Raw genomic sequence first — 72089 nt, 5'->3', positions numbered from 1 at the left:
GATTTCTTGCAGCAAGGTCAGAGAAAGAAAATATCTTGTCGTAAATGTCTAAAACTCCGTCGAAGCAACGCTTAGTGTTGAATTAGGTTTTGTCGGCCCACATTTGACATAGTGTATTGTAGCGGCCACTAGGCCCATGCAGCGGCCCAGCAGTGTGCAGAGATTTTGGGAGAGCATGCGGTAGGATGGGCACGGGTTCCCAAAAACCCTAGAAGGCGAAGGGTCAAGGGTCGAACCATTATAAAGGGCCATGGGTCCCGCACACACTCCCCACCATTTCCGCCATTGCATCGCCTTCTTGCCCATGCTTGCTCCACTACACCTTGCAACCGCTCCGCCATTAGAGCAACCGCAAGCATGTAGCCTCCTCTAGGCCACAGATCTGTTAGATGGCGCCCAAAAGAAACAACGGTGGCTCGAGTAGGGCAACGTGCGAGCTCAATTGTGCCGAGGAGTGGGTGGAGACCATTAGCAATGAGGTGGCACTCAATCAGTTGGTGGTGCATGGCGTACTACCCAATAGGGCGATGGCGTACGGCGCACAATGAATTAGTAGTTTTTGAAGATTACTTCTATCGCTGATTTGGTGTTCCAATCCACCCATGCCTCCGTGGGCTGATTGACTATTATGGGATCAGTCTTTGCAATCTTAGCCCAAATTCCATCCTCCATGTCTCTATCTTCATCCATTTCTATGAGGCCTATCTTGGCATTCTTCCCCATTTTGATCTCTTCCACCACTTCTTCTGTTTGAAAGCCCGGGGGGATCTAGATCTAGGATCATAGGCGGCGCGTACTTGCTGCTTTGGGACCAGATGGTGGGTCAATACATCGCCACCCCTTTGAACACAAATGTGAAGTATTGGGCATAGCGATGGTTCTACATGCCACAGGTGGAGACGTATGTGGCATGTGACGTTGATTAGATCCCCATAAGCAATGCCAAGTGGTCAAAGAGGCCAAGTGCCAACTGGATGGAGCAAGTGATAGAGCTCTTGGCGCTGATAGATTGGAGAAGGTTGGATGGGGTGATCGTGGCAACAATTTTCACTTTTCGGTAGGTCCAACCCTGCAAGGAGAGGGCACATCCCGGGTATGAATTCTGAGGGGAGACCGATGGAACCCATGAGGTACCTGAGAAGATCAGTCGGGATGAAGCCAAGTGGCGCATCTCAATGATGTTCAACCTCATGGGGCGTATTAGGATCGATGACCAACAGAGGGCCTTTAGTGTAGGGAGCCTCCCACCATGGGTAAGAGCCTTCTTTTTTGTTTCACTTGATCCCTTATCTGTTGCAATGTACTCATTCGTGTTCCTGAAGATTCATGGGTAGGACCAGGCGGTGTACTTCTTAGTGGTTCCATCGGCTGACTGGCCGAGGGGTGATGATGCCTGGCCGAGTAGTCCTCGATGTTGAGCCAGCTCGGAGGTTGGAGGGGATAGCTCGACCAACCTTGACGATGAAGATGAAGTCAAGTGGACGTCGTATGTCCATGAGAAGCTCTGGGGGAAATGGCCTGCTGGCGAGGAGCCATCCTCAAAGAGAAGAAAGACGGCGGGGTCATCTCGCCATGAGGAGAGGCCTGTGAGCATTGGAGCATCTGCCCAGCCTCGAAGATAGCAGATGGTTGTGTCGAGTGATTCAGACGATGATGGACCGACGGTGCCTCCATCACCGAGAGACGTGGCGCCTCCACCAGCTGCGACGGCTGGGGCAGAGACGCACAAGAGACGACAGATGTGGGAGGCCACGGAGTGATGCCCGATAGTACTCAGGCGACACCAGCGGTGGTAGCTCGGGTGGCACCAATAGCAACAGCCTGGGCGACTACCGCAGTCCTCGAGACCATGTGGACGACTCTAGTAGCGATAGCACAGGCGGCCACTGCAATCCCTATGACCGCGTGGGTTACTCCGGCGGTGGCAGTGGAGACACCAGGAAGTTTGGGTGCTGGACCGGGCGATTTCGGGCGAGCGCGCAGGTTCTAAATTGCATGGCGGGAGTCCCAATTGTAAGTTTGCTTCTTTGTGCGCAATTGTTCTCTAGCACAATGTTTTGTTTCTTAATGAGTTGTTTGCTTGCTGAAGTGCGAAGTCGAATGAGGGCCTATAGCCCTCTTCTGCTGATGATGGGGGCATGTGGAGGAAACTCCCCATGCCCAGTAGGGACAAGGGGGAGCAGATCTAGTTGCCCGCATCATGGAGCAACCAGCGGTTGCGGAACCGGCCACCCCTGCAATGGAGGAGCCACCAATTACTGGACCGACCTCGCCTAGCAGTGGGGCGCACAACGAGGGTGATCTAGGTGATGAGGGGTTGTGGAGCGCAGTGGCAACATCAACTGATCCTACCAGGGTAGGAGCTGGGGCCATAGGTGATGTGCCGAGCAGCATGTCATGGGATCCACCCATGATTGCTGAGCAAGCGACGGCACCGACAACGTCGATGGCGGGGTTAAGGTTCGAACGACCTGTCCGAGCACAATAGCGACTAAGGAGGGCACCTCTACTAGAGGCTACTATGGAAGTTGAAGAAATTGCGTGGGAGCCCGCTCTGCCTCCCTAGCTCCTCCGCATAGTTATCCAGTGTGGTGAAAAGTTTGAAATGCTAGAGGAGGGGGAGGCGAGTGCAGAGATGAAGAGGCTAAGAACCGACCTGGCGGCAATGATTGGCCACATTGAGGTAAGCATAAAAAATTCTTCTATTGTGTCCCTTGAAGATCGTAGTCTTTTGACCCCTTGTTTTTTGTAGAATGTCATGAAAGTGTCCGAGCAGCGCCGGTAGCAACTAGAGGAGATGGCCCCGGTGCTGGAGGAGAATAAAAATCTACAGGCATTGATGAATGACCTCTAGCCATGCCTGCTCCAAGAACGCCACCGCAGAGAAGATCTGTAAGTGATAGTCCTAGCATTGGAGACGGAGAGCCGGTCGCTGGCCAAGCAGCTTAGCCATAGTACCGACCAGTAGAAAGGTATGATTTTGGATCTTGTTTTGTTAATGCTGAGTGTTGTGAGATGTCTGGCTATGATGTGCAGCACTAGAGATGGAGCTCAGCCTTTCTCGGGAGCTCATCATGCAACTAACTGCGGGGAAGGAGGCAGAGGAGAAGTCCGAGCGGGTCGCTGAAGATCTTCGACGTGAGTGCTTGCCACTTTATTTTTACTTGTGCAGTGTTGGACGCATGCTTAGCATACGGCTGCTTTTTTGCAGAGTATCGGCACCAGGCACATGCGTAGTTCAATGTCTTTGGAGACCAAGTGAAACCGCGGGATGAGAATATTGAAGCGATGACAGGAGGGATCAAGCCCGCGCTTGACTGCACTGGCTTTGAACCATCCGAAGGTAGAGAACTGCTGCCTAGAGACCAACCACCTCGGTCAATCCTAGACCGGTGTCGCATGGTGTGGTCGGACTTCAAAGGGTTCACACGCAGCGCCGCCCATGGAGCCATCATCCATGCACTTGCACAACTATGGTTGTACTACCCTTTGGTGGATCTCTAGCGGGTGGTGACCAAGTATGCCCGAGGGGACAGATGCGACGAAGATCGCCAGGCTAGAGGACGAGGCAGAAGAACCAGCAAAGAGGTTAGCTAGAGATGTCGACCTATTTGGCAAAGGAGGGAGTAGTGCCTAGTAGATTAGGAAAAACTTATGTTGCAACATTGTGTAAAAGTGCTTAGTAGCTTTTGGTGAACACTTAGTGTTATGATGGATTTTATGTTTATATTTAATATAAACCATCCAAGCAGTTTGTGTGTAGCTGAGTCTCTAGACTTAGCTAGCCTGTTAACCGTAACACGGAGCGTAGAGCCCGTGTTCATGTAGGAAGAACAAAGCATCACCAAGGAGTCATTACTGACCATCCATAACGTAGAGGGTAGACGCTCATGCACGTGTAGGGAGAAGCCAGAAACAGGGCCGTCTTTGGAAACATCCGAGCATCAACATGACTGGTTAGGGATTCGCCTTAGGTGTAGTTTGCATGTCAATTTAAGATGTTATATGCAAAAAAAGATTTGCTTAGCGGAAAAGCATGGAGAAAACAATATGGAGAAACATCAGGGTAAAAAACTTTATTGAATACTAAAATATGAAAGGTACATATCCTTTAATTGAATGCTTCAAGGGTAGAAACGCCTAAGCAGATTGATGTGCCAAGAGTTTGGGACATCTCTTTCATCCATGTCGCATAGTCTATAGGACCCTAGTCGGGTGACCGCCTTGATGATGAAGGGGCCCTCCCAAGGTTAAGAGAGCTTGTGCAACCCGCCCGTCTTCTACTTCCTGCGGAGTACGAAGTCTCCGACCACAAAGAATCGATCGTTGACATTATGGTCGTAGTATCTTCATAAGCCATCGAGGTATTCTGCCATCTGAACATAGGTGACCAGACGTTCGTCTTCTAAGATGTCCACTTTAATGAGCTGAGCTTGGTCGGAGTTCTCCTCATTGTAATTCTCCACCCTCGGTGCTCAGAAGGTGATGTCGGCATGCAATACGGCCTCAGAGCTAAAAACCATGAAGTACGGGGAGACATCGGTGTTACAACTAAGTTGGGTCCTTAGTCCCCAGACCACAGCTAGTAGTTCCTTGATCCATTTGCCTAGGTGTTTCTATTCCTTCTCATAGAGTCGCTTCTTCAACGCGTCTAGGATCGTACCGTTGGCGCGCTCGACTTAGCCATTGGCCCTTGGGTGTGCCACGGAGACATACTTGACTGAGATGCATCTTTCGTCGCAGAAATCCCAGAAGTCGCTACCAGTGAACGTGGAACCCAGGTTGGTGATGATGTTGTTCGGGTGGCCAAACCTGTGAATGATGTCGTCGAGCAACTCGGCTATCTTTTTTGCTGTAACTTGGACCAGGGGTTTGTACTCGATCCACTTGGAAAATTTGTCGATGCAGATGTAGACGTAGCGAAATCCTCCAGGGGCAGGATTGAAGGGGCCGATCATATCTAGTACCCAGCATGCAAAGGGCCAAGATGCAGGAATCATTTGTAAGACCTGGGCTGGGACGTGGATTTACTTAACAAAAAACTGATAATTCTCACACCGATGAATGAGTGCCTCGACATCGATAATAGCTAAAGGCCAATAGAAACAAACTCAAAAGGCTTTGCTGACCAGTGTTCTAGAGGTTACGTGATTGCCACAAGTGCTAGCATGGTTCTCCTTGAGTATCTTCTCGCCCTCTTCTACGGAGATGCACTGATGGAGTAGCTCCCCCTTGGCGTTCTTGCAATATAACTTTCCTTCAACTAGGATGTAATGCTTGCTGCGGCGGGTGAGGCATTCTCTCTCTCTATTATTAGCCGGGACATCTACAGTGGTGAGGTATTTGATGAAGCGTTCCCTCCAATCACTGCTTGGCCTAGGGATCGCTGCGACTAACTGCTCGGTAGGTGGCTTTTCTTCAACGCCTTCTTGCCCCTGCTTGATGGACGGTGTCACAAGGTCCTGGATGAAAATTCCGGCCAGAACTTTGGCCTAGGTCAACCCTAAATTTGATAGCTCATCGACTGCTTGGTTGTCAGCCCAGACCACATGATGGTACTTGATGCCATACAACTTATCTTCTAACTTTCTTATCGCAGCACAGTAAGCGTCCATCTTATCGTTGGTGCAATTCCAATCCTTGTTGAGCTGATTGATCATAAGTGCAGAGTTGTCGTACACCTAGAGGCATTTAACGTCGAGCTCGACAGCTATACGGAGACCATGAAGTGCTGCCTCATATTCAGTGATATTATTGGATGCTCGAAAGTGTAGACAGAGGACATAACAAAGCTTATCCCCCGATGGCGAGATGAAATATACGCCTGCTCTAGCGCCATTGAGGTCGAGAGACCTATCAAAGTACATGGTTTAGTGCTTAGGCTAGTCAACTAGGACAGGAGTCTACATATCGGTCCACTCACCGATGAAGTCGATGGTATAGGTGCCGAGCTCAACCGCCCATTTAATGATGAGACCACTGGCTTCCTTGTTGCGGAGGATGTCACCGAGTGGGTACTTAGTGACTACTGCTATGTGGTAGGCGTTGAAGTAGTGACGGATCTTTCGGGACATGATCAGGATGGTGTATAGTAGCTTCTAGACCTAGGGGTAGCGAGTCTTAGACTCATTTAGGACCTCGCTGATGAAGTAGACTAGGCGCTGGACTTTGTATGCATGTCTGGCCTCTTCATGTTCAACAATGATGGTGGTGCTGACTACCCAGTTGGTCGCTACGATGTAGATTGGCAGGGTTTCATCCTTTTGAGGGGCGGTCATGATCGGAGGTGTGGTGAGGAACCGCTTGAGCTCGACGAATGAATTGTCAGCGTCCTCTGACTAGAAGAATTTCTCTTGAGCCTTGAGTAGCTTGAAGAAGGGAAGTCCCTTTTCACCTAGATGGGATATGAAATGACATAAAGCCGCCATGTACCCCATTAGCTTTTGGACATCCTTGATGTAGGTCGGCGAATTCATGTTGGTCATCGCCGCTATCTTCTCTAGGTTGGCTTCAATGCCACGACGGCTGACGATGTTGCCTAGCAGGATACCGAATGGAATGCCGAAAATGCACTTAGTGGGATTCAACTTCCATCGGTATACTTCTAGGGCTTTGAAAACTTCGGTGAGGTTGGCAATAAGGGTGTCAATAGTCTTAGACTTAACCACCACATCATCGACGCAGGCCTCAACGTTATTCCCGATCTAGTCCTTAAGGCAGCGCTAGATGGCTATTTAATAAGTCACACCTGCATTCTTGAGCCCGAAGGACATGGTCGTGTAGCAGTAAGCGCCGAAGGGTGTGATGAATGACATCTTGATCTGGTCTTCTTTCTTCAGCACGATCTGGTGGTAACCAGAGTAGCAATCTAAAAGGCATAGGAGCTCACAACTGGCTATGGAATCTATGCCTCGTCAATGCGAGGTAGGCCGAAGGGGTCTTTAGGGCAGTGTTTGTTAAGATCGATGTAATCAATGCACATTCTCCATTCTTTATTCTTTATTCTTACAAGAATCATGTTGGCTAACCACTCTGGATGATACACCTCTTTGCTGAAACCGGCAGCTAAGAGACCGGTTATTTCTACCCTAATGGCCTCCTTTTTGTCCTGCACAAATCATCGAAGCTTCTGCTTGATCGGCTTGGTGGTCACTGAGACATTCAAGGAGTGCTCGATCAGCTCCTGAGGCACACCATGCATATCCATAGGTTTCAAAGTGAACACGTTGACATGCTCCCTTAGGAAGCTGATGAGCGCGTCTTCCTATTTGGGATCAAGGTCGACCCCGATCCAAGCAGTCTTAGACTGATCACCAGGGACGAGGACCACTTCCTTCACCTCCTTGGACTTGGTTGATGCTTGGGTGGCCTCCATGGTTGGGAACCCTAGGTCTTCTGGGGAAACCTACCGTGAGGACACGAGGTAGTCTTGCAAGCGGATGGAGATGTCGGTAGCCTCAGCGAGCACAAAGCTTTCCTTCTCGTAGGAGTAGGCAACGTCGAGGTTGGTGCATAGGGAGAGGACCCCCCTACTCTATTGGCATCTTCAACACTAGGTACATATAGTGTGGCACGGCCTTGAACTTGGCGAGAGCTGGTCATCCAAGGATGGCATGGTACACCGTGTTGAAATTAGCAACTAGAAAGTTGACATAGTCGACGCGGAAGTGCTTAATGGTGCCGAACTGTACCGGTAGTGTAATCTATCCTAGAGGTAGGGACGCTTTTCTAGGAACGATCCCTCATAATAGAGAGTCCATGGGGGTGAGATCTTCCTTCTTGAGCTCTAGCTCCCTTAGGGACCCGGCGAACATGATGTTGAGGGAGCTCCCTCCGTCGATGAAGACCTTCTAGAAGCGTACATCCTTAATGATGGGATCCAGGATGAGCGGGAAACAACCCGGAGAAGGTGATTGGGTGCTCCGACCAGTCGAGGTACTTAGGATCAGCAATAGGGCCATCGTATGTAGCGACCAACAAGATGCGTCAGGCTACAAGCTTCTGCTCATGCTTGTCCTCAGAGATGGCTCTCCCATCAAAGATAGTGGCGACGGTCTTGGTAGAGTCCTAGTAGATAGGGCCTTGCTCTTGTCTTGATCTCCGCCTTGGCCATTTGCGGTCTCATTGTCGTTGCACCATGGCTTTTGGGATGGTTTGCCACGGAACACTTTGTTCAGGCCTCTGCACTCTCCCATGGTGTGCTTGGCATCCTTATGAATAGGACACGGATCGTCCATGAGCTTGGCATAGTTGGCGTCGTAGGTGCGCTTAGCGTGGGCGTTGACGGAGTTGTCAGGCCAGCGGCGACAACCTTGTCTGCCTCTCGAGCCCTCCAGGTGGTCATCGCGCTAGTGCTCGTGGTTGTCTTGGTGGCATTCATGATCATCGTGGCGGCGGTCACGATCGTCGAGCCGGCGGTCACGATCATTGTAGCACCTCTCCTCACGGTGATCGTCGTCGCGGCGTTGGTGGCGATCTGGATAGGTAACCCATTCGGCTTCCTCGATGTCGACGTACTTGTTTGCTATTTGTATCAGTTCGTCGATGGTCATGGGCCTCTTGCAGTATAGCTTTCCACGGAGCTATTCATGCTGTAGCCCTTTGGTGAATGCGGCAATGGCCTTGGCGTCGCTGATGTTGGGGACGAAGTTCCTTGTTTATGAGAAGCACCTTATGAAGTTACGCAGGGACTCTCGAAGGTTTGGTGAAGCTTCTCCAGGTCGTACTTGGTGTCGGGCTACTCGTATGTAGCCATGTAGTTCTCGGTGAAGACCCTTTTGAGGTCATCCCAAGATCCAATGGAATTCTCCCATAGGCTAAGAAGCTAGTTGTTCATAGACTAATTGAGCCTAATAGGCAGGTAGTTTGCCATGACGTCTTCACTTTCGCCTACAGCTCTCACGGCGATCTCGTAAAGAGTTAGCCATTGGGCGAGGTTTTCCTTGCTGTTGTAGGTGTTGACCCCAACGATCTTGAACCCCGTGGGCCATCGGACTACTCAAAGCCTTGTCATGAAGGGTTAGAGTCCGAAGCCAGCTACGGGAGCAACGAGTGGTGCTTGGGGTGCAGCAGGTGCTCTGTGCTCTTCATCGAACTGCCATCAGAGTTCTATCTTTGCCTCATATCACGTAGACCTATTGTTCTCGATGCAACCTTGTACATCGTGATTGGCATTGATGAGCTCATGGGCGTCGTGCAAGGGTTGATTGACCTCCTAATTGGCATCGCGATTGCCGCCCTAGCCTCCTTGGGTGCGCGGAGGGCACCTATCTTGGCGTGAATGTGCTTTGTAGTTGCCCCTGGATCCTCTATAGAGATAGGGGCCACCAGCTTGGTGTCAGGGGTGCTCGGCGCCTTGATGTTGACTTCCTCTATTGTGGCGGGAGCGGTGGCTATGGGCTGACGTAGTCGAATAAGATGGGTCAGGGTTCTGAAACTCGTTAACCTATACTTGAGCTGCTATGATATGCACTCAGACCTTCTCGACCTTTGGAGTTTGAGGAAGTTTCTCAAGCTCATCAAAGGCAATGGCGAGATTGGTGCTTGGGTTTGGTTGACTGACTGGTTGCCCACCATATCGAACTCCTCTAGATTATGGCCCCAACACAGTTTGCCACGTCCATCCTCATCGCCCCCGTGGGCCGCCTCTGCATCTCAGTGACATTGGCGATCGGTGTTCTTCTCCAGGCGAGCGTTGCGCTCATCTACGGTTTCACCATCCTTGGTGGCGCTATCGTGGCTGACGTAGAAAATCATTCCCCCAAACCCCGGAGGGAAAGTAGGACAGCTTGATACAATCTTGGTTGAGCCCTCAGAATAATCTTTAGGGCTCTCCTCTAGGATTTTGTGGAGGGAGTCGTACGGAAGCTGGTGAATATTCACCATATTGACCATGGGCGCAGGCTGATCGGACCTAGTCAGATCAATCATGTAGAGGTTGGTGATGCAGTCGCGCTCAATCTGGTCGGTGAAAAGGTGGTGGATGGCATTCTGGTACGCGGATCCCGCACCCTCTAGCCCAAAGGGATAGGGCTTCGGTGGGTTCTCCATCAGGGCCTCGTAATTGGTCAAGCGTAGGCCGATAGCAGGAAGTGGTCGGCGTCGCACCATGCGTCCCTCTGGAGTAGCTATGATCACCATATCAGAATCTGGCCACCTTGAACAATGTGGCCGAGCAGGTCACAAGGTTGCAGCAGCTTGGTGATCTTGGAGTGTAGGAACTTCATTGCTCACTCTAGATTGGTCTAAGACCGAATCCATGAAGAGCTAGCATTCTGCTAAGCGGTCTGTGACCCGATCGATGGATGCGATCAGATCATCATTACTGATGGATCTCCTAACCTAGCGGCGAGGCACTAGGATCGGAGATGTTGTTGTAGATGTTGGTGTGATCGGCGCAAGGTGATCCTACACCGCCTTCATGATCTCCCCGTTGCCATTGGGGCCAATGACCCAGGTCATGGATCCGACCATGAAGATCTGGTCTGGCTTGGGAAAAGCCATGGAGCTCAGAAAGTGGACCATCTAGCTCGCCATAGATTTAGCACACACACCCCCTACCTGGCATGCCACTATCGACGAAATACGCCCGGTAGTCTACCGAGGGGTATGCCCATGGTAGTAGATGAATTGGTGGAGATGCGCGTGAGGGAACTGGATGGTGACATAGAACGCAAGAGACAACAATTAGATAGGTTTAGGCCGTCAGCTTGACATAATACCCTACGTCCTGTATCTTTATGGATTGTATTATGAGAGATTCGATGAAAACGAGGGGGATCCCTACCCGCCTTATATAGCCCGAGGGTTAAGGTATAGGTCAGTTGTTTCTATCCTGATCCGTTTACAAGATAGGAATTACAGAGATTGCGGAATCTATCATATTCGAATAGATTTTCCTTGATCGCTAAGGGTTTTCGTGTAGCCTTGCGAGGCACGCCGACCAGTACCGTGCTCCGTGCAGCGTAGTCTTGTGGGCTGGACCTCCCCTAGTGGCTCAGCCCATGCACAGCCCTGTGGGTATCGGGGGTCATACTCCCACAGGTACTCCACATGTTTGCTGCAAAGGTGTGGTACCCATTGAGAAATGTATAGATAAGCACATGAGAAATGCAAGATGTGTCAAGTTGTGTGGATTGCTTACTTCAAGTATGGTTCTATCTTATCATAGTTGAACAATACATATCTATGTGCTTGAACCCAAGTCTTGTATTCTAAGGATACAGTGCACTTGCCACTCAAAGCTTGCCCTGTGCTTTGGAAGAATGGTGTAGTACAAATTTCATAGTCCATACTTTCACCATTTCCTACTTGTCTAGTCTCACAACCTTTCAAAAAATTGGAGCAGAAAGTAAGACTCTCATCAAATTTGTAGGCCTCACAAATTGATCCCTCTGGATGACTTCTAGTACGAACTGAGCCCTTCAACTTCATCAAATACCTATGAAGTAACAGTTTTAGCGTGGAATCTAACTACAAATATGTTCAATAGCAATTGAAAATAGTTTGGTACCTCTCTACTGCCCACATGCTACGATAGTGTATAGGACCAGCAAGTCTTGCTTGAGCAGGCAGATGCACCATCAAATGTACCAATATATCAAAAAAAGATGGCAGAAATATAGTCTCAAGGACACTTAGTGTCTCCGCTATTTCAGCCTCTAGTTTTTGCATATCACTGATACGAATAGTGGGTGAGTAGATCTTCTTGAAGAAATTGCTCACACGAATTAGTGCTGCACTTACTCATTCTGGCAATATATTCCGAACAGAGATGGAAGTAAGTGCTGCAACAATATGTGGTTGTCATGGCTCTTTAATCCAATTATCTTCTTCTCCTTAACTTGCACATTACGACGCATATCAGATGCATAACCATGTGGAAACTTAACATCCTTCAATACTTGGCAAAATGCTTCCCTATCATCAGGACTCATTGTAAACTATGTTGGAGGTAAATAGAAGTTATCTTCTACACTAACAAGATGAAGATCACTTCTAATGCCTTGTTTCTGGATGTCCAAGCGAGCATTTAAGTTATCCTTGGATTTTCCATTGGTGTCCCAAAGTGTGTCAATAATATTCTAACATGTTCTTTTCTATGTGCTTAACATCAAAATTATGCCATAGAAGTAGGTCTTTCCAATATGGCAACTTAAACCAAATGGATTTTCTTTTCCAAATAGTTGGTGGCTCATTAACTTTCTTGCGTTTTCGCTTGGATGGCTCCTCTGTAGTTGGATTGCACTGACGCTTGGCTGGCTTCTTGGTTACTGGGTCTTTTCCGAAGGTTGTCCAATATTTCCTCTCCACTAAGAGGTCTAGGTGCTGGCCTAAGTTCTGTGGTACCATCAAATGAATCTACATCAAACCAAAATTTGTGTTCGACATCTAAGAATCTACGATGGCCCATGTAGACACACTTGCCTCCCTTTTTCAATTGGAAAAAACATGTATCTAAGTGGCATTCAGGACAAGCAACTTTGCCAGAAGTGACGCATGCCACCAAATAACCTAGACCTAGAAAATATAGATATGGTGCAAACTATGGCTGCACGCAGTTGGAAGGGTTCACGCTTAGAAGCATCATATGTTCTTACACCATGAACAAACATTTCTACCATATCATCCACTAGAGGCTCAAGAAAGACATCCATATCACCACAAGGTGCCTTAGGTCCAGGGATCAACAAGGATAGGATGAAATTTGATTGCTTCATACACTTCCAAGGTGGAAGGTTGTATGGGATCAGAATAACAGGCCAAATGCTATAAGTTGATTTCATGGTCCTAAAAGGATTAAAGCCATCGCTAGCTATAGCTAGTCTAAGATTTTGACTCTCTGAGGAAAATATTGGATGCTTAGAGTCAAAATCTTTCTAGAAAGGAGCATCAGCAGGATGCCTCCGCAAACCATCTTGTGTGTGTCCTTCATCATGCCACCTTGTGTCACTTGCTATTTTTTAGAACATTAAATACCATTGCAGCCTTTTCTTTATAGGAAAGTAATGCATAACTTTCCTAGGAACCCTATGCACATGTTTTCCACTAGGACTACTATTTTCTTATTTCCATCTGGAAGTATCACATTTTGGACAAACATTTTTTCTTCGCATGCTCCTTCCAAAACAGTATGCAGTCATTCTCACATGCATGGATTTTCACATACCCAAGTCCTACACCTTTTGTCATTTTTTAGCAGCATTAAAGTTTTAGGAAGTGATGACTCTTCAGGTAAGACATCCTTAAGTAACTCTAATAGCATGTCGAAGCTTTTGTTACTCCATCGCCCAATGAATTTGATATGGAGTAATCTTACAATGAAACGTAGCTTCGAGTACTTGCAACCTGGATATAGTTCCTTGTCAGCATCTTCTACCATTTTGTAAAAAGCTTTCGTATCCTCATCATGCTGCTTCGTGTTGTTTACTTCTAAGTCCCCCCTAGACATCTAAACCCCCTGCTATGTCTTGAAGTAAACCAGAAATATCATCCTCTTCATTTGGGTCCCCTACTTCTACCCTTTTATGTTGGCTGCTATTTGTGAAAAAACTAGAACTAGGTTCACCATGATTCACCCATGTTATATATCCATCCATAAATCCCTCACATATCAAGTGCTCAAGTACAATACTACGGACCCTCCAACAAGAGTTCTTGCATGCCTTGCAGGGACACAAAATCTGATTTCCTTTTGCTGAATTACTAAAGGCAAACTCTAAAAACATATCCACTCCTTCTGTATACACAAGGGTTTGCCTACATATAATTATCAAGATATCAGACCAAACACCCTATGCATGCAGATTCTAGTATATGGTCATAGGTTTATAATGTACCTAGGCTGATCCATCCATGTTTTACCCATGACGCACCTTTTACAAAATACAATGTCAAAATAGTGAAATATTACTCCCAAAATAAAAAATCATTCCGTTCAGATTGGGTTGTTCAACAAAAAATAAAGATCTTGCCAAACAATTGTCCAAATTAAATCAATTTCACCACACTTAATGCTAAAAAAATCATCCTACCACAAACCATTAACAAGAACTATTGGGGGAATTTAGTCCAGTTTTTAGAATCATAAATCATCACATCACAGATCACACACAACCTTCAATTCTATGCCAAATGCAGAGACAAAGTTCATAAGAAAAGGAAAGCATACCAATAAAGCAGAAGAGCTGATGAAGACTAGAAGGTCAATCCAATCCGTCAGTGCTTCCTAATTGGATACTTTGCAACTAAGGAAGAAAAAAAAGTCAGAACTGATCCTTTGGCCGCAAGGAGACATGTATGAACTCTGACTTCATAGTATTAAGTTGCAGATCTAGCTCAAAGAAACTTACATGCAAAATAGCATCTTGTGTACAGAAGCAGAGATGAACTATGGAATCCTTTGGTACTTCCACACAGGTTCCTCTACAAAATCAACTTAATGCAATAAACACCATATCCAATTCAGCTGAATACATTCAATCTCTAAAGAGGGGAAGGGGACAGATGGGTAAATCTAGACTGAATGTAATATTGGCAAGAGAAATAACCTAAAGCTTGAATCTATTGGTCGACCTTTGTCACCTTCTTCTAATCCTTTCTGCAACCAAAGAAATAGGAATCGAAGTAAGTTGCTCGCCTGCTACTATTTCCAAAGAACAGAATCAATGGGACATGAGATAGGCCAGGGATGGCACCAGGGACGGCGGCGGACTTCACACTGGCCAGGAATCGAATAGGGTGCCACCAGATGCGTCTGTGACAACGAATCTCGAGGCCCAGCAAAACATGTGGCGGCCGTTGGCAGTTCAGGCATTGGTGGCGGGTCCCGATGGATGTGGCTGGGTGCGTGCTGCTGTCGAAGGCTGGGGTGGCATAGCTGCAACCAACAACGACAGCAGGTGGTGGTAGGGGCTGGTGGGGGCGACCGATAGAGGCTAGCGTTGTTAGGGTTCCGGGGGGCGGCGGCGCTGTGCAGGAGGGCGGCGGCGAGGCTTGGCGTGGGAGGCGGCGACAGCGAGGCTCGGTGTGGGAGGCGGCGACGGCGGGAGCACTCGCGGGTCGCACGTGTATGGGCCGCGGGGCCTTTTCCTTTTCGTGCTGTAGGCGAGAGGGGGAGTATATTCGGAGGGTGTTTTCGTTTCACTGCCCAATCCGCGCTACGGATGGATTTGGCTCCACACACATGGCGCGAAAAGCCTGTTTCACTCCCGTGCATTCCTCTTTTTGGTGAAAAGATCCGAAGGCGGAGTAGGGCAGGACCGTACACACTTTCGCCGACACTTGAGTTGTTGGCTCGGTTAGGCGGCGCCGACACTTATTGTGTCTACAAATGTCCCCAGAGCAATGCCGACAGTTGATTTGTATCCATACAACATCATTGCCGACAGATTATATGACATTAAAATGTCGTACAATTACCAACAGATAATGTGTAGTTGAAACCACCCCTTTGCCAACACATAACTGTAGGCAATTATGTGTCATGTTGTAGTGGAGGCAGCCATGGGCACGCTCGGGGTAGGGCAGGGCGCGAGCGTGGAATGGATAAAAATGGGGATGAGGAAGCGAGGGCAAACGGTGCATGCGAGAGTGGGTAGTAGGAGGCGTCCATCCCAATAAGGATTTGTTTTTTTTTTTTTTTTGCGACCTGCTCCCGGAGAGAGCATTATCGATCTTCAAGACCTTGTAACTGTTAGGCCTGCTCTCTTTGCTTACTGACCATGGTGGACCGAGCCTCGAGTTTGCTATTGGGCTATCGGCTCCACCAACGGCACTGGGCTTGACCCCTCCTCGATTTTCCGCAACGAAGGCCGGCGCGGCCTGTAACAGCAATCAAAGTTGGGCCCATGCACAAGCGTCAGCCCATCGGTCCGTTCCTTCTACTAGCCCAGCCCACCCAACTCCAGGAAAAGCAAGGGCCCACTTGCCGCCTCAGCACCTTCACTCTCTCGTCTCTCCGCTCCGGCACGCGGGTCTCCTCGCCGGCGTCACGCGACTCCAGATCCCCCAATTCGGACAGCGACCTGCTGCGCGAGCCATGGCCGGCCGCCGCGAAGGCGAGCGCCAGCCGAGCCCGTGGCCGTCCGGGACGGCCACGGTGGAGGACTCGGGCGCCTTCCCCTCCGCCATCATCCTCTTCGCCCTCGTCGGCGCCACCGCCACCACTGCCGCCGTAAGCCTGCTGCTCTGCTCTCCGTGCCCCGCTTCTCCCTTTCATCGGTCCCTCGGCCCGGCGGCCCTGAGGCATCGCTTCTCCCTTCCCTCGATCCCTCGCCCCGGCTGCGTGAACTCGGTGCTTCTCTTTAGTGTGGTTACGCTGAGACAAATCTTCTGAAACGATGGTCCCTTTCAACTGTTACTGCTCGTGGATTTCCGTGTGCGAGTGCGATGATGCATTTGCTTGCGGACTTGTAGGTCGGACAACTGCGCCGGACAGTCAGCTGGTTCTACACTCAGGTATAAAAATTTTACGAAAAAAGGTGTCATTTTGGCATTTGCTTTCTGGAGCAGCATTGCCTTGAAGGTGAGTTTTGGGGGCAGATCGGTGAAACCTTTTTTTCCTCCATTGAAGCTTAGTAGGTCGGAACCGTATGTGTTCTGGGAAGACATACCTCGTCGTCGACCAATTCGGCGTGGTGAAGCCTGGGAACGGTATCGCCAGAGGATGCGTGAAAGGACCGAGGATCAAAGGGAAAGAGTGGTCAGTGCCCTGCTCGCATACAAGATATTTATTACAAATGCATTTAAACATTTGCACATCGAAAGTGATTCCATTAGCTTATTCACTCTACAGCCCTTAGGTGTGTTGTTATTATTGAGTTTCTTCTTAGAGATGAACATGAAGTTCCAGAAAAACATCAATTTGTATGGATTATTGACTTAGGAAAATGTTAGTATGAAGCAACCAAGGTCATACATGGTAGCAAGTAATATTTCCTCAACTTTTCTTTTCCCCTTGAGAACTCTAAGCAGATGAAAACTTTGATATGACAATATAAAGAACCATCTCACAAATTGGTGTCACTATGTTAGTCACATTTCATTCATTTTGTTTGCATGCTGATTCGTTTCAACTAATCCTGAGCCAACAGTAGTGATTTCTGTAGGAACGCATACGGCGCATGCAAGATGTATTTAAAAAGGAGAGATGCAAATGTCGGGATTATCGAACTTGGGAAAGCCATAATCCCAACTATTATCAGCATCATCAAAGAGATGACTGGTACTGGAACGCAGAAACGTTTTATGCGAATCAAAGGACAAATTTCAGGGCAACGCCCAGGGAAGCTGAGTTACACTATGTCACATCACTATTCTGTTTTGGGCCTTGACAGGTATGTACCAACAGCCTTTCATGTCAATGAACATTCCTATATATTTGCCAGCTGTATGTGACGATGGCCTAGTTTGTTGTGAACCACTGTCATTCTTGGTCCCCTAATCACCTGTTCTATCTGTGGCAGTCAATATTAGCAAAGAAGCATTGTTACACCACTTACCTTTGAATGTATATAACACAAATTTTGTCACCATTGTACCTTATGATTGCACCTGATTAAAGAAAAGATATCACCCTGCTTTGTGGAGAGAAGAAACAGCTGCTTAGTCTTTCACACACTTTGCGTTTATGTTACCCTGAAATTGACGCTAACATGCCCGACTGCCCGTAGTGATGTTGAGCAACTGATATCATCATAATTGCCTGTAACCAAAGTTTTTCCTCTCCATTCCCCAGGTCAAGGTCAGAGCCATTTTCGGATGCTGAAATCAAGGTGTGCCTTCTACCTGTTCATTTTGTGTCTACTGAATATTTTTCTACCGAAAAGAGTGCAATGTGCTTTGTTTAATTCTGTACAACCTACAGTCAAGTTTTATGTTGAACAGTTCAAAATATAAAAAGCAAACTAAAGTTTACGCACTTGAAATTTTGTACTGAACTTCTAAGGAACTCTCTACAATCCTGAAATGGTAACTATGAGCGAAAGGAGGGAGGGGAGATGTTATATTAATTAAATATATTGTATATGAAAATTGACATTTGCCCATAAGTGTCCTCTGATGTGGTAGAATAAACATATATTTACTCTGTAGTCTATACCAAGGGTAGATAAGTCATGTAAGCAAGGTATGGTTGCACAAAGAGACATTCTCCTGCAAGTTTTCAATCATCCCCTGTTGTGCCCAAGTCTTTAAATTTCAGTGTTCATTAGTGAACTGCAAATTAGGCTTGTATGTATTCTTTCATGTCAGATGGCCAAAGTTTTCAGGCAATTATCTGTACATCTTGCTCATTTGCTTATAATTCCATTACAGAATGCTTTCAGGAGAAAAGCAATGGAGTATCATCCAGACCAAAACCAAAGTAATAAAGGTAAATACAGTTTCCTTGTCTCTCCTGTTCCTTATGTAAGGCTAATATGCTCATTGTGTATACATGTGCTCAGAAGCTTCCTCTTTTGACTATGGCAGAGGTTGCTGAGGCAAAATTCAAAGAGGTTATGGATTCTTATGAAGCAATAAAACTAGAACGACGAAACAGAAGTTGCTGAATGTTCTCACGATTTTCGGGTGCTGGGAGCGACTGTTGTATATACAGCGTTTGATATGGGACAAACTAGATGTAAGGTATAAACTATAAGCTCGAAGATGCAGATGCAGACACTGTTGTCCTTGGTAACCCACTTTTTTCTTCGGTAACCCTTTGATAAAACTACACAGCAGAGTAGTTCCTGCTGGCAGAAGGCAGAACTTCAGCGTGCTGCAATTAGTTTCCTGATATTTTCCTTTCTTTTATGTATTCATGTTATGGTTCATGGTAGCAAACTCGTATTGGATATCAATGAGATTATACTGGTGCATTTGTTACCGGTTAGCACACACTATTTGTCTCCTGCGATGCTCGACAGCTGATTCGGGCTTGGCTATTTGACTTTGATCAACCTGGCAAGGAAATTATTCCAGAGTTCTTGTTCAATCGAGAGTAAATCTTCTCTGTTGAAAAACATAAACAAGAGTATCTTTAGGAAGATAATGTGTTAAAGACGAGGGAACGATAGTAGGTCAATTTAGGCATTATTTATCTTTTCTAGTTCTATCCTTTTCTGGGCAGATAACTGAATGAACACGATAGGAAGAGCCAGGAAGAAGAAACCAAACTTTTGATCACTATTCAGCCAAGCGGAAAACTTGTTGCTACATGCATGTGTGAGTTGAACATTGGTTTCAGAGAACAAATCAAATCCTTCACTCATGATTGCTAAATTCTGCAGAACACCTTAGTTAAATTTGTCTTAGCCATGGCGATGCATTGGAATGGATCACCACGATATGCTGGACTGCATTTCACGTCAGTTTTTTGGTTAGGACAAATAGAAAGTGCAAGTACCCTATTTGTAGAAGCTATGGATTACATCCATGATCCATTCTTGCTATGAAATAACTTCCTTTGTGCCTTACTACACCTGCCTGCCCTTATTTCTTGTCAAGGAAAGGATTGAACTGCAGCTTCCATGACCATGCATGGGCCCTTTAGGATTGCTTTTCCAGCTTCCAGGCAGACTTGCTTTGCCAGGCATCAATCCTAAGCGTTCATTTTCTAGCAGCTGGGACTAGATCAATGTGCCTAGACAGGAGCTCTCTCAGACAAGGGCGCCATCCAAACAGGCCCGAAATCCAACAGGACAAGCTTGGTAGAACTGTCGATACGATACGACCTGGCATAGCCTGGCCACGGGCCATCTCAATTCTCAGATCCTCCGGACTCCATACGCGATTGCGTTCTGCCCGTGTTCCAGCAAGCTGGTTGCAGTCACAGCAATCAAACATCTGGGCCTCAATCAGATCAGATATTCAGACACGAAAGTGCTGGTCTTCGTCTGAAGATGCATGTTTTGAGCTGTGACAGGCTGACAGCAATGTCAATGGAACTCATGTAAGTTCTGGTCCAACAACGATCCATGCTTTGGTATGGCCTTCCATGAGAGTTCCATCACATTCACAGGTTGTGGCATTGATTGTTATTGCAAAGTGAATGAAATGAACAATGATTTGGGAACAACTATTGGTTTCATTGATCTCTTAGATATATATAGAAGTGAAGGGGTGTGTCCAAAGGACACAACTGACGGGAGAAGTTACATCTCGTCACCAAGAGACATGCCCCTTCGGTGACACAGTTAACTGTAAATCTAATCTCTAATCCTTTCTCTAACCGCACATCTAATTGGATGAGATCATCGATGAACAGGTGTTTGTTGGCAGGCACCGTTTCGTAACACTCCCCCTTGATCGAATCTTCTTTGAGATCAATGTAGCTGTATGCTTGAATTCCTCGAAAAACCCTGTGGGAAAAATCTGAGGAATATGTATGTATAGATATGCTATAAAAACTCCTTTAAACCTTATAGGAAAATAAGGAGAAAATAGCATATATGAGTGTGATTTAAATAAATCATTATGTCATTGGTATCCCATTAAAAACCCCAGTGGGGAAAAATATAGGAGATACGACATATAGATTACTCCCCCAAAAACCATTTCAGGAAAAATATGAGGAGCAATATAAAGTGATATGTCGCTAAAACTCCTGTAAAAACCCAGTGGGAAAATTAGGAGAAAATATGACGACATATTATTGGTATTGCCTCTTGGATAACTCACATGAAAAACCCTTTTCGGGGGAAAAACATGGATGAGTTGTGAGGGCAATATGTGTCTTTGATATTTCCCACAAAAACCCCGGTGGGGAAAATTGAAAATATGACACATGCTTATGTTAATATTACCTCATTAAAAACTTTAACAAGAAACCTTGTAAGTAAAACTTGTGAAAGAAAAGAGTATAATATGATGTTGGTATAGGTCAACATTTAGGAGATGTCTTCCTCTGATTCTGGCAAATCTCGTAGTCGCCGCATACCAATTTTTGAAACACAGAAGTTGGTAAGGACTTAGTAAATAGGTCAGCGAGATTATCACATGACTTGATTTGCAAGATGTTTATTTCCCCGTTTTCTTGTAATTTATGGGGATAAAACAGTTTAGGAACAATATGCTTAGTGATATTGCTCTTTATGTAACCTGATTGCATATGTGTAATACAAGCAGAATTATCTTCATAGATAATTGTAGGTGATTCAATTGAACCAATACCACATGACTGTTGTATGTGGTTAATCATTCTGCGAAGCCATACACATTCTCGTGATGCGAGCAATAATTTCAGAATGATTAGTAGAAGTCGCTGTCAGAGTCTGCTTAGAAGACTTCCATGAAATAGCTGTACCTCTATGTAGGAATACAAATCCTGTTTGGGATTTTTCGTTACGAGGATCAGATAAGTAACCTGCATCAGTATAACCAATCATATTGGGATCATGATTTTTCTTAAAGAATAAACCAAGATCCTTTGTGCCATTAAGGTATCTGAGGATACACTTCGCTGTTGTCCAATGACGGCGAGTTGGGTCCGCACTATGCCTAGCCAGTAAATTCACTGCAAATGTGATATCAGGCCTAGTGCAATTTGCAAGATACATAAGTGCGCCAATGACACTGAGATATGGGATCTCTGGTCCTAATATCTTTTCCCCAATATCCCGTGGTCTAAATGGATCTTTCCCTATTTCTAAGGAACAAACAACCATCGGAGTTTTATTAGGGTATGATTTATCCATATTGAATTTCTCTAATACTTTCTGGATATAGGCTGATTGATGTACTAAAATCCCTGAAGAACGGTGCTCAGGTTGTAAGCCTAGGCAATACTTGGTCTTATCCAAATCCTTCGTCTCGAATTCCCTCTTTAGATGTTTGCGTGCTTCATCTATATCCTTTGGGCTGCCAATGATATTTAAATCATCAACATACACGGATATAATACAAAATCTCATTCAAGATTTCTTAATGAAAACACATGGGCAATCATCATTGTTAGTGTATCCTTTCTTTAGAAGGAATTCCCTCAGTCGGTTGTACCACATTCGTCCCGACTGCTTCAAGCCATATAATGACTTTTGTAGTTTTACACAATACATGTTGCGATTTGCGTTTGGATTCAAAATTTGGATTCCATCGGGAACCTTCATATATATGTCCGAATCAAGTGACCCATATAGATATGATGTCACCACATCCATCAACTACATAAATAGATGATTTTGAACTACCAATGATATTAAGTATTGGAAAGTAATTCCACTCATTACTGGAGAATAGGTTTCATTGTAATCAATGTCAGGTCTCTGCGTGAACCCTTGTGCTACTAGCCTCGCTTTATATCTCACCACCTAATTGTTCTCATTTCGTTTCCGAACGAAAACCCATTTAAATCCTACAGGAAAGACCTTGGAAGGTGTAGGTATTGCAGATGTGAATACCCCTCTTCTAGTGAGTGAAGCTATCTCAGCTTGAATTGCTTCTTTCCATTGAGCCCAGTCCAAGCGCTTTTTGCACTCTGCCATGATCTTGGGATCTGGATCATTGAGAAAGATTTCTGCAATTGCTGCGGAGAAGTACATGTCGACAACAGTAGTCTTATGATCATATGATTCTCCAGAATCTATGTAATTGATGGAAATTTCTTTCACCCCATTATTTGACTCAACATTTTCCAAAACTATGGAGTTAGGGTGTTCCGATATCACAGGATCAAAATTTGGATGCACCGTTGATCCAGGTTGTGGATTTGGTCCTGATGTTGGATTTTTATCCACTATTGGGTGTCTACCAACTTGACGTTGGCTTGTATTTACTGATTTGGAGGATTTAGCCCTCGATATCCTCGGACGCTTACTTGTAGCATTATCTTTAAGAGTGGCCGTACTTCTCCCCCTCTTGTTTGGAAGTGGGAGTTGAATGGTTTTTATTGGTACCTCCACTCTTTCGGGCGCATTGCGAGCAGGATAAGAGCATTTAGTGACACCCTTATAATCAGTAAATGCTTCTGACAGGTTATTTACAATATGTTGCAAGTTTATGATTTTCTGAACTTGTTCAGTCTCTAGAGTACGTGGATCTGAGGGGGAGTGCCTTGGGCATTCCAGATGATTTCCTAGCATTCGTTTTGGTACTTGAAATCTCCCCCTAATGCCGGGAAATGGTCCTCATTAAATATGCAGTCAGCGTATCGGGCTGTGAATAAGTCCCCTGTAAGAGGGTCGAGATAGTTGATAATTAATGGAGATTGATATCCCACATAGATACCAAGTTTCCTATGTGGGCCCATAGAAGTACGCTTAGGTAGTGAGATCGATACGTATGCAGCGCAACCGAATTTTCGCAGATGAGAAATATTTGACATATTCCCACGTACTAATTGCAATGGGGAGACTACATGATATGCAGTTGGTCGCAATTGAATTAAGTCAGCAGCATGTAAGACTGCATGACCCCAACATGAAGTTGGTAGGTTGCAATTTTGTAATAACGGTCTTGCAATGAGTTTAATTCTCTTAATAAGAGATTTTGCTAAACCATTTTGTGTATGGACATATGGGACAGAGTGCTGAACTTGAATTCCCAAAGCCATACAATAATCGTTGAAAGCCTTTGAGGAAAATTCAGCAGCATTGTCCATTCGAATTGATTGAATTTGATGTTCAAGATGATGTGCTCTAAGTCTAATAACTTGAACAATAATTTTTGCAAATGCATGGTTACGTGTGGACAAAAGACACACAAGAGACCATCTAGTAGATGCATCTATTAGAACCATGAAGTACCTAAACGGTCCAGACGATGGTTGTATGGGGCCACAAATATCTCCTTGAATGCGTTCAAGAAATTTTAGTGGCTCATTTTGGATCTTAACGGGCGATGGTCGTACGATCAATTTCCCTGTAGCGAATGAAGTACACATAAAATCTAAAGATTTGGGGAATTTAGCAGTATTTAACTCATGACTATTAGAATTGCTGATAATTTTTCGTATCATCCCTATACCATGATGGCCAAGGTGTTCATGCCAAGTTTTGAATGCGTCAATATTCTAAAAATTACCTTATACGCAACATGCAGTACGGGTTTGATGTATGTGTAGTACAATCCTGATGAAAAAGAGGGAATTTTCTCAACAATTCGTTTGCCATATCCGCTATTTTTAGTAACAAGGAGAATTTCCTCATTATTGTCATCACGAGTTTCTATATGGAAACCATTTTGATGGATATCTCTATAACTTAACAAGGTACGCTTTGAATCGGGATACAATAATGCATCCTCAATTATAATTTGGGTACCCATGGAGAGTACAATAGTGGCACGACTAGAGCCAACTATTGTAGCATCACGTCCGGCGATTGTCAAAACATTTTCTTATCTTTTTGTAAGAGTTTGGAAATACTTTATTTCTCTAAGTATAGAATTAGTGGTACCACTGTCCACTAGGCATAATTCCTCCTCCATCAGATTGACCCCGTAGAAACTATATATAAATAAAGAATTTGATATGAAACTCTTTTATGATATATAGAATACACACTTTATTTATTGAATATCAAATGTGTACAATACATCAAATGTGTACAATACATTTATTGGGTATTCAAACTAAATAGTGATGACATTATTAAATATTTACAACACATAGGACATAAATTATTTTAACTATTATAATCACTAGGACATAAAGACATGAGAATCTAAGGGATTGGGAGCCTATTCAAAGTCTCCAAATATGTCGTTGGATGCATATTCCACGATCATATTCCCCATATCAGCAAGATCCTTGCCTCCTCGTATGTTGTTGTTGCTTGGTTCCATTGGAACTTGTTGTGAACAACCAGCCTCATTCCTGGTGGTGTCAGGTCGAATGTTGAAGTGAGCTTCATACTTCTGTCTTGGTGCAGCATGTCCGTGACTCACAGACTTTAAGTAGAGATCAACAAGATGACTTGGGGTACGTCATTTCTTTGTAGTATGGTTATAACAACCACACTTCTGACACACAGGTTTGTCATTCTTGTGTTTGGAAATATTCTTACCATTGTTGGAAGCACGAGTTTGGGATTTCTTATTGCATCTGCATTGTTTTTTACCTTTCTTGGAATTTCCCTAAGGATGGGTCTTAGAAGGTCCACCATCAAATTTGGGTTTATTCTAAGTGTAGGCATGTACTTCAGGCAATGGAGTAGACCCTGGGGTGCTACTAATTATTTCAAACCATAAGTTCAGAATGTTTTTCGGCCTCAAGTAAAGTTTGTATAAGCTCAGAATAAACCTGGAAACACCTTTCATGGTATTGTTGTTGAAGAATCCTTTCAGAGGGAAGCATAGTAGACATAGTCTTTTCTATTTTATCCGCATTTATAGGTTCTTTCTCGTAGAATTGTAACTTTGAGCAAATCCTATGAACAACATAGTTGTAATCACTCACAGTTTTGAAATCCTGTAAGCGAAGTTGAGTCCACTCATAGTTGGCCGTAGACACGACAAGTGCCTTTTGTTGTTCATAGCGTTGATTAAGAGAATTCCATAGATTTCATGGGTTCTCTTCCAACAAGTATTCAGCCTTAAGATTAGGATGAATATGGCTCATAATGAGATATAGGGCCATGTATACATGTTGATCATCAAGAGGTGCAACACCCTCTTCAGGGGGTAACACAGCTCGATAAAGTCCACGGGACGCAAGACTAACCTTTACGTCCACAACCCATGTGGGGTAATTGTGGTCGTCTAGAGCAAGCAAATCAAACTCTTTGACGGTCATTGATCCTACATGAGGCAAACCATCAAAAATATTTTAAGTTATTAAAATGTTGTGGTATGTTGTAATTATGGGATGCAAGATTGAGACAAGATAAATCTTGTATTATTAATGGTGTAAAGATCTCATGTGCATAATAAAATAATGGAGGTAGTCACTATAAAAGTGTAGACCTCAAATTGAGCATAGTCTGTATTAATAGTAGATGCCAAGTAATTATGCAAGTTGTATAAATGCGTCTTAAGGTAGTCATCAAGAATAATGTAGACCTTAGTCAATTCGCAAACGAATTGGGTACGCACGTTGAGGATAGTCACTAAGTTGTGGACTTAGTGTAGATCCCACGGTAGCAACTATGGTGCTACCTTGTGTATGGCCAATAGGAATGCGAAATAATGGTAGTCATCTTTGTGAAAAGATGTAGACCAAATGTTCTCATTTGTGATGTTGGGTACACACGTTGAGGATAGTCACTAAGTGTTTACTTAGTGTATATCCCGCAATAGCAACAGTGGTGCTACCTTATGTATGGCCAACAAACAAATAGGGAACATGCGCGTTATACAATTAATGAGAAAATATACATAAAATGTCGCATCCATTATTTAAGCGCGTAGTGCTTTAAAGTCAAAAAGCATAAAAGGGGCTTAAATAAAATGATCGATTGCAAAAGTGATTAATGAATAAATAATTTGCAAGATCATGGTCGTAATAACAAGGATATTATTTATTGGATTTGCCATACATACAGGGACAAATACTTTGAATAATATCATAAATGGATATTTTACAATGACAAAATATCATAAGTACAACTATAGTTAAAGTCAGCGACTAAACACAAGAGTACTTAATTTTACAGTACATAATTATAAGAGACTAACAGAGTCTTATACGAATTAATGCTAAAAATATTAAATAAAATAGACACTAAGTCTGCTGGACCGATTGGAACCGGAAACAAAGCCAACTTCAGATTCGGGCCCAGAAAGACCCATGCGGGCAAGCACAGTAGGAGAGGGAGAGGGTTAGCAGGGCGTCAGCCTTGGGCTGGCCCATTTCTTGGCATGGCCCTTCAGGCCTACTTTGGCAACAGGGGAACCCAGAGGGATCCCTGTGATTTCCCTGGGCCAAAAACCCACGAGCCAATCTACCCCGCGACAATCCGTCGCGCACTTTGGAAGCCCATCCGCGCCGGGCTCGAAGCCCGCTTCCCCTCCTTTTCCGCGCGGAAGGAATCCACTACACCGGAGGCTGGGAGGGTTTCCCCGACTCGTCACTCGCTCACTCGTGACTCGCGAGGCTGCCTAGGCGCGAGGCCGCCGCCACCCCAGCATCCGGCCGCCGCCACCTCGGCATCCCGTCGCTGCCGCCCCTCCGCTGCCTCGGCATCCCGTCGCTGCCGCCCCTCGGCCTTCTCATCGCTTCGGCTCACGCCAACAGTGAGCACGCCTCAACATCTCTGTGAACGCTAGGGTTTCGGGTCTCATCCTCTCTTCTCTTTCTTGTAGATCCTGGGGCTGCCGCCGCCACCTCAACGCCCGGCTGCGTGAAGCTGATCCAGTGCCGCCGCCGCCCACCAACCGGACCGCACCGGCTCAATCTCCACTGCTCCGTGACTGCCCCTGCCTAGCCGCCTTGCCTCGTCCCAAGATCTAGTGAGTCCTTCCTCCCTCCTCCTTGTCCCTCCCAAGTTTGAGCTTCTGCGACTTGGATGTGTACCTTTTACTCATTGGATGTGCTTGTAGTAGCATGCTGAGAATATCATGTTTTGTCTGATGGTTAAAGAACTGCCTTAATCAGCAGTGCCTGCGACTTGGATGTGCTCAACGATGTTGTGCATGCATGGGGTTTCCTCTATTAACACCCTGATTGCCACGTTAGAAGTTGAAACTGCTATACATTTTGTGCCAAAATACAACTCCTAACTTGTATTACATAGTCAAAGCCATCATAGACAGTTTCCTCGTGCTTGAATCTTCAAATGGCGTAACACAATCTAGGCTGGAAATTGTGTGTTTCATATATGCATTCGATCGTCTCAAAGAGAGCTATGCAATTGTAAAGTCCAGTATATAATTTGACAAATTTATCAAAACCAGCACTTATTTCAAAAAATGGGAAACAAGTCAAATCTAATTCCCCATAATTCTCAAGTCTTGTTAGTTTTTTGTTTTTTTTAAGGAACGTCTTGCCAGCTTTACATGGCAACACTACCAAATACTAGTAGGATCTAAATGCATTTAGGGCCTGTTTTGATTGTGGCCTATCAAGCATGTATGGTCCAGGTAAACAATTCTAGCCCCAAAATTCTACAATCGGACGTGTGGCAACTATCCCTGGCCGAGGCAAATTTCCCAAGCAGCAATCACACTCCAAACTAGTGCCGCCATCGCCCGCTGGTACAATCTCGGTCTCGGCAATAGCGGCACAGGGCGTGACATACCACAAAACATGACATCGCTTTAGATTACTACGGTTGCAACCTCAGCCACTAGATCGACTTCATCCGCGTCCACACCATCACCAGTCATGTGAGATTCAACAAAGTTCTGGAACTGTGTCCCCACCGGTGTATTCGCGATCTACACCAGTATGAAATTACAAGCTTTGCTTATATCTGTATCCTAGATGCCAATACCATACGACAAACTTTTATATGTTCATCATTTATGGTATTTGATTATATATTGATGATGATGTATGATTTTTTTTTATGTTTTAGCAACATTTATTCTCAAGTAAGATCATAAATAAAATTGAAAGCTTTAATTTGCTGCAATCTCATGTGCACCATGCATGATGGTTTTTTTTCTGTTGGAATTTTAGCACCAGTTCTTGAAATTGGTTAGATATCTAAATAGAAACTCAGTGATCGATATCATTGTTTAAATCACTTCTTTGATTGACTCTTTGTGGGCAATCTAATGCATACACAATCATCAATATATGATATATAGGTGCATATATCTCAAATGTGTCAAATCATTGTGTGTGTGAACCTTGATCTGGCTATATAAGTTTTCTGTGTTGTGCCTTTTTCTGATCTTGCTAAGGGCATACTGTCACTGGTATGAAGATATGCGTGGTCAATCCACCAAGATGGTGTATGCAATCTGCTACTTTTTTTTGCCCTCTTCATGATTATCATGTTCATTCATCTCTAACTCTGTTCCGGTATGAAAATTGCTTCTTGTTTGAAATTGTACTGAAGTGTCCGCCACCATGCAGTTTTCTGGCATCGATGTCCACTTGATCACCCAAGCTATTTTCATTTATATACTTTCTTCCAACAAATTATAAATAAAATAGGATCTGTCTATTTAGAACTCGGGTGATCTACCCCCTCCAAAAACTCAAGCAATTTACGGGGACAAATTATACAAATGCAACACAAAAACAAAGTTCAAGTGATTTAGTCCCAATACAGAATTCGAGTGAAACAAAGCTTAAAATCAAACAAATTTGCATACATGCCTGGATGAGTAGGTGCTGATGTAAGTGCTGCCTGGATGATTAGGTGCTGCTGTAGAGTGCTATAAATATGATTAGGTGCTGCTGTAGAATGTTATAGAAAATGATTAGGTACTTCTGACTTTTTTAGACTTTTAATACTTGTTTTCTCTACTTTTAATACTTGTTTTCTCAACTTTTTTAGACATTTAATACTTTGAATCTGCCCTTCTAATACTTGTTTTCTCTACTTGTTTTCTCTACTTTGAGTGCTCTCCTTTTCTCTAGTTGATTTGAATTGGTAATATATATGTAATAATATAATTTCATATATGTAACACTAGATGGCTTCTTGGGAAGAGCTTGCTAGGAATTTTTTTGTTGGAAGAGGAAGAAGAAGATGAGGAGCTATTCTTTGTTCTTCTCCCTGCTGTAATGCCCTTTCTCGACGAAGAGAAAACACCTGAGCATACCTCTTCTCTTCCTGGTGCTAAAAAGGTTAAAGAGATCCTCGAAGGACACGAGAATTGGTGCAAGGAAGAATTTAGGATGGAGGCTGAAATATTTAGAACGCAAACTTTCTCAGGGCCGAAAACTTGCTGCGTGACACACGTGGTATGAAGATTGAGGAGCAACTTGGTATTTTTATGTTCATGCTCTCTCATAATGCAAGCACAGAGAGGCTAAAGAAGGAGTTTCAACATAGTGGTGAGACAGTGCATAGGAAAATATATGATGTCTTCAATATCATTCCAACATTAACCCAAAAATTCATCAGACTTCCGAATCCAAGCCACACACACATGAAGATTACATGTGACCCTAGATTTATGCCATTCTTTCAGGTCGGTTAATACATATAATACACTTTCCTTAATACCATTCCTAAATACAATCCAAATATTTAGTAAATTTTCTTACCTGCAGAACTGCATCGGCGCTATCGATGGTACGCATGTCCCAATCATAATTGGACAAGACAAGGCCAGTCCCTATAGAAATAGGAAGGGGACACTATCGCAGAATGTTATGTTTGCCTATGACTTTGACTTGAAGTTCACTTTCATCTCATCTGGTTGGGAAGGATCCGCATGTGATGCAGGAGTGTTGTGGTCTGCTCTTGGCAAGGGATTTACTATACCAGCAGGCAAATTCTATCTTGTAGACGGTGGATATGCAAACACACCATCATTCCTTGCTCCCTACCGAGGAGTTAAGTATCATCTCAGTGAGTTCAGGAGACGTGGCCAGAGGGGAAATGCATATGCCAACTACAAGGAATTGTTTAATCATCGGCATGCGATTCTTCGAAATCACATTGAGAGAGCCTTTGGGGTTCTCAAAAAGCGGTTTCCAATTCTGAAAGTGGGGACACATTACCCAATTGAATCTCAAGTTATGATTCCAGCAGCTACTGCTGTGTTTCACAACATCATTAGAGGGTTGAATGGGAGTGAAGAGTGGCTAGACATCCTACCTGATAATATCAACCCATCAAATTATGTCGACATGCCAGAGGGAGACACTAACTACCCAAGTGAGATGGAATCAAACCATGGAAATACCCTGCGAGACCAGATAGCCCATCAGATGTGGGTTGCCTACAATGTGTAGGATAGTAGTGCTTGGAATGTAATTTATGAGTTATGAGTTATGTATTTCTGTAATACATTATGTGATGCAACATTTTGTAATAAATTCTCCAATACATTCTATAATATGTTATGAGTTATGTATTTCTATGTGATGCAATATTCTGTAATAAATTCTTCAATACATTCTATAATATTTTATGAGTTATGTATTTCTGTAATTATTTCTTGCAGCAATGTCGAAGCCAAGGGCTACATGGAACTCTAGATATGAGAAAGGGCTTGTTGACATTATGAGGGACCATGTGAACATCCCCTTGTTCAGGGGTCAGAATGGATGGAGTGGAGAGGGTTGGAGAAGTATCTCAGAGAAGTTTACCCAAATGTATCCTTTAGCACGCTTAACAAAGCAGCAGCTACAAGAGAAGGAAAAGGAGCTAAAGGGCAGCTGGAAGGCGATACATGTAGCGTTAAAGGATAGTGGTGTTGGTTGGAATGACTCATTGGCCATGGTCATTGCGGAACCGGAAAAATGGAAGAAACTGATAAATGTAAGATTTTTTCACTGAACCAAAAAATTGTTGCCATATTCTGGTTGCAAGTACTAACTATGCTATTGTCTTGGTACTAAATAGGATAATGGAAAATGGCTAGGTTCTAGAAGAAGCCGTTTCCTTTATATGAAGATTGTACGTCATTGTATGCTGGTATGTTATTTAAAACTTCTCTCTAAGGTTATGTAGCCTTATTGTTCTACTTGAGAGTAAAGCACCATCTAACTTGATAGTATGACTGTGCACTTCTTTCAGTTTAAGTTATAGTATGCCTGCACTTGAACAGGAAGAGTTAGGCTGGACGTGGACGTCCCTGTCCTTGAACAGGAAGAGTTAGTTTTTATTAGTCACTCTCACAGCCTCACTCGCCCACTCTCTAAACGCAGCGAGCGATCTCTCTCTACTTTTTTTCTCGCCTTTGCTTTGCTTTCCTATATGCTGCAAAGGCGCACCGTTAAAAAAAGGAAGAAAGAAATAAGGAGATCTATAGTTCACATCAACTGAGCACTATAGTGTTAGATCATCATTTGCATAACCAGTATATCTGTAGCGTCTCTTGGTTGGCCGCTCTATAGTTCCCTCACCATCATTGTCGGTCCCTCCAGTTGAAGGCAGTGCCAGCCTCTGCTCTTGATTCTTTATCTTAGGACAAGAGCCCAAGGTGATGTGCCTCTTGAGATGACTAGTCCCAGCAATCTTTGAACCAGAGCTGTAAGCAAAGGTTTGCTTGCAGAGCTTGTAGCAAGCCCTTGTGGCCCCACCCACGACGGCTTCAATAGTGAAGTGCTCCCATACCAAGGACTTCTTTCTCCTACGTCTAGTTCCAGTAGTAGGAGGGGTTGTTACCTCAGAAACAACCAACTCATTTCCTTGAACCAAATCATCACCTTGGGAGAGCTCTTCACCATGAGCTGAACTTCTGAGATATCTGTCAGATATGGCAATGGTAAAATCAGAACATCGTCGAAGTGCAAAAATGGCAGGGGTTCGATTCTTGAGCATAACAGAACCGACAAATACATCATAATTTCACGATAGAAAGTCCTAGTAATCAAAGGAACTAGAGCACAACTCCAAAAATAAGTTGTATTAACAACTACACACTAAGTTCCTTCCTCAACAGCTCAGATTCTTGCACAGGCTCATACAAATCAACAAATCCTATACTTTATTTTCCTTGTTTAGACAAGATTTAAACCATAGGAAGTGTTCCTATTTTTCGCCCACCCATCAGTTTCTAGTAAAAGTAGTAACTCTTCCTCTTTTTTTTTTGCATAGGAAGTGTTGTAAAAGTAGTAACTCTTCCTCTTTTTTTTTGCATAGGAAGTGTTGCTACAGGAGATCTAAACTTCACATCAACTGAGCACTTGCAGCCTGCTCCTCTTGTTCCTATTGCTGCTCCGGCTGCTCTGGCTACTCCAGCTGCTCCTGCTGCTCCTGTTGCAGTGTCTGATAGCACAAGTCCAGGTGCTACTTTTGATGGGCTAGACGTCCCAAGTGCACGCAATGAAGCTCAGTTTGCACCTTCCAATCAAGATTCTATGCAAGGAGCGAGTAGTGGGAGAAAACATAAGCAGAGTCACATTGGTGCTGCTATTGATGGTTTTGTGCAGTTTAAGAAGATGCAAACAAGTAAAACAATGGAAGCACTCAATGAAAAGAAGAAACAAGACGAAGCATTTTCAGTCGACAAGTGTCTCGATGAAGTTGATGCAATGGAACTTATTGATGTGGAGACGGCGTATGTTATGAATATCTTCAAATCTGAGATTGACAGGGAGGTATTCATGAAAATGAAAAACAAAAATGTTCGTTTGATTTGGCTCAAACAGCAGATTAGGTAATGCTTGGCTGCCACTGGATTAGTTTACTTTGGTATAACTTAGCTGCTAATGCTTTTCCTTGTGCTTACTTGCAGTGCTATCTGTGGAGGCAATGTTGGTGGAGGCAATATTGGCAGAGACAATGTTTGAATTGAGAAGATATCAGGTATATTATTTGAATTTGCCCTTCTATCTAGAAATTGATATGGCTCCAATGTGAAGTATTGGCAGAGTCATGAATTGGCAGCTATGAGATGTGTAAAGTTTTCAGAGTGATAGTACTGCTAACTGTGATAGTACTGTCATAGTCTGTAGATCAAGTTTTCAGAGATGTTTAAAGTTTTCAGAGTGATAGCCTATAGATCAAGTTTCCAATGCATCTACTGTTTAACTCTGATAGTACTGCTAACTATAACTAGTTCATATCCGTTTCTGTGATTAATTCAGTACATATCTTTTCCTGTTTACATTTAAATGACTTTCAGTTAACTGAGTTATCATCTACTGTTTGACTGTGTTAGCATGTACTGATTTTTAGATATTGATTACTTTCAGTGAATAAGATTTTTAGATGATAATGCAGTCAACTTACAGCTTGATATTGACTACAATTGTTGACACTAATCTGTGACCATCCTCAAATTAATTGATGTTTCCTGCTGTTGTTTTATTTTAATATATAATACTCTAAGGATTCGTTTGGTAAAACTGACCACACAATTGAAGCCAACTTAGTCCGCAACTTAGAATTTCTTTTATGTCATTAAACTTAGGTAACTGTAAGCATCTAGGTCAGTGTGTCATCGCAGGGCTGACTCAAGGCACTTTCAATAATCCTTTATTTCTTAAGCCTGTCATTACTTGCATCAGCAAAGCAGTGCTATACATGGAGTAATTAAAGCATTTACTGTATGTTGAGTCGTCATGCTTAATGAGCTAGTAATAATGTGACATGCGGACATGGCATGAAATTCAACCAAACACTAGCGGGTATATATACTTTTCAACTATACTATACTTCGGAAAAGGTACAAATGATTTGTAATATCAATCTTGCTTAGTCCGTACTATCATACGCAGGTGGCTAATTACTGATGAAATAATTTCTACTACTTCTGGTAGTACATCCAATTTTTGTCTGCAATTTCCGAGACGAAGATCAGTGACAAACTGGCAATGGTATTGCCCATCTCCATTGTTAGCTCACATTATTATCAGGTTCAGCCTAGTGAACTGCACAAAAACCAGCCCCTTGACATACTCTGGTTTTAGATGAGCCCTGGTGGAAGACAAGTTAGCTTGCAGCTAAGAATTATGAGCTCCTTGAGAGCAGGCATGGCCATAGCTTCTGTAGTCTCACTCTCGCTCTCCTCCTCCCAGTCCAACTCCTCCCATTCGCACAAGCCATCCAGACGAAGAAATGTCAGATTAGGAAATGTTACTACTGATCTAGCAGTGACGTCTATACCTCCACCCACTGCCAGGGAGGAGGGTGACTGGAACTCAGGCCCAACACTCCTGATGGTAGGTGCGTTGTTAATGGCCAGAGTCTCCAAACTAGGGAGCTGACACAGACCGTCAGGGAGTTGGGTGCAACAACAAAGTTTATCCATCCTTAAAATCCTCAGGCTCTTAAAGCCACATGTAGCTGGAACCATCATCCAATTTGGTACCCATGCAAGCACTTTTGGTCTTTTGCTAGAGCCAGCAGAGCCACCTTGGGCAAAGCTGGTAATCTTAGCACGGACCACATTGAGCTCCAAACCAAAAGGCAAGTAGCCAAGTACCAGGAGATTGCATATGCCATTACAATATGCGTGGAAGATTAACTTCTTCTTGCAGGGTTTTTGGTGTGGACAATATTTGCTATGGCATGCCACATGTTTACCCTTGGTTCAAGTTGATGTATCCTAACAGCACTAGATTAGTTTACTTTAGGTATGTCTCTAAGCTACTAATGTTTTTCCTTGTTTATCTGCAGGGTTTTTGGTGTGGAAGCAAATGCATGATTTGAGAAGAAAAATGTTTTTACTAGCTGCAGTGCCTATGTGAGAAGGTTATGCAAAGGAGTTCTTTTTTTTTTCTCTCGGACACTACTTATGAAAGGAGTTGAACCATAATTTTTATGTATTTGAAATATTTATGTATTTGTATAGAGACTTATTCGACTTGGCTTTCACTAGATTTCAGATGATAGTTAGACATGATTTCAGATTTGAAATATATATGTATTTGTATAGAGACTTATTCTGGAGATTTTCATGGTTCTGTGGTTCTAACATTGATCTGTGGTGAATTTCTTATATTATTTAACTTTTTCTATTTTTTCTTGATTTTTTATGATTTTTTGAGATATTGTTTTCAATTCTTCAATGGTGACAAAGAAACCAATCAGCATCAGCTGAACTCTTGCTCTCGTGAATCCTCAGTCCTCACAGTGGGATGCCAAACAGTATCACGGGAAAACTCCCCCGCATGGATATCTCCCCAGGATTGTGGCGGGAATCAGTTGTCCAAAAAAATCATCACGCGTGGCTCTTTTCCCGGGGTTAGTTCACCGGTGCTGCCAAAGTAGGCCTCAAAGGGGTGGGGCGATGGCAGTTAGGGTGCCTGCTACTGCTGCCGCCTACCTGCCTGGAGGCCTCCGCCGCCGTAGGTCCCGCCGCCGCCTCTTCCCACTGGGTTGCCGCTGCTTGCCATCTTCAAGACAAGCAAGAAGACCCCCCCCCCTCATCTTGGGAGAGGAAGCCACCTCCGATGGGGCCATTAAGCACCGCCGCGGTCGGGAGACCGAGCGCCACCATGCGGGTGACAGCCTCTGCACTTGTTCTTGGTGGAAGGAGCAGAGGCGCAGCCGGGGTTGAAGCCGAAGGAGGCGCGACGTCCATGTTGAGTATCTTTGCGTTGGGGAGGCCAAGGGCCCGGGCGCCAGGTGCATGAGCGCACGGCCGGGCGGATCCCAGGGCACCTTTCCACCGTCGCCCCGGTGCGGCCGAGGAGGCGCCGTGGAGTCGGTAGGGACACTGCCGGAGGCGAGGTTGCTGAGGGTCCGGACGCATCGGAGAAGTACGGCGAGATGCCGTAGCCTGCCGTGCGCGGGCCACCAGTGTTGAGGAGGGTGCCGACGTCGGGGGTGGCCGTGACAAACTCCATCAACGCGGCGAAGGGCGAAGAACAGACCATGAACGATGTGCGAAAGTAAGTTGATTCGCGTCATGATTCTTACTGATGGTGGTGCAGAGGCATACATGCCTCTGTTGTCGTTCTCCTTCTCGTGTTCCTGAGAGCAACGTGTCCGATAACATATTGCAAAGTGAATGAAATGAACAATGATTTAGGAACAACTATTGCTTGCATTCATCTCTTAGATATATATACAAGTGAAGGGGTGTGTCTAAAGGACACAACTGACGGGAGAAGTTACATCTCATCACCAAGAGACATGCCCCTTCGGTGACAGTTAACTGTAAATCTAATCTCTAATCCTTTCTCTAACTGAACATCTAATTGGATGAGATCATCAATGAATGAATAGGTGTCTGTTGGCAGGCACCGTTTTGTAACAATTGTAATCTAATTTCGTCCATTTTCCCGGCTCCTGTCCAATTACATGCAGTTTTCAGGAGAAGCTTTCAGTCTGTCTATGGTAGCTTCAATGCATCACTGACTGGTCAATCACCTGTATGTTCTGCTGCCGAGCCTGTTCGCTTGCTCGTAAACGATCGTAAATTTCCAGCCGGGAACAGTGTTTTTCTCTCACACCAAACCAGCCAGCAGTAAATAATCCACGATCGTTTATGACCTCCCGAACAGGCTAATATGGATGCCTGCTGTTCCTGAGACATACAACTGGGAAGCTGTAGTCACACTGTTAGTCTAGGGAATCCAGGTGCCCTTGTCCCCCAGGGGAAGTGGTGAATTAGGAATAATTTAGAATAGCTTATTATTTTTTTTTTCACAAGATAAAATCAGCGCGTGTTTAGTTGGCCCAAAGTTGGAATTTGGGCTACCGTAGCACTTTCGTTTTTATTTGACAAATATTGTTCAATCATGGACTAATTAGACTCAAAACGTTCGTCTCGCAATTTCCAACCAAACTGTGCAATTAGTTTTTTTTTCGTCTACATTTAATGCTCCATATCCTAAGTCAGGATAGTAACGTGAAGAGAGGCAGAGGAAGACCGAAGTTGACTTGGGTAGAGGCAATAAAAGGAGACTTGAAAGGATGGAATATACCCAAAGACTTAGCCTTAGATAGGAGTGCTTGGAAGACAGCTATTCACGTGCCTGAACCTTGATTGCTTCTGTTGGGTTTCAACTCTAGCCTACCCCAACTTGTTTGGGACTTAAAGGCTTTGTTGTTGTTGTTACATTTAATGCTCCATGCACGTATCGCAAGATTCGATGTGATGGGTACTGTAGCACTTTTTGGGATTTTGGGGTAGGAACTAAACACGCGCTCAATCATACTATCTTATTGGTTAAAGCAAAGCATACATAGGTATCATACCATCTTATGGCTACTAATTTGTTCCCACAAGACGCACTAGGTAAATATAAACATAGATTCTTTTAAAAAAAGAAAATTAGAGACATCCGACCATCAATTTACACTATTGTAATCGCCATTGGTAATAATAGCCAGTGTTCTATTATGTTTTTAAAATTAAAATACACATCTCTAACATTACAAAAATAGCCTAAAGTGACCCTGGATCAGTGTGACCCAACTTTGACATTAGCTTACCATAGGCTATAGGCGCAGGTAATCAATAAAATAATCTGACCTTCCTTTTGTAATTCCTGGTGATTAACGCCCTGATTCGAGATTCCTGGCAGCCTTCTTCTCGATGCTTAAAATTCCAGTGTTGACAATCTCGGAGCTTGCCAAGGATGACTCTCCAAGCAACAACTCCATCTCCTCAGGGATCTGCTGCTGTTCCCATGGATGTTGCATCACCTTTCTCAACCTATCAAGCCTTTTAGAGACTTCCCTCATCGACGGCCTATTGGCACCAGATATCTCCAAGCACTGCTTTGCTAACTCGGCAATCTCTTCTAGAAACTCCATGTTTTCATCATTCTTGAGTTGATCATCCAGTATCTCCTCCAGCCTGCCCTCCTTTATCATAGAAATAAACCTCAATGCTAGGCTCTTCTCATCTTCAGGTGCATCAAGGTTAAAGGGCTTCTTGCGTGTGAGCAGCTCAAGGAGAACAACCCCAAAGCTATACACATCACTCTTGTCTGTCAAATGGCACGTCTGCATGTACTCCGGGTCAAGGTACCCACAAGTTCCTTGAACAAGTGTGACAAACTACGATTCATCAGTTGGTGCCAGGATGGAAGCACCGAAGTCTGATACTTTTGCGGTGTAATCACAATCGATGAGGATGTCGGAAGACTTGACATCTCCATGGAGGATTGGTGGGGATGCCAACGAGTGCAGGTAGGCAAGCACCTCAGCAGACTGATGGGCGATCTGTATGCAAGTTGCCAAGGAAATCTGCCTGCCATGGTTCCCATGTATGAGTTGGAACAATGTGCCATTCGGGACGAACTCATATACCAGCATGGGGACCTGCACTTCGAAGCAGCAGCCGAGTAGCTTAACGATGTTCCTGTGGTTGATTTGAGAGAGGATTAGCATTTCCTTGCCGAATACTTTCTTGTGCTGCTCGTCAATGGACATACATCTTTTTACAGCCACTTCCTTGTTGCCTTTGAGAAGCCCCTTGTACACAGTTCCATGTCCTCCCTGACCCAGCACTCGTTTCTCATCGAACTTGTCGGTGGCTTCTTACAATTCTGCTTCAGAGAATATTTTGAAAGCAATACTACTACCTTGTTGTGATTTAATCTCCTCAAACAACATCATACCTCCGTGCTGTTGGAAGTATCTCTGTTTGATGTGCTGCAGCTTTCTCCTTTGTAGGATCAAGTATGCACATGTTATGGTAACGACTAGGACCACTAGTCCAACACTTGAACCTGCATGCAAGATTCACCACACTTATAGATTAGTATGTTTTTTGTTATAAAATTAAAGAAGAAGAATATATAGACAGCGGCTATGAAATCACAACTGTTTGTAGGAAATAGTATAACAAACAAATTGTTAAGGGCATGCTTGGACAGTTTGGAGCACAGCTCAAACAGGAAGGGAGTGCCTTGCTGCAGGGCAGGGGAGTAGGGGAACCTACCTACGACTGGTATCACCCAAGAAGAGGACTTCTGATTTGCCATGCACCTGTCATTCATCATTGTTTTTCCCGGTGAACATAAACATGTATAGCCTCCCTGTATATTTATGCAAGTCTTTGCACCTCTTGCCGTGCAATTATTCGTAGTATTACTCTGGCATTCGTCGATATCTGAAAGGGAATAACAATACTTCATATATATATATAGACCACCGCTTAGAATCATCGCATCGAATTTTCATGCTAATTTCTCAAGAGAGAGCACAGAAAATGAACCTGTGCATCCTCCTTCCCTGACGTAGGGAACTGTGCCGTTGTTTGCATACCAGAACGATGAGGACGACCTATATGTTGTGCTATAGCTAAACGCCTTCGCTTCCATCACTACAGTATAGCCACAGGCAGTGGTGTCGTTGTAGCCTGGATTGAAGTAAGATTTGCAATACCCCATATTAGCTGGGACATCTGCCTCACAGCAGCCAGACCCAGGGGAGCATGAACTCATGTTTCTCGGTTCACCATAGCATTCAGACAAGCAACCTATGCTATACTGCACAATTAGCAGAAATGCACGACACGCGTTAGCCCTGGTAGTCTTCTGCTGGTAATTAAAAGGAAACTGAAAGAAACCTAGTCTACTAAATGAAGGTGATCGATCCTTGTGATTTGATAGTAATATATAATATACAGGAGTTCCATGAGAAGCCACAAACCAGGCAGAGCTAGTATGAAAAACTCAATGTGTATGTATTGCTTTATACCATCAAAATTCATATTCACCTTATTAATCATCGTCACTCACTACTAAAAAAATGATTTTGGGAGACTCTGTTTGATTAACAGAGGCGGATAAAAAGTAAGCCAATCTCTAAAAATAGCCACCGATTTTCAGAGGCGTACATCTCATTTTGGGAGACAACACCACCTCCAAAAATCCATTAACAGAGGCAAGTATTTTGAAAATAGGAGCTATTTTCATGTTTGACTTCTAGAAGCGCGAGATGTGCACTAATTTTGGGACAGAGGGAGTACATTGCAACAAGGTCATATGTACCCAATGTTAACTGGCTACAGAGTCGTATGTGTTAGTATTGATCTCCCACCAGTTAGGCCCAACGGCCTAATTGGGCCTTGTCCTCGCGCCCTGATCGGGGGCGCCCAACCCTATATGGTTGGTGGGCCCCCGTCGCACAGCGCTATAAAGGAAGGTGGGGGCCGGGGCTCGCAGTACGAGGTTGACCGCGCCACCAGTCACCCCACCGACATCCTAAACCCTAGACCCGATCGAAAGTAGGGGCGCTGCCAGCGACGGGAAGCACCACCGACGCCGGCAACGCCACTCGACGCACACGCCGCCGCCGAGGACGCCACAGCGCCGACTCCCTCTCCACCGACCGTCGCTGCCGGCGCGCAGATGGCGTCCGTCAACGAAACCCCGACCGGAGCTTCAACAACTACGGCATTCGATGGTTTGCCACCTAACACCCCCTCTCTCTCTCTGTGAAATCCGAATACTCTATTACTATGCTAAGTATCCCGATTCGATGAACATGACTAAGAACTCTAACCTAACAATGGTACCGGAGCCACGGTTCGTCAAGAAATCAGATGCGGATCGGGAAAGAAAGTAAAAAACCGAACCCTAAGACCTAACCCTAATTCCCAAAATCAAAACTGAACAAGGGATTGAAGAAGGGGAAAAGGGAGGGTCGGATTCCAAGAACCCTAGAACTCTAATCCGAAAGAGGGGAAAAAGGGGAAGAAGAAACAAGAAGGGTCAAACCCTAACCCTAATCCCAATTTTCCATTCGGATGAACGAAAAGAAAGAAATAAAAAGCAAAGAAATCGAATCGGCTAGAACCAACCCTAACCCTAACCCTAGTTTTCCCCATTCGGATAAAACCGAAAAGAACAAACTCAAAATCAGAAAGGAAAAAATTAGGGTTAGGGTTCGTCGGATGAACCTCCACCGGCGCGGAAGAAGAAGAAGAATCGAGCCGGCTCTTTCGCCGGCGTTGGAGGAGAAACCGAGCCGAGGGCGCGGGCTCGCCGGGCTCGGCCAAGAAAGCGCCGCGGCTAGGCCGCTCGACGGCGGCGTGCTCACCCGTTGGGGAGCACGTGCGCCGGCGAGGGGGCCAGCGACGGCACCAATGCCCGCTCTGCTTTTCCTCGCTCGCGGCTGCTCGGCGGCGGCTGTCTCCGCTGCGGCTGAGAAGAGAAAAGCAGCGAGGAGAGAGAGAGGGGAAGAGCCGAATGGCTAGGGTTTTCTAGGGCGCCGGCCGCAGCGAGCATTTTGATCCATGCGAAACGGCCACTCGGCCGTCGGATCCAGACGAACGGCCGCGATTCGCTGGGCCAACTCATCGGCCCAGGCGGGAGCGAGCGCGCGCGGACGCTTTGCCGGCCCAGGCCCAGGTTGCGGCCTGGGTGCGGCCTGTGCGCGCGAGGCAAGCCGGGCCGAGCCGATTCAGCACGTCTTGGGCCACGCTGGGCTAAAAATGAAAAGAAGAACAAGAAAATTTTTCTTATTATTTTCCAGAAACAATTTTAAATGCATATTTTGATGAATTTGAATGATTTTGACACAATTTTCTGTGCAAATTTTATCCAACGATATTTTGCCCAGAAAACAATGAATTTTTTAGTGCTTCTGGAAAATAATAACATGAAAAGATTATTAATGTTTCCGCTGTGCATGATAATTATTGTTCTCTTTGATTAAATTTGAACCGACGGGATAATTTAATTTTAAGAGAAATGAATTTCTGATAATTTTGATGCGATTATGATATTGTTATTTTCGGACCAACGTTGTTAATAATAATATTATAACCTTTGATCCATGAGAAATCGTGCATTAATTTTACTTCTGCCCAACGGTGATGTAAAATGTTTTGCATGGATGAATTATAAGTTTTAATTTGACCAACGTTGAGTTAAAGCATGGAATTTTATGTATAAATGTTTCTTACTTACTCTGGTATGATTTCAGGAGGCAAATGCATTGTGAACATTGCCAACATCCCGACACTCAACGGAACCAATCACCGTGTGTGGCGGGAGAAGTATGAAATGGAACTTGCGTTGGGAGAGGTCGATTTTGCCATCACCTCACCGTGTCCTACTGAGCCAGAGGACCCGGTGAGAGGTGACAATGAATCTGACGCTGATTTCGCTTCTCGGAAGCGTGATCATGCTGAAATAAGAATGAAATATGACCTTGAACATAGGCAATGGACTCTCTCCAACCGCAAGTGTCTGTTGGTAGCCAAAGCCACCATAGAAGAACAGATAAGGGGCTCAATCCCTGAATGTGCTACTGCCAAAGAATATCTTGAGAAAATCAAGAGTCAGTTTATTGGGTCTACCAAGGCCACAGCAAGTTCACTGATTAAGAAGCTTGTGAATGAGAAATTCACTGGTGGTAGCATAAGAGAGCACATTTTGAAGATGAACACTACGGCATCCAAGCTAAAAGAAATGAATTTGAAGGAGGAGGATTTCCTGATTCATTTGATTTTTGCTTCTTTGCCGAAAGAATATGACACCTTCATTGTGAACTACAATATGCAGCCTGAAAGATGGGGCATAGAAAGACTCATCTCAATGTGTGCTCAAGAAGAGGAGAGGATAAAGTCATCACAAGGTGAATCTGCTCATTTTGTGAAGGACAACAAAAGAAAGAACTTTAATGGCAAGAATTCTAAACCACAAGGGAAACCTAAGTGGGATAAGACCTCTTCCTCCAGTTCACAGGGAAAAAAACCCCAGGATTCTGAGAATCAGCAGTATGGTGGAGCAGAAAAAGATCAGTGCAAGCACTGCTTCAAGAAGGGACACTACAAGAGGGATTGTCCAGACTTCCTGAAATCTCTGCTAAAGAAAGGTGATGAATTTATTACATTTGTAGATGAATCTCTGTATTTATGTTATGATAAATCCACTTGGTGGGTTGATTCAGGAGCAACTACTCATGTTGCAAATTCTTTACAGGGGTTAAGTGGGACGAGAACCTTGCAAAGAGGAGAAAGAACGATTAAAGTTGCAAATGGACTGCAAGCCAATGTTGAAGCCATTGGAGTTTTTTCTTTAGAATTGAATAATGGTTTTGTACTTAGACTTAAAGAAGTACTTTATGTTCCCTCTTTGCGTAGAAATTTGATAAGTGTTTCGAAACTTGATGATGATGGAATTGATTGCCATTTTGGTGATGGCAAGTGTAAGATACTGGTTAATAATAAATGTGTTGGCCTTGCCTTCCGACAAGACAAGCTTTATTTATTATCTCTTGCTGAGAATGAGAACAATGTATGTGATGAGAATGTGAATGATTCCCCATCTACGGATGTAACTAAGAAGCGGAAGAGAATTGATACTGTCTCTTCGAAATTATGGCATTGTCGCTTGGGCCATATTTCGAGGGGGAGAATGGAACGATTGGTTAAGGAATCAATTCTCCCGCGCTTAGAATTTTCAGATTTAGAACAATGTATTGATTGCATTAAAGGAAAGTATGTCAAGAAAATTAAGAAAGATGCCAAACGAAGCACAGGAATTTTAGAAATAATCCACACAGATATATGTGGTCCTTTTCCTGTGAAAAGTGTGGATGGTTATGACTCGTTTATAACATTCACAGACGACCACTCTCGTTATGGCAATATTTATCCAATTAAAGAAAGATCGGAAGCATTGGATAAATTCAAAAATTTTAAAGCTAAAGTTGAAAATCAGCACAATAAGAAAATAAAGATAGTACGATCAGACCGAGGTGGAGAGTACTATGGGCGACATACCCCATATGGCCAAATTCCTGGACCATTCGCAAGGTTCCTACAGGAAAATGGCATAGTTGCTCAGTACTCCACACCGGGGGAGCCTCAGCAGAATGGAGTGGCTGAAAGACGTAACCGTACCTTAATGGATATGGTAAGAAGCATGATGAGTTACTCCACATTACCGATTAGTTTATGGATGGAGGCACTGAAAACCGCCATTCACATACTTAATCGAGTACCAAGTAAATCGGTGCCTAAAACACCGTATGAATTATGGTCAGGAAGGGAACCCTCGCTTAACCATTTGCATGTGTGGGGCTATCCAGCTGAGGCAAAAGTGTTTAACCCAAACATAGGAAAGTTAGACTCCAAGACAGTCAGCTGCCATTTTATTGGCTATCCAGAAAGATCGAAAGGATATCGCTTCTATTGTCCTGATAGACATACGAAGATTGTAGAAACAAGACACGCTGTGTTCTTAGAGGATAACATGATCAGGGGGAGCATGGTAGCACGAGAAATCAGCCTACAGGAGAAGCGGGTACATGTACCCACTCCGATGATTGAAGAACCATTCTTCATGCTACCTGCTGCTGTTGCACCGACAGTGCAGGACACTGTAGTGCCAACACCTGTTGCAAGTTCTCCCGTGGCGACAATGAATGAACATGAGGAACCTATCCTTGAGGAGCCTATCCTTGAGGAACCTATAGAACCAAATGTTGCATATGAGGAAGAACAACAACAGCCAAATGTGGAACAAGTGCCGGAGGCACCTAGAAGGTCTCAAAGAATAAGACGATAAGCTATTACTGATGACTATGAAGTTTATGAAACAGAAGAATGTCAGATGGGGGATGATCCCACCTCATTTGAAGAAGCCATGAGAAGCGACCACTCATCAAAGTGGCTTAAGGCCATGGAAGATGAATTGAAATCAATGAGTACCAATAAAGTTTGGGACTTAGAAGATATTCCTAAAGGAGCCAAAACAGTAGGCTATAAATGGGTCTACAAAACGAAATATGACTCCCAAGGGAATATAGAAAGATTTAAAGCGCGACTTGTGGCGAAAGGCTTCACGCAAAGAGAAGGGATTGATTACAATGAGACGTTTTCTCTAGTCTCATGTAAAGATTCCTTCAGAATAATAATGGCACTTGTAGCCCACTATGATTTGGAGTTACATCAAATGGATGTAAAGACGGCTTTCCTAAACGGGGATTTGGAAGAAAATGTTTATATGGCACAACCGAAAGGTTTTGTCGTAAAAGGAAAGGAAAATATGGGATGTCGCCTGAAGAAATCAATCTATGGATTGAAACAAGCTTCAAGACAGTGGTATTTGAAGTTTGATAGAACGATAAAAGGTTTTGGGTTTGAAGAAAATGTTGAGGACAATTGCGTTTATGCAAAGTTCAGGAATGGAAAGTACATATTCCTAATTTTGTATGTGGATGATATCTTGCTTGCTAGCAGTGATATCAATCTACTAATGGAAACGAAGAAATTCTTGTCCTCGAACTTTGATATGAAAGATCTCGGTGAGGCCTCGTTCGTTTTGGGAATAGAGATTCACCGAGACAGGAGAAAAGGGGTTCTAGGATTATCGCAAAAGGCATACATAGAAAAGGTCCTGAAGAAATTTAGTATGCATGCGTGCAGTCCTTCACCTGCTCCTATAGTCAAGGGCGATAGATTTGGGGAACATCAGTGTCCCAAGAACCAATATGAAATTGACCGAATGAAAGCGGTACCGTATGCTTCAGCTGTTGGAAGTTTGCAATATGCTCAAGTGTGTACACGCCCTGACTTAGCTTTTGTTACCGGGTTACTTGGCAGATATCAAAAGAATCCAGGAATTGAACATTGGAAATTAGTGAAGAAAGTCCTACGTTATTTGCAGGGTACGAAAGGCCTCATGCTTACGTATAGAAGATCTGATTCCCTGCAGATAGAGGGGTATTCAGATTCTGATTATGCGGGAGATGAAAGAAAATCCACGTCAGGATATGTATTTACTCTTGCAGGAGGGGCTATATCGTGGAAAAGCTCCAAACAAACCGTGACTACATCCTCGACAATGTATGCCGAGTTTGTAGCATGCTATGAGGCAACGGGGCAGGTGAATTGGCTGAAGAAATTCATACCCAGATTGAAAGTGATTGATGATATAAATGAACCACTGAGATTGTATTGTGATAACAATCCAGTGGTACAGTACGCTCACAACAATAGGTCAAGTGGTGCTGCCAAACACATTGACATAAAGTACTATGTTGTGAAAGATAAAGTTCGGGATCATATAATAAATCTTGAGCATATAAGCACAGAGAAAATGCTCGTGGATCCGCTCACAAAGGGCTTACCACCCAACGTGTTCAGAGAACACATAGCCGGCATGGGTTTAAGGGAAAGCCTATGATACCCGAACATACGAAGGGTCCAAAGAAAGTTTACATTTCAAAACAGAGAATTGTATTGTGGCTGTTAGTCTAACGGCACTAATTGCTGTGACGATGGGACAGTTCTATGCACTAATCTGTGATGAAATAGGATGGAAGCAAGAAAAATATGAATTGAAAGTTTTGAGTATGAAATTAAAGAACGAAGAATAGATGAGAGATCAAGGTGGAGAATGTTAGTATTGATCTCCCACCAGTTAGGCCCAACGGCCTAATTGGGCCTTGTCCTCGCGCCCTGATCGGGGGCACCCAACCCTATATGGTTGGTGGGCCCCCGTCGCACAGCGCTATAAAGGAAGGTGGGGGCCGAGGCTCGCAGTACGAGGTTGACCGCGCCGCCAGTCACCCCACCGACATCCTAAACCCTAGACCCGATCGAAAGTAGGGGCGCTGCCAGCGACGGGAAGCACCACCGACGCCGGCAACGCCACTCGACGCACACGCCGCCGCCGAGGACGCCACAGCGCCGACTCCCTCTCCACCGACCGTCGCTGCCGGCGCGCAGATGGTGTCCGTCAACGAAACCCCGACCGGAGCTTCAACAACTACGGCATTCGATGGTTTGCCACCTAACACCCCTCTCTCTCTCTCTGTGAAATCCGAATACTCTATTACTATGCTAAGTATCCCGATTCGATGAACATGACTAAGAACTCTAACCTAACAGTATGCACTTGAGAAGTGAGTTATGTGCACCTCAATGCAAGGTTTTGACACGGTATACAGTTTAGCAACGAGCCAGGCTGAGGGAAGCTAATAGTATTGCCACTAGTTTAGCACAGGAAACTAAAGACAAGAGTTGGCTATAGATATCGTGCCAAATTAAGTATGGTAGTTCTACCAATTAATCCCCAGCCCAAAAAAATACTAATGGCAGTGAGCCAGTGACACCAACAGCTAGCAAGAAATGAAACAATGCCCAACCATTACTGCTTCATACCTTGCTTGGCCCCTGGACGCGGAGGCGGGCGGCCTCGCCGCAGGCAGCCGGCGCCGGAGCAGGGGCCTGCACGCGCAGAGCGGCAAAGGGAGCAACGCCATTTGGGGTTTGGTTGTGCCCCCGCGCCTGCCACCCTGCCAGCTACCCCACGCCCCGCCGATCGGCCGAGCCACCGGTCACATGCCCGTGACTGGCCCCGTCCCCACTCGCCTTCGCCTGTGCCTGCGCCTGTGACCGGTGGTCGTGGCCTGCCTCTTGCCGTCGTGCACGGATACGCCACCGAATCCCGGAAGGGGGGCAAGGGGCGCACGGTCGACGGACGACGGTAGAACAGGGAGGATGGAGGAAGCCGGCTCCGCCGCTCCGGCGGCTGGTGGTGGCGCGGATCGGTGATTGTGGCGGCTGGTGTGGGGGGTTGGCGGAGGAGGGGAACGGGAGGTCGGTCATCGGGACTGGCCAGCCGAACCGGCTCCCTGACTACCATGCCCTTGTCTTGTCGTTGGGCCTAACATTTGTGGGTAAGTCCTATAGGCCGTGATAAAAACGGACCGATATTATATTTATTTTTATATTTCTGATCGGATTCAAATTCGAATACGGATAGAGTCAGCCATGCTAGATGAGATACGATTGCATATCAACATCATAAATATGCGATTTGAGTATTCGAATACGGATACGGTATCGGATGTCGAATATACGGACTCGGATACGGATAAATCTGAACCCCTCTAAACGTATTCGGTCTCGAATACGGTCAGAAAATATCTGTACCATTTTCATCCCTAACTAGAGCAAAATAAGGAGAAAGCGATATTTTATTACTACCTAGCTACTATATAATAGTGGAAAGAATTTTTAAGGTTCATCTTTGATTTTTTTGTTTAGGCGATATGACCGCACCCACAGTGGATAATATGGATCCACACATGGAAAAGGTCCCAATAGACTGGACAAAAGGATAGGTTCGATCTCGTTTCAAAATTGTTCCTATTGCACTTTTTTCAAAGTCCAAATTGGCTGACTTGGAATGAACCTGAATTTCTTTATTGGCGTGTTAAACTCGGTTTAAAGTTAGATCTTAAACAACACAAAAAGTCAATAATAACAAGAAGTATATATATTTCAATGAATTCCAAAAAAAATCAGTTGGCTCGTTGTACACCTCTGACCTCTCCTACCTATCTTGTGATTAAATTCAAGTGTTTAAAATCTGGCTATAGTTAGTTTACACTGAAATTACAATGCTAGATCTTAAAATTGGATGGCCAACAAGTCACTACTAAAAAAAAACTTTTCAAGAAGCGGCTGGTAACCCTTTATAGGGGCGGTTTGCCCAGCCGCCCCTACGCAAGGGTCTATACAAATCATGCATTTGTAGAGGCGGTTCCCAGGCCGCCCCTACAAATCTGTTTGTAGGGGCGGCTGGTAATACCAGCCGCCCCTACAAATAGATTTGTAGGGGCGGCTTGTATTACCAACCGCCCTTACAAACAGGTATTTGTAGGGGCGGTTTAATCTAGAACCGTCCCTACAGTATGTTTTTTCGCAAAAAAAATCAAATTTACAATTCAAAATCGTGTTGCCGAACGTCCCACGACCATCGTTCCGAACCGCATTCGCGTTGCCGAACGCCCCGTGACCAACGTTCCGAACCGCGTTCGCGTTGCCGAACGCCCCGCGACCAACATTCCGAACCGCGTTCGCGTTGCCGAACGCACCGCGACCAGCGTTCGTGTTGCCGAACGCCCCGCGACCCCGACTACGAGCATAAGAGTATTCTATAAACTACAATTACAAGTCCAATTCACAAGAATATATACAATCCATCATTAAACATATAAATTCCATACACATTGTTATCAACATCCTAGAGCTAGTCTTTCAGTCTCACGAAGGTGTTGGTACTGAGGATTTGTACCTAACTCAGACTCTCGGTCATGGTAGGCGCCTCTAACATGTACAATCTGGTCCAATATGAAGTTGCAAAGGTCGCCGACGAGCTCGAAGAGTTGGTCATCCCTATATGGGTCTCTTTTTATTCATTTCTCTTCTCTCCACTACAAGAGAATAAGTTTCGGTTTAGTATTTCATACCATTTATGAAGTTTTTATACTACGGGTGAAGAGGTTTAAACTTACCCTTAAGGAGTGTCTCCTGTAGGCACCGGTGTTACTCATTATAAAACATATATAGTCTCCACAATGTACACTCACAGGCTTCTGCTTGGGCACTGTGTGTTTTGCATATAAAAATGTTAAGTAATGCTTTTGACAGCCATGTAATGGAGTACTGAAGAAGTATGTTACACTTACCGCATATAGTGTTTTTATAGCCAGCTTTTCCTTCCTTGCTGGATCATGCCTTCCATGATGATTAGTGACATAGAACCTAAATGCCCTGTTCGAATTATTTTAGCAAATACAACTTGTTAGTATCCAAAAGTGAACGTTACAAGTATGTATACAAACATATAAGCCAATGATGATTGTCGATATGTATACGTCTTGAGAATTGATATGAAGTCTTTATATGTCACCGTGTCCTTATCTAATGAATCAAAGACCCATGCCATGCTCCTCCCGACATCGACGGCTATACAAATCCAGTGGTTGCTGTATGAATTTAATCATAGAACTAGATAAGCTCTTTTGCATCATATAAAATATATCGAACAAAGCTTTAAGTATAGAGTTGAGCTTACTCGAAGTTGTATGGTAGCCACATAGTAGAGTGTTGTTGGAGATTTTTGAAAGCAGGGCAATGTATGCTGTAACCTTAAGGGACTCTTCCCTTAGTTTCACCGTATGGATATGCTCTTTCTCCTGAAGAGTCTTGTAACACCCTAAAAAATTACATTCTTTTAAAATTAGTAAATTGATTTATTTATGCAAATATGTGTGCATTAAAATATAGGAAAATAATAAATTTTGTGGAATTAAAATTAAATATAAGGTTAGAAACTTCTTGATGCATACATGCTGCTGCATATCTAATTTTGTGATGATTGATCTTGATTCAAAGTTCAAATGAATTCAAAACCTATTTGAAAATGCTTTTGGAAATCTATTTGGAAAAAGAAAAAAAATGCAAAATTCATTTTCCCCCTCCCTTCTTGATTTTTGGCCCGCAGGCCTTCTCTCCTCACCGCGCCAGCCTAGCTCCCTCCCGCAGCCCAGCTCGCGCGATGCGCCCTGTCAGCCTAGCTCGCCTCCCCCTTGCGCGCTGCGCGGCCCAGCACCGCTGCCGGCCCAGCCCAGCCGAACGGCCTGGCAGCAACCGTCGCCGCGTCTCCTTCCCCAGCCGCTAACGCCCGGGCCCCGCCTGTCGGCGCCGTCCCCTTCCTCCACGTGGCTCGGAACCGCCCGCGCCTGGCGCAGCTGCAACCGCCGCCCACGACGTGCGTCGTGGGAGCGCCCCCCGCTCCTCGGCCTCGATTTATAGGAGCTGAGCCCCCCCCCCCCCCCGCGCGCCCCCTGCTGTTCCCCGCTCCTTTTCTTCACGCTCGCCGTGCACGGAAGACGTAACTGCTGAGCCGAAGGTGGCCGGGATCCGCCGTCCTCACCTCCGCACGGACCGCCGTCCCCGAGCCTTCCCCGTCCTCGTTTTTCCCCGTGGTGAGAATCCCCTCGCTCTCCTCTTTCTTCCCGACCTTTTTCCTTGGCTTTTGGCGGCCTATTTGGCCATTGCTGCATGCGTCCGCGAGCTATGGCCGCCGGCCATGGCGTCCGCCGCCTCGGCTCCCTCCTCCGGCTGTCGTAACGGCCATTGGCGAGTTTCCCTTCGCCCCAGCTAACTCCCGGTGTCCTCGGTTCTTTGAACTGTGGCCCATAGGCCGTGTTCCGTGCGCGCCAGAGACCTCCACGCCGCCGGCCATGGAGTTTGCCGCCGGCGTCACTGTTCCGGCCGGACCCCTTCCTTCTCTCCCCCCTCTGATCTAATCCGAGCCACCCATCCTTGATCCAACAGCCAAGAACGTCCGGTACCCCTTTGCGTGGCAGATTTGCAAAAAGAGACCCTGTACTTTTATAAGTCCTAACCCGCAGTCCAAAGCGCATTTCCTTTATTACGCATTTTCGTTTTGAAAGCGTAAAGTTCACTGCTTAAGTCTAAAATACGTTTTTAGTATTTACAGAAATGCCATTTGAACTGTTTTGCTTATAAAATTGTCGTTTTAGCTCCGAATTGATCCATTCAAATCGCGTTAGCTTCGTAATTCCATAAGCTACATGTTAGAACCACTGTTAGTCAAGTTTGGAACATTTTAATTTCCTTGTTAGATTTAATTAAATATATTGCTGTAGGAAATCCCGTTTAAATCATAACTTTCGCATTTTAGCTCCGTTTTTCGTGAACTTCGCATTGACGTGGACGTAGCGAGACATAGATTATTTTCACAAACATTTTATCTTGTTTTCTATACTGTTGGTGTACTGTTCTAATGATAGGAATGTTTGCTTTACATGAATGCTTTTGGAATGTTGTATGTTGCCGTGTTGGTCGCGTTCAGACGGTGAGGAGAACGTTGGAGACCAAGAATTCTTCGACGACTAGCGGGACCAGCAAGAGTTTGTGAATCAAGGCAAGTATAGCATGGGCCTACCTTGATGTCCTATTTCACTTTAATCAATTACTCATGTGCATGTGTCTAATTTTGATAACCCTAAGGACATTCTAGACATTTGATGACTTGTTCCCTTGACTCCTATGGGGTAATTGCATATGGGTAGATTGCTAGTGCTCTAACTGAACTTGATCTACATGATGATGAATGACTCTATGGAACTAAGAGTTTAACATGATATATAACAACTGCTCCATAGGGCGAAGGTGCAAATGACCTTTGATCATGTTGCTCCCGGCCCTCCATAAGGACTTATCTGTCGACAAAAGCTGGGATTGATAGTGCAACCGGGAGAGTCATATGGCTCTGACTTTAGCTCAGTAACAGGACCTTTTCTAGCTAGTTAGAGGTTACCTTTTGGCGCAAATGGGGCTTGCCACATTGGGTATAGGGCTACCTCTGTTCCTATGAGTATAGCCGTGATGGATATGTGCCATAGGAAAGGGGGGTTCCTACATCTGCCTGCCAAGGAAACCTAGCGGCCCTAACTTGTTAGAGAAACCTATGAAATGGCTTCATAGTGTACCCTGCCCGCTCACCTTGGCAGTGACATGGGAGTAATTAACCCGGGCATATGGAAATCATGACTTGCGGTGAATGTGCACCACCTCTGCAGAGGGTAACAAACTATTATAACAGCCGTGCTCACGGTCACGAGCGGCCCGGAAAACTCACAGAATAACTGGATACTTATTGATGATCAATTAAGATGTTCTATGATGTTATATGAAACATTTGACCCTGATATCTGTTCTTATGGGATTAAATGGGAGCTTAAGCATAATTTGACAATACCTGAGAATAAAAGCTTGACCTACTAAAAATGCTAACTGCAGTAAACCAGTGTCAACCTTTTGAGCTTCATAACCCCATGTTAACTTGTTAAGTACGGGATGTACTTACGCTTGTTTATTTTCTTTATTTGGATAAAAATCCCAGATGGGTAACAGATGACAACGGGTATGAGGAATTCCCGGAGGATTTTTAGGCTTGTGGTCAACCAGTTGACCTTCCCTGTGATGAAGCCCACGAGAGTTTTATTATCTTTTTACTTTCCGCTGTGTGATGTAAGACTAAGTTATATTATGGATCTGATGTAAGGACACCGTGATGATACTTTATGTAATTTGTCAGCTTGTATGTGTGATTGATTCCTGGGCACACACGAGTTTTGTGCATTCAATTTTATCCTAAAAATTGGGTGTGACAAATTGGTATCAGAGCCGTATTGACTATAGGACGCAAGCCTAGTTAGAAAATGGTCGTTTTAGCATCTTTGCTCCTATGGTTTCTTGCTTACTGTCTTATTCTTGTTATTTTATTAAAATATTTATGCTTTTCATACCTTAATCTATTATTTAAAATTGTTGATTCTAATTCTATCTCACTTTAAATCTATAGATGTCTCATAACCCGAAGACTGCTCGCCTCAGCACCGCTGGCTATCGTGCCCTGTTCACCCCGCGAGCCCCACAGGCGGAGAAGGAGATTGTGATCATCTCCGACGACGAGGAGATGGCTACCCCGACGCCTGCACCTGCTCCTACTCCAGTTGTCGCGCCGGTCTATCCTGTCATAGCTACACCTGAGGAGTCGACGGCTACTTCCCCTACACCTGCACCATCCCCAGCTGTCCCCGTGGTGGATGAGGAGATTGGCTGGAAGTGCAAGTACTACTTCAAGCCAGCCCCAGAGACAGCCTACTACCACACCCTCCTCACTCATGTGCTGGACGACTACTACCCCGACTTGCACGCCTCCATCAGCTACCACTGCGCCGAGTACCGCATCCATTGGAGGCTACCTTCTAGAAGGTAGAGCTAGTGGTCACCGCTTGGAACGACGTCAAGAATGGACATGAGGTGGAGACTGTCCACTGTGCCCCTGCCAGGAGAGCCCATGCCTTGGATGGCATGGAGGATGCAGCACAGAACGCCTACATCCACTACCATGGGCGTCGCTTTGAGGCCATGAGGGAGGATCGCTTCAGGTTCCTTCCTCGAAATGATCATGAGGGTGTTTGGCAGGTTTTGGCTCCACCAGAGAGTGACCCAACTTTGGAAGCAACGGTGCAGCATGTCCACGCTATGCAGGGAGTGGATGAGGAAGTCAAAGGAGAACTGCATGCATCTTAGAGGGCTCAGAGACGCCTCCAGAAGCAAGTGGATGAACTTCGAGCTCAACATGGACAGCCATCCATCTACAAGAAGAAGCGCCGGACCTTCACCATGATTGACACCGCTCCATAGGTGTTAGGTGCCTTGATCTAGATTACCACGTCGTTAGTTCGTGTTTCTTATTTAGTCTTGTTTGGTCCTGTGAACTTGGATGATTAGATGTTTAATTTATGAACTTGGTTGATTTGGTATTTGCTTGATTGCTGGAAGTTTGTGGGCATGTCCAGAACTTCCTTAGATTGGAACTTTAAGTTTAGAATGAAATCTTAATGCAGATGTTTCGCTTTACCTTATCTCTGCTGTGCTGATTTCTGGAGCAGTCTGTGTTCTTTATCTGGTATCTCGAAATCTGGGCTGTCAAAAATTCTGAAATTTTTGTGGAGATAACTAGACTTCTGTATCTTTCAAATGTCTCTAGAATCACATCAATATCTGTTCAGGTTTGTGAGATCTAGCTGACACAAGTTGATGTTCCTGCGCTGTCTGGAACCCAGAACAGTTTCGGTTTAGCTCTACTTTTGACCATGTGTGTGTCAGAATTTGTAAAAATGATCTAAATAAAAGTTGTAGCTGATCTCCTAAGCTTTCTAACAAATCTTGGTGCACCTCTGTTGGATCTCTAAAACTCGAGTTATAATAGTTTTACTGAACTGCTGAATTTGAATCTTGTCCATAAAATTCTCAGCATTGTTTCTTATCTTTTGTAAGCTCTCTATAATTGGAAAATCTCTAAATTTTGCACATTTGTTGGAAAACAGATGGCCGCAAGAGGAGGAAGAGGCAGAGGTCATGGTCGTGGACATGATGCTCTCATAAATCCACCACCACCGCCACCTGTGACTATGGAACAAATATTGGGAATGCAAGCGCAGCTGATGCAAGCTATGATGCATCGCTTGGACAATGAACCTGCAAGAGGACCACCGCCTGTTCAGGTCAGAGATAAGCGTGGAGAGTTTATGAAAGGTCGTCCACCGGTGTTCACCCATGCCTCAGACCCTATGGAGGTAGATGATTGGTTGCGTGCTGTGGAGAAACAACTGAACATAGCACAATGCAACGACCTTGAGAAGGTGTTGTACGCTTTTGGACAACTCCAAGGAGCTGCTCAGGATTGGTGGGAATCATTCCAGTTTGGACGTCCCAACAATGCTCCTGCTATCACCTGGCAGGAATTCAAGGACAATTTCTGGTCATACCATATTCCCGATGGACTAGTGGAACTGAAGCAAGAATTTAGGTCCCTCAAGCATGGATCCATGACTGTGGCGGAGTATCGGGACAAGTTCGCACAACTATCACGCTATGCTCCAAATGATGTAGCGGACGACAAGGATAAGTAATGCCGTTTCCTCAAGGGACTCTATGATGGACTGCAGCTCTAGCTGATGTCTAATACCTACCCTAACTTCCAGTCTTTGGTGAATCGTGCTATCGTGATTGATGATAAGCGCAAGGAGATGGAAGCTAAGAAGAGAAGGCTCCAAGGGCAAGCTTCTGGAAGCAACACTCGCCCATGTGCTTATCCCCAGCAAGGTTTCCAGCAGAGGAATCAAGGACCAACTCACCAGGGAAACCATGGTCAGTATCCTCAGCGGAACCAGTTCCAGCAACGCCCTTAGTACCAGCAACAATTTGGAAATCAACGTCCCCCACAACAGACCAGCAATCCTGCAACACGCCAGGGAGTGCCCAACAATGCTCCTATGAAGAGTGGTGCACCCAACAATCCCAACACCTGCTATCACTGTGGAGAAGTAGGTCACTATGCTCATCAGTGTCCTAAGAAGCAGAACCAACAAGCACCTCAGAACCAGACCAGCAATCAGAAGTTCAACGCCCGACCACCTCACACTGTGAAGGTGAATTATGTGTCATCGGATGTAGCTCAGGAGACGCCTGAGGTCATGTTGGGTACGTTCAGCGTCAACTCTATCTCTGCTACCGTACTTTTTGATTCTGGTGCTTCGCATTCTTTTATCTCCCAAGCTTTTGTTAGAATGCATAGCATACCTTTGTGTGCCATGAAAAACCCCATACTAGTAAATTCCCCGGGAGGTAGTATGCCCGCTTCTTATTGGAGCCCCTCAACTAGCATTTCCTTAAGGGGGTAGACTTCAAAGTGAAGCCTATTGTGTTGAGAACAGCGGGAATTGATCTTATTCTGGGAATGGATTGGATGAAACAACACCGGGCAGTGATTCAGTGTCAGGAGAAATCTGTGGTTGTGACATCACTCAATGGAGATAGAATCTATGTAGAAGTGGTAGTGCAAGCCCAGCCTACAGCCACAGTGAACCAGCTAGATGGTGAATTCAATGAACAAGATCGTGTCGTGGAGGAGTTCCTGGATGTCTTCCCCGATGACTTGCTAGGTATGCCACCTGACCGAGACATTGAATTTATTATTGAATTATTACCTGGAACTACACCAATAGCTAAACGTCCATATAGAATGGGAGTTAATGAATTAGAAGAGCTTAAGAAACAACTAAAAGAGTTGCAAGAAAAAGGTTTCATACGCCCCAGTTCTTCCCCATGGGGGGCACCTGTGATCTTTGTGGATAAGAAGGATGGTAGTCAACGGATGTGTGTGGATTACCGCTCACTTAATGAGGTTACAATCAAGAATAAATACCCTTTGCCTAGGATTGATGATTTATTTGATCAGTTGAGAGGAGCCCATGTGTTCTCCAAGATTGATCTCCGCTCAGGGTATCATCAGCTTAAGATTTGAAACTCAGACATACCCAAGACAGCATTCACTACACGGTATGGATTATATGAGTACACTGTGATGTCTTTTGGATTAACCAATGCACCTGCATACTTCGTGTATCTGATGAATAAGGTGTTCATGGAGTTTCTGGATAAATTTGTGGTGGTATTCATAGATGACATACTAATATTCTCCAAGACTGAAGAAGAACATGCTGAACATATAAGGTTGGTCTTGCAAAAGCTTAGAGAACATAAGTTGTACGCTAAGCAGAGCACGTGTGAGTTTTGGTTGAAGGAAGTCTCTTTTCTGGGTCATGTTGTCTCCAATGGTGGAATAGCAGTGGATCCAGGCAAAGTGCAAGATGTATTAAATTGGAAACCACCAACCACTGTAAGTGAGATTCGTAGCTTTTTGGGATTGGCTGGATACTACAGAAGGTTCATTGAAGGTGTTTCCAAGCTAGCCAAGCCTATGACAGCTCTGTTGGAAAAGAATGCTAAGTATGTATGGTCGGATAAATGCCAGGCAAACTTTGATGAGCTAAAGAAGAGATTGACTACAGCTCCAGTATTAATTCTTCCCGATTTAAGCAAGAACTTCTCTATATATTGTGATGCATCCCGTTTGGGCCTTGGATGTGTGCTTATGCAAGAAGGAAGAGTGGTGGCATATGCATCTAGACAACTAAGGAAGCATGAGTTGAATTATCCTACTCATGACTTGGAATTGGCAGCTGTGGTTCATGCTTTGAAGATCTGGAGACATTATCTAATTGGACATAAGAGTGATATCTATACTGATCATAAGAGTTTGAAGTATATCTTCACCCAATTAGATCTGAATCTGAGACAATGTCGTTGGTTGGAATTGATCAAAGACTATGATTTGGAAGTGCATTATCACCCGGGAAAGGCAAACGTCGTGGCGGATGCACTTAGCAGAAAGAGCTATGCCAATGGACTTCAGATAACATCTATGTCAGCAGAGTTGAGTGCTGAAATGGAGTATCTCAACTTGAGCCTTATCACTAATGCAATGGAATTGGTGATAGAGCCTACATTGGAGCAAGAGATACGAAAAGGTCAATTGGAGGATGAAAAACTTAAGGAGATAGCAGAGAATGTAGTGCTTGGAAAGGCACCCGGATTCAGAATGGATGAGAATGGCACTCTTTGGTTCAGAAAAAGGATATGTGTACCTGAAGTGAAGGCTATCCGTGATGCAATTCTACAAGAGGCCCATGAGTCTGCTTATTCTATACATCCCGGAAGTACCAAGATGTATTTGGATCTCAAAGAGAAGTATTGGTGGTATGGTTTGAAGAGAGATGTGGCAGAATATGTGGCTTTGTGTGACACTTGTCAAGAGTGAAAGCTGAGCATCAAAGACCTGCAGGGTTACTACAACCAATGAAGATTCCTGAATGGAAATGGAAAGAAGTTGGTATGGATTTATTGTAGGACTGCCCCGCACTCAAAGAGGCTATGATTCAATATGGGTAATAGTGGATAGACTCACCAAGGTTGCCCACTTTTTACCAGTCAAGACTACCTATACGGGTGCAAGACTAGCAGAGTTGTATATGGAAAGAATAGTGTGCCTACATGGTGTTCCCAAGAAAATTGTGTCAGATAGAGGCACTCAGTTTACATCGCAATTCTGGCATAAAGTACATAGATCTTTAGGGACAAAGTTGAATTTCAGTTCTGCTTACCACCCGCAAACTGATGGACAGACTAAAAGGATCAACTAAATTTTGGAAGATATGTTGAGAGCTTGTGCATTACAGTATGGTGATAGTTGGGATAAGAGTCTGCCATACGCAGAGTTCTCGTAGAACAACAGTTATCAGAAGAGTCTCAAGATGGCACCTTTCGAGGCGTTGTATGGACGTAAATGTAGAACGCCTTTGTTCTGGAATCAGACTGAAGAAACTCAAGTGTTTGGACCCGATGTCCTTAGAGACGCGGAAGAACAAGTGAGAATGATTAGAGACAATTTGAGAGTAGCTCAGTCCCGACAGAAGAGTTACGCTGATATTTGCAGAAGAGAGCTGACTTTCGAGATTGGTGATTATGTGTACTTGAAGGTGTCACCAATGAGAAGTGTGAGAAGATTCAATATGAAGGGAAAGTTAGCACCAAGGTATATTGGACCTTTTAAGATCCTAGAGAGACGAGGAGAAGTAGCTTATCAGTTGGAACTGCCTGAGAGTTTGTCAGGTGTGCACAACGTGTTCCATGTTTCCCAATTGAAGAAGTGTTTGAGGGTACCAGAAGAGCAAATTCCTTTGGAAGAACTTGCTGTCAAGGAAGATCTTACTTATGAAGACTATCCGATAAAGATCTTGGAAACTGCCGAAAGAGTTACAAGAAGCCAAACTGTAAAGATGTGCAAGGTGCAGTGGAATCGATATACAGAGGATGAGGCTACTTGGGAAAGAGAAGAGGATCAGAGAAAGACTTATCCCCAACTGTTTGAGTAAGCAACCACCCGAATCTCGAGGACGAGATTCATCTTAAGGGGGGTAGAATTGTAACACCCTAAAAAATTACATTCTTTTAAAATTAGTAAATTGATTTATTTATGCAAATATGTGTGCATTAAAATATAGGAAAATAATAAATTTTGTGGAATTAAAATTAAATATAAGGTTAGAAACTTCTTGATGCATACATGCTGCTGCATATCTAATTTTGTGATGATTGATCTTGATTCAAAGTTCAAATGAATTCAAAACGTATTTGAAAATGCTTTTGGAAATCTATTTGGAAAGAGAAAAAAATGCAAAATTCATTTTTCCCCTCCCTTCTTGATTTTCGGCCCGTGGGCCTTCTCTCCTCACCGCGCCAGCCCAGCTCCCTCCCGCAGCCCAGCTCGCTCGATGCGCCCTATCAGCCCAGCTCGCCTCCCCCTTGCGTGTTGTGCGGCCTAGCACCGCTGCCGGCCCAGCCCAGCCGAACGGCCTGGCAGCAACCGTCGCCGCGTCTCCTTCCCTAGCCGCTGACACTCGGGCCCCGCCTATCGGCGCCGTCCCCTTCCTCCGCGCGGCTCAGAACCGCCCGCGCCTGGCGCAGCTGCAACCGCCGCCCACGACGTGCGTCGTGGGAGCGCCCCCCGCTCCTCGGCCTCGATTTATAGGAGCCGAGCCCCCCCCCCCGCGCGCCCCCTACTGTTCCCCGCTCCTTTTCTTCACGCTCGCCATGCACGGAAGCCGTAACTACCGAGCCAAAGGTGGCCAGGATCCGCCGTCTTCACCTCCGCACGGACCGTCGTCCCCGAGCCTTCCCCGTCCTCGTTTTTCCCCACGGTGAGAATCCCCTCGCTCTCCTCTTTCTTCCCGACCTTTTTCCTTGGCTTTTGGTGGCCTGTTTGGCCATTGCTGCATGCGTCCACGAGCTTTGGCCGCCGGCCATGGCGTCCGCCGCCTCGGCTCCCTCCTCTGGCCGCCGTAACGGCCATTGGCGAGTTTCCCTTCGCCCTAGCTAACTCCCGGTGTCCTCGGTTCTTCGAACCGTGGCCCATAGGTCATGTTCCGTGCGCACCAGAGACCTCCACGCCGCCGGCCATGGAGTTTGCCGCCGGCGTCACTGTTCCGGCCGGACCCCTTCCTTCTCTCCCCCCCTCTGATCTAATCCGAGCCACCCATCCTTGATCCAACGGCCGAGAACGTCCGGTACCCTTCGCGTGGCAGATTTGCAAAAGAGACCCTGTACTTTTATAAGTCCTAACCTGCAGTCCAAAGCGCATTTCCTTTATTACGCATTTTCGTTTTGAAAGCGTAAAGTTCACTGCTTAAGTCTAAAATACGTTTTTCAGTATTTACAGAAATGCCATTTAAACTGTTTTGCTTATAAAATTATCGTTTTAGCTCCGAATTGATCCATTCAAATCGCGTTAGCTTCGTAATTCCATAAGCTACATGTTAGAACCACTGTTAGTCAAGTTTGGAACATTTTAATTTCCTGGTTAGATTTAATTAAATATATTGCTGTAGGAAATCCCGTTTAAATCATAACTTTCGCATTTTAGCTCTATTTTTCGTGAACTTCGCGTTGACGTGGACGTAGCGAGACGTAGATTATTTTCACAAACATTTTATCTTGTTTTCTATACTGTTGGTGTATTGTTCTAATGATAGGAATGTTTGCTTTGCATGAATGCTTTTGGAATGTTCTATGTTGCCGTGTTGGTCGCGTTCAGACGGTGAGGAGAACGTTGGAGACCAAGAATTCTTCGACGACCAGCGGGACCAGCAAGAGTTTGTGAATCAAGGCAAGTATAGCATGGGCCTACCTTGATGTCCTATTTCACTTTAATCAATTACTCATGTGCATGTGTCTAATTTTGATAACCCTAAGGACATTCTAGACATTTGATGACTTGTTCCCTTGACTCCTATGGGGTAATTGCATATGGGTAGATTGCTAGTGCTCTAACTGAACTTGATCTACATGATGATGAATGACTCTATGGAACTAAGAGTTTAACATGATATATAATAACTGCTCCATAGGGCGAAGGTGCAAATGACCTTTGATCATGTTGCTCCCGGCCCTCCATAAGGACTTATCTGTCGGCAAAAGCTGGGATTGACAGTGCAAACCGGGAGAGTCATATGGCTCTGACTTTAGCTCAGTAATAGGACCTTTTCTAGCTAGTTAGAGGTTACCTTTTGGCGCAAATGGGGCTTGCCACGTTGGGTATAGGGCTGCCTCTGTTCCTATGAGTATAGCCACGATGGATATGTGCCATAGGAAAGGAGGGGTTCCTACATCTGCCTACCAAGGAAACCTAGCGGCCCTAACTTGTTAGAGAAACCTATGAAATGGCTTCATAGTGTACCCTGCCCGCTCACCTTGGCAGTGACATGGGAGTAATTAACCCGGGCATATGGGAATCATGACTCGCGGTGAATGTGCACCAGCTCTGCAGAGGGTAACAAACTATTATAACAGCCGTGCTCACGGTCACGAGCGGCCCGGAAAACTCACAGAATAACTGGATACTTGTTGATGATCAATTAAGATGTTCTATGATGTTATATGAAACATTTGACCCTGATATCTATTCTTATGGGATTAAATGGGAGCTTAAGCATAATTTGACAATACCTGAGAATAAAAGCTTGACCTACTAAAATGCTAACTGCAGTAAACCAGTGTCCATCTTTTGAGCTTCATAACCCCATGTTAACTTATTAAGTACGAGATGTACTTACGCTTGTTTATTTTCTTTATTTGGATAAAAATCCCGATGGGTAACAGATGACAACGGGTATGAGGAATTCTCGGAGGATTTTTAGGCTTGTGGTCAACTAGTTGACCTTCCCTGTGATGAAGCCCACAAGAGTTTTATTATCTTTTTACTTTCCGTTGTGTGATGTAAGACTAAGTTGTATTATGGATCTGATGTAAGGACACCGTGATGATACTTTATGTAATTTGTCAGCTTGTATGTGTGATTGATTCCCTGGGCACACACGAGTTTTGTGCATTCAATTTTATCCTAAAAATTGGGTGTGACAAATTGGTATCAGAGCCGTATTGACTATAGGACGCAAGCCTAGTTAGAAAATGGTCGTTTTAGCATCTTTGCTCCTATGGTTTCTTGCTTACTGTCTTATTCTTGTTATTTTATTAAAATATTTATGCTTTTCATACCTTAATCTATTATTTAAAATTGTTGATTCTAATTCTATCTCACTTTAAATCTATAGATGTCTCATAACCCGAAGACTGCTCGCCTCAGCACCGCTGGCTATCGTGCCCTGTTCACCCCGCGAGCCCCACAGGCGGAGAGAAGGAGATTGTGATCATCTCCGACGACGAGGAGATGGCTACCCCGACGCCTGCACCTGCTCCTACTCCAGTTGTCGCGCCGGTCTATCCTGTCATAGCTACACCTGAGGAGTCGACGGCTACTTCCCCTACACCTGCACCATCCCCAGCTGTCCCCGTGGTGGATGAGGAGATTGGCTGGAAGTGCAAGTACTACTTCAAGCCAGCCCCAGAGACAGCCTACTACCACACCCTCCTCACTCATGTGCTGGACGACTACTACCCCGACTTGCACGCCTCCATCAGCTACCACTGCGCCGAGTTACCGCATCCATTGGAGGCTACCTTCTAGAAGGTAGAGCTAGTGGTCACCGCTTGGAACGACGTCAAGAATGGACATGAGGTGGAGACTGTCCACTGTGCCCCTGCCAGGAGAGCCCATGCCTTGGATGGCATGGAGGATGCAGCACAGAACGCCTACATCCACTACCATGGGCGTCGCTTTGAGGCCATGAGGGAGGATCGCTTCAGGTTCCTTCCTCGAAATGATCATGAGGGTGTTTGGCAGGTTTTGGCTCCACCAGAGAGTGACCCAACTTTGGAAGCAACGGGTGCAGCATGTCCACGCTATGCAGGGAGTGGATGAGGAAGTCAAAGGAGAACTGCATGCATCTTAGAGGGCTCAGAGACGCCTCCAGAAGCAAGTGGATGAACTTCGAGCTCAACATGGACAGCCATCCATCTACAAGAAGAAGCGCCGGACCTTCACCATGATTGACACCGCTCCATAGGTGTTAGGTGCCTTGATCTAGATTACCACGTCGTTAGTTCGTGTTTCTTATTTAGTCTTGTTTGGTCCTGTGAACTTGGATGATTAGATGTTTAATTTATGAACTTGGTTGATTTGGTATTTGCTTGATTGCTGGAAGTTTGTGGGCATGTCCAGAACTTCCTTAGATTGGAACTTTAAGTTTAGAATGAAATCTTAATGCAGATGTTTCGCTTTACCTTATCTCTGCTGTGCTGATTTCTGGAGCAGTCTGTGTTCTTTATCTGGTATCTCGAAATCTGGGCTGTCAAAAATTCTGAAATTTTTGTGGAGATAACTAGACTTCTGTATCTTTCAAATGTCTCTAGAATCACATCAATATCTGTTCAGGTTTGTGAGATCTAGCTGACACAAGTTGATGTTCCTGCGCTGTCTGGAACCCAGAACAGTTTCGGTTTAGCTCTACTTTTGACCATGTGTGTGTCAGAATTTGTAAAAATGATCTAAATAAAAGTTTGTAGCTGATCTCCTAAGCTTTCTAACAAATCTTGGTGCACCTCTGTTGGATCTCTAAAACTCGAGTTATAATAGTTTTACTGAACTGCTGAATTTGAATCTTGTCCATAAAATTCTCAGCATTGTTTCTTATCTTTTGTAAGCTCTCTATAATTGGAAAATCTCTAAATTTTGCACATTTGTTGGAAAACAGATGGCCGCAAGAGGAGGAAGAGGCAGAGGTCATGGTCGTGGACATGATGCTCTCATAAATCCACCACCACCGCCACCTGTGACTATGGAACAAATATTGGGAATGCAAGCGCAGCTGATGCAAGCTATGATGCATCGCTTGGACAATGAACCTGCAAGAGGACCACCGCCTGTTCAGGTCAGAGATAAGCGTGGAGAGTTTATGAAAGGTCGTCCACCGGTGTTCACCCATGCCTCAGACCCTATGGAGGTAGATGATTGGTTGCGTGCTGTGGAGAAACAACTGAACATAGCACAATGCAACGACCTTGAGAAGGTGTTGTACGCTTTTGGACAACTCCAAGGAGCTGCTCAGGATTGGTGGGAATCATTCCAGTTTGGACGTCCCAACAATGCTCCTGCTATCACCTGGCAGGAATTCAAGGACAATTTCTGGTCATACCATATTCCCGATGGACTAGTGGAACTGAAGCAAGAATTTAGGTCCCTCAAGCATGGATCCATGACTGTGGCGGAGTATCGGGACAAGTTCGCACAACTATCACGCTATGCTCCAAATGATGTAGCGGACGACAAGGATAAGTAATGCCGTTTCCTCAAGGGACTCTATGATGGACTGCAGCTCTAGCTGATGTCTAATACCTACCCTAACTTCCAGTCTTTGGTGAATCGTGCTATCGTGATTGATGATAAGCGCAAGGAGATGGAAGCTAAGAAGAGAAGGCTCCAAGGGCAAGCTTCTGGAAGCAACACTCGCCCATGTGCTTATCCCCAGCAAGGTTTCCAGCAGAGGAATCAAGGACCAACTCACCAGGGAAACCATGGTCAGTATCCTCAGCGGAACCAGTTCCAGCAACGCCCTTAGTACCAGCAACAATTTGGAAATCAACGTCCCCCACAACAGACCAGCAATCCTGCAACACGCCAGGGAGTGCCCAACAATGCTCCTATGAAGAGTGGTGCACCCAACAATCCCAACACCTGCTATCACTGTGGAGAAGTAGGTCACTATGCTCATCAGTGTCCTAAGAAGCAGAACCAACAAGCACCTCAGAACCAGACCAGCAATCAGAAGTTCAACGCCCGACCACCTCACACTGTGAAGGTGAATTATGTGTCATCGGATGTAGCTCAGGAGACGCCTGAGGTCATGTTGGGTACGTTCAGCGTCAACTCTATCTCTGCTACCGTACTTTTTGATTCTGGTGCTTCGCATTCTTTTATCTCCCAAGCTTTTGTTAGAATGCATAGCATACCTTTGTGTGCCATGAAAAACCCCATACTAGTAAATTCCCCGGGAGGTAGTATGCCCGCTTCTTATTGGAGCCCCTCAACTAGCATTTCCTTAAGGGGGTAGACTTCAAAGTGAAGCCTATTGTGTTGAGAACAGCGGGAATTGATCTTATTCTGGGAATGGATTGGATGAAACAACACCGGGCAGTGATTCAGTGTCAGGAGAAATCTGTGGTTGTGACATCACTCAATGGAGATAGAATCTATGTAGAAGTGGTAGTGCAAGCCCAGCCTACAGCCACAGTGAACCAGCTAGATGGTGAATTCAATGAACAAGATCGTGTCGTGGAGGAGTTCCTGGATGTCTTCCCCGATGACTTGCTAGGTATGCCACCTGACCGAGACATTGAATTTATTATTGAATTATTACCTGGAACTACACCAATAGCTAAACGTCCATATAGAATGGGAGTTAATGAATTAGAAGAGCTTAAGAAACAACTAAAAGAGTTGCAAGAAAAAGGTTTCATACGCCCCAGTTCTTCCCCATGGGGGGGCACCTGTGATCTTTGTGGATAAGAAGGATGGTAGTCAACGGATGTGTGTGGATTACCGCTCACTTAATGAGGTTACAATCAAGAATAAATACCCTTTGCCTAGGATTGATGATTTATTTGATCAGTTGAGAGGAGCCCATGTGTTCTCCAAGATTGATCTCCGCTCAGGGTATCATCAGCTTAAGATTTGAAACTCAGACATACCCAAGACAGCATTCACTACACGGTATGGATTATATGAGTACACTGTGATGTCTTTTGGATTAACCAATGCACCTGCATACTTCGTGTATCTGATGAATAAGGTGTTCATGGAGTTTCTGGATAAATTTGTGGTGGTATTCATAGATGACATACTAATATTCTCCAAGACTGAAGAAGAACATGCTGAACATATAAGGTTGGTCTTGCAAAAGCTTAGAGAACATAAGTTGTACGCTAAGCAGAGCACGTGTGAGTTTTGGTTGAAGGAAGTCTCTTTTCTGGGTCATGTTGTCTCCAATGGTGGAATAGCAGTGGATCCAGGCAAAGTGCAAGATGTATTAAATTGGAAACCACCAACCACTGTAAGTGAGATTCGTAGCTTTTTGGGATTGGCTGGATACTACAGAAGGTTCATTGAAGGTGTTTCCAAGCTAGCCAAGCCTATGACAGCTCTGTTGGAAAAGAATGCTAAGTATGTATGGTCGGATAAATGCCAGGCAAACTTTGATGAGCTAAAGAAGAGATTGACTACAGCTCCAGTATTAATTCTTCCCGATTTAAGCAAGAACTTCTCTATATATTGTGATGCATCCCGTTTGGGCCTTGGATGTGTGCTTATGCAAGAAGGAAGAGTGGTGGCATATGCATCTAGACAACTAAGGAAGCATGAGTTGAATTATCCTACTCATGACTTGGAATTGGCAGCTGTGGTTCATGCTTTGAAGATCTGGAGACATTATCTAATTGGACATAAGAGTGATATCTATACTGATCATAAGAGTTTGAAGTATATCTTCACCCAATTAGATCTGAATCTGAGACAATGTCGTTGGTTGGAATTGATCAAAGACTATGATTTGGAAGTGCATTATCACCCGGGAAAGGCAAACGTCGTGGCGGATGCACTTAGCAGAAAGAGCTATGCCAATGGACTTCAGATAACATCTATGTCAGCAGAGTTGAGTGCTGAAATGGAGTATCTCAACTTGAGCCTTATCACTAATGCAATGGAATTGGTGATAGAGCCTACATTGGAGCAAGAGATACGAAAAGGTCAATTGGAGGATGAAAAACTTAAGGAGATAGCAGAGAATGTAGTGCTTGGAAAGGCACCCGGATTCAGAATGGATGAGAATGGCACTCTTTGGTTCAGAAAAAGGATATGTGTACCTGAAGTGAAGGCTATCCGTGATGCAATTCTACAAGAGGCCCATGAGTCTGCTTATTCTATACATCCCGGAAGTACCAAGATGTATTTGGATCTCAAAGAGAAGTATTGGTGGTATGGTTTGAAGAGAGATGTGGCAGAATATGTGGCTTTGTGTGACACTTGTCAAAGAGTGAAAGCTGAGCATCAAAGACCTGCAGGGTTACTACAACCAATGAAGATTCCTGAATGGAAATGGAAAGAAGTTGGTATGGATTTTATTGTAGGACTGCCCCGCACTCAAAGAGGCTATGATTCAATATGGGTAATAGTGGATAGACTCACCAAGGTTGCCCACTTTTTACCAGTCAAGACTACCTATACGGGTGCAAGACTAGCAGAGTTGTATATGGAAAGAATAGTGTGCCTACATGGTGTTCCCAAGAAAATTGTGTCAGATAGAGGCACTCAGTTTACATCGCAATTCTGGCATAAAGTACATAGATCTTTAGGGACAAAGTTGAATTTCAGTTCTGCTTACCACCCGCAAACTGATGGACAGACTAAAAGGATCAACTAAATTTTGGAAGATATGTTGAGAGCTTGTGCATTACAGTATGGTGATAGTTGGGATAAGAGTCTGCCATACGCAGAGTTCTCGTAGAACAACAGTTATCAGAAGAGTCTCAAGATGGCACCTTTCGAGGCGTTGTATGGACGTAAATGTAGAACGCCTTTGTTCTGGAATCAGACTGAAGAAACTCAAGTGTTTGGACCCGATGTCCTTAGAGACGCGGAAGAACAAGTGAGAATGATTAGAGACAATTTGAGAGTAGCTCAGTCCCGACAGAAGAGTTACGCTGATATTTGCAGAAGAGAGCTGACTTTCGAGATTGGTGATTATGTGTACTTGAAGGTGTCACCAATGAGAAGTGTGAGAAGATTCAATATGAAGGGAAAGTTAGCACCAAGGTATATTGGACCTTTTAAGATCCTAGAGAGACGAGGAGAAGTAGCTTATCAGTTGGAACTGCCTGAGAGTTTGTCAGGTGTGCACAACGTGTTCCATGTTTCCCAATTGAAGAAGTGTTTGAGGGTACCAGAAGAGCAAATTCCTTTGGAAGAACTTGCTGTCAAGGAAGATCTTACTTATGAAGACTATCCGATAAAGATCTTGGAAACTGCCGAAAGAGTTACAAGAAGCCAAACTGTAAAGATGTGCAAGGTGCAGTGGAATCGATATACAGAGGATGAGGCTACTTGGGAAAGAGAAGAGGATCAGAGAAAGACTTATCCCCAACTGTTTGAGTAAGCAACCACCCGAATCTCGAGGACGAGATTCATCTTAAGGGGGGTAGAATTGTAACACCCTAAAAAATTACATTCTTTTAAAATTAGTAAATTGATTTATTTATGCAAATATGTGTGCATTAAAATATAGGAAAATAATAAATTTTGTGGAATTAAAATTAAATATAAGGTTAGAAACTTCTTGATGCATACATGCTGCTGCATATCTAATTTTGTGATGATTGATCTTGATTCAAAGTTCAAATGAATTCAAAACGTATTTGAAAATGCTTTTGGAAATCTATTTGGAAAGAGAAAAAAATGCAAAATTCATTTTTCCCCTCCCTTCTTGATTTTCGGCCCGTGGGCCTTCTCTCCTCACCGCGCCAGCCCAGCTCCCTCCCGCAGCCCAGCTCGCTCGATGCGCCCTATCAGCCCAGCTCGCCTCCCCCTTGCGTGTTGTGCGGCCTAGCACCGCTGCCGGCCCAGCCCAGCCGAACGGCCTGGCAGCAACCGTCGCCGCGTCTCCTTCCCTAGCCGCTGACACTCGGGCCCCGCCTATCGGCGCCGTCCCCTTCCTCCGCGCGGCTCAGAACCGCCCGCGCCTGGCGCAGCTGCAACCGCCGCCCACGACGTGCGTCGTGGGAGCGCCCCCCGCCCCTCGGCCTCGATTTATAGGAGCCGAGCCCCCCCCCCCCGCGCGCCCCCTACTGTTCCCCGCTCCTTTTCTTCACGCTCGCCATGCACGGAAGCCGTAACTACCGAGCCAAAGGTGGCCAGGATCCGCCGTCTTCACCTCCGCACGGACCGTCGTCCCCGAGCCTTCCCCGTCCTCGTTTTTCCCCACGGTGAGAATCCCCTCGCTCTCCTCTTTCTTCCCGACCTTTTTCCTTGGCTTTTGGTGGCCTGTTTGGCCATTGCTGCATGCGTCCACGAGCTTTGGCCGCCGGCCATGGCGTCCGCCGCCTCGGCTCCCTCCTCTGGCCGCCGTAACGGCCATTGGCGAGTTTCCCTTCGCCCTAGCTAACTCCCGGTGTCCTCGGTTCTTCGAACCGTGGCCCATAGGTCATGTTCCGTGCGCACCAGAGACCTCCACGCCGCCGGCCATGGAGTTTGCCGCCGGCGTCACTGTTCCGGCCGGACCCCTTCCTTCTCTCCCCCCTCTGATCTAATCCGAGCCACCCATCCTTGATCCAACGGCCGAGAACGTCCGGTACCCTTCGCGTGGCAGATTTGCAAAAGAGACCCTGTACTTTTATAAGTCCTAACCTGCAGTCCAAAGCGCATTTCCTTTATTACGCATTTTCGTTTTGAAAGCGTAAAGTTCACTGCTTAAGTCTAAAATACGTTTTCAGTATTTACAGAAATGCCATTTAAACTGTTTTGCTTATAAAATTATCGTTTTAGCTCCGAATTGATCCATTCAAATCGCGTTAGCTTCGTAATTCCATAAGCTACATGTTAGAACCACTGTTAGTCAAGTTTGGAACATTTTAATTTCCTGGTTAGATTTAATTAAATATATTGCTGTAGGAAATCCCGTTTAAATCATAACTTTCGCATTTTAGCTCTATTTTTCGTGAACTTCGCGTTGACGTGGACGTAGCGAGACGTAGATTATTTTCACAAACATTTTATCTTGTTTTCTATACTGTTGGTGTATTGTTCTAATGATAGGAATGTTTGCTTTGCATGAATGCTTTTGGAATGTTCTATGTTGCCGTGTTGGTCGCGTTCAGACGGTGAGGAGAACGTTGGAGACCAAGAATTCTTCGACGACCAGCGGGACCAGCAAGAGTTTGTGAATCAAGGCAAGTATAGCATGGGCCTACCTTGATGTCCTATTTCACTTTAATCAATTACTCATGTGCATGTGTCTAATTTTGATAACCCTAAGGACATTCTAGACATTTGATGACTTGTTCCCTTGACTCCTATGGGGTAATTGCATATGGGTAGATTGCTAGTGCTCTAACTGAACTTGATCTACATGATGATGAATGACTCTATGGAACTAAGAGTTTAACATGATATATAATAACTGCTCCATAGGGCGAAGGTGCAAATGACCTTTGATCATGTTGCTCCCGGCCCTCCATAAGGACTTATCTGTCGGCAAAAGCTGGGATTGACAGTGCAACCGGGAGAGTCATATGGCTCTGACTTTAGCTCAGTAATAGGACCTTTTCTAGCTAGTTAGAGGTTACCTTTTGGCGCAAATGGGGCTTGCCACGTTGGGTATAGGGCTGCCTCTGTTCCTATGAGTATAGCCACGATGGATATGTGCCATAGGAAAGGAGGGGTTCCTACATCTGCCTACCAAGGAAACCTAGCGGCCCTAACTTGTTAGAGAAACCTATGAAATGGCTTCATAGTGTACCCTGCCCGCTCACCTTGGCAGTGACATGGGAGTAATTAACCCGGGCATATGGGAATCATGACTCGCGGTGAATGTGCACCAGCTCTGCAGAGGGTAACAAACTATTATAACAGCCGTGCTCACGGTCACGAGCGGCCCGGAAAACTCACAGAATAACTGGATACTTGTTGATGATCAATTAAGATGTTCTATGATGTTATATGAAACATTTGACCCTGATATCTATTCTTATGGGATTAAATGGGAGCTTAAGCATAATTTGACAATACCTGAGAATAAAAGCTTGACCTACTAAAATGCTAACTGCAGTAAACCAGTGTCCATCTTTTGAGCTTCATAACCCCATGTTAACTTATTAAGTACGAGATGTACTTACGCTTGTTTATTTTCTTTATTTGGATAAAAATCCCGGATGGGTAACAGATGACAACGGGTATGAGGAATTCTCGGAGGATTTTTAGGCTTGTGGTCAACTAGTTGACCTTCCCTGTGATGAAGCCCACAAGAGTTTTATTATCTTTTTACTTTCCGTTGTGTGATGTAAGACTAAGTTGTATTATGGATCTGATGTAAGGACACCATGATGATACTTTATGTAATTTGTCAGCTTGTGTGTGTGATTGATCCCTGGGCACACACGAGTTTTGTGCATTCAATTTTATCCTTAAAATTGGGTGTGACAAGTCTTTGCAGCAGCTAGCTCTTTTGCATCAAGTGTCCACCGTTTAGGGTAATTGAAATTTGTTTGGGCTATAGCTTGAGGGTCCACATACTCGACTTTTACACTTGGCATTTGTTTGACAATGTGCACTTGCATTCTACAAATCACGGCGTGGGTTAGTTACAACAAAATTCAAAGATTACATTCATATTATATCGAGAGGACAAGGACTTATAGGCACCACGTGCGAATTAGATTCATCTCCATTTCTCCCAGGTGAAAGCATGTTTGTATGTCATTGAAGTCAAAGACAATTTTCC

At 44.8% G+C, this 72089-nt stretch overlaps 1 protein-coding gene, 1 long non-coding RNA gene and 2 pseudogenes across 2 annotated transcripts; 3 read left to right on the top strand and 1 right to left on the bottom strand.

Moving 5' to 3' along the window:
- The first annotated feature begins 15933 nt into the window (after positions 1–15933).
- LOC136541394 (uncharacterized) lies at positions 15934–18870 on the top strand (annotated as a pseudogene).
- Positions 18871–30989: 12119 nt separating this feature from the next.
- Positions 30990–33642, top strand: LOC136543248 (uncharacterized). The gene is made up of 6 exons (XM_066535746.1): positions 30990–31304; positions 31389–31460; positions 31594–31639; positions 32631–33119; positions 33226–33296; positions 33616–33642. Exons 1-6 carry the CDS (start codon positions 30990–30992, stop codon positions 33640–33642), a joined length of 1020 nt encoding a protein of 339 aa, XP_066391843.1.
- A 4147-nt stretch (positions 33643–37789) lies between these two features.
- On the bottom strand, positions 37790–47656 carry LOC136541391 (wall-associated receptor kinase 5-like; annotated as a pseudogene).
- Positions 43136–43539, top strand: LOC136541399 (uncharacterized). The gene is made up of 2 exons (XR_010780353.1): positions 43136–43220; positions 43328–43539. It is a non-coding gene; the product is annotated as an uncharacterized lncRNA (long non-coding RNA).
- Positions 47657–72089: the final 24433 nt, after the last annotated feature.

The sequence above is a fragment of the Miscanthus floridulus genome, chromosome 3 (genome assembly GCF_019320115.1).
Source record: "Miscanthus floridulus cultivar M001 chromosome 3, ASM1932011v1, whole genome shotgun sequence".
In the NCBI taxonomy this organism is placed as follows: Eukaryota; Viridiplantae; Streptophyta; class Magnoliopsida; order Poales; family Poaceae; genus Miscanthus; species Miscanthus floridulus.
This window is presented reverse-complemented; position numbering and strand designations above follow the sequence as displayed.

Excerpts from the sequence above, each read along its gene's own strand:
- LOC136543248 (XM_066535746.1), top strand. The coding sequence starts at position 30,990 with ATGTCGAAGCCAAGGGCTACATGGAACTCTAGATATGAGAAAGGGCTT. Across the intron at positions 33,120-33,225 it reads AATGAAAAACAAAAATGTTC|TGCTATCTGTGGAGGCAATG; the intron begins GTTTGATTTGGC and ends GCTTACTTGCAG. Across the intron at positions 33,297-33,615 it reads TTGAATTGAGAAGATATCAG|TTAACTGAGTTATCATCTAC; the intron begins GTATATTATTTG and ends AATGACTTTCAG.